General features: G+C 33.9%; 3 pseudogenes across 1 annotated transcript; 2 read left to right on the top strand and 1 right to left on the bottom strand.

Annotated features, from left to right (window-relative positions):
• Positions 1-30,846: 30,846 nt before the first annotated feature.
• On the top strand, positions 30,847-32,226 carry LOC125808390 (1-aminocyclopropane-1-carboxylate oxidase homolog; annotated as a pseudogene).
• Positions 32,227-33,828: 1,602 nt separating this feature from the next.
• On the bottom strand, positions 33,829-35,191 carry LOC125808491 (1-aminocyclopropane-1-carboxylate oxidase homolog; annotated as a pseudogene). The gene is made up of 3 exons (XR_007441730.1): positions 34,651-35,191; positions 34,223-34,544; positions 33,829-34,080 (listed from the first exon to the last, which is right to left on the bottom strand). The product of XR_007441730.1 is annotated as a 1-aminocyclopropane-1-carboxylate oxidase homolog (transcript).
• A 5,145-nt stretch (positions 35,192-40,336) lies between these two features.
• LOC125808492 (uncharacterized) lies at positions 40,337-46,918 on the top strand (annotated as a pseudogene).
• The last annotated feature ends 25,171 nt before the right edge of the window (positions 46,919-72,089 follow it).

The following is a 72,089-nucleotide window of genomic DNA, read 5'->3' on the forward strand; positions in this document are numbered from 1 at the left end:
ATTAAGGCAAACTCAAGTCTCAACATGGAATAACGACAATGAAAAGACTAAAAACTAACATCATAATACGATTCATGCCAACTAGAATCAGTACATTGAATGTATGAGTATGCGAGTTGAAATGCTAAAATAGCATAAGCTAGAAAGAATCTGACAGAAATTGAAGAACTTACCTGGCTCAACTCAACTCAACATTACTGAACTCATTTCAATGTAAAGCATTTTAAAAGCAAGTGCAATAAAGAAAAGTTGTTTAAAAACATGATATCAACTCTGTGTGTATGCAAGATACAAATACTCTGAGATGTATTTAAAATACAATAAACTGATGTATATAAAATATACAATAACTTCTGTGGGAGTTTCTCTAACCGACAACTATCACTTAAGAGCCATACAGATGATACAATGATCTTCCTCATGCTGCCAGCGCATCCTATACCTGGCCAAATGTATAGGACCTGAACTGCATAATGGATCCACTAGTCTATTTCGAAAAAGGTTTATCTAAAAGTATGACCTTTTTCTACCCATGATGACTACATGGTTTAAGGGGGCAGATAATTGTATGAACTCTTCCCCATCGGTGTTCAATACTACTCCCAAAAATATACTAGCTCTTTATGTTTAAAAACATACTTCTTCTGTGATTTGAGATTAGTGCTAAAAAACATAGCTCAAAGGGTATCTTGGAAAATCTCTGTTTCCCTCCTTGCTTCATTTAGAAAGTTATTACTCTTTTCTGAAAACTAGCCGAAGGCTCTTTGGAAATCTCAGTTTTTGTTCTTATTTAAATGTGAAAAGCATTTAAAATCTCTTTGGGAATACTTAGTCCCCCTATACTTTTGAAGAAATGAACTTCAAACTTTACCTTTTATTCTTTGCTTAACTTCAAACTTAAGTCTTAAAACAAGTTAAAACGTTTGTAAAAGACTTATGAAAACTTGAAATGAACTTCTCTTACTTTACTTTTGACTTTGATCTTTAATCTTGCTTGAATTGACTCTTAACTGATCCTTGAATTGAATTATGGATTCAAGGATTATGATTTGTGTTTGGAAAGATCTCTTGATGTTTAGGAATGATTTTGTATAGCTAAACTTGAGAAAATTTATGAAATCACTGTCTTGGAGCATGTCCGCAACACGGAGGTGTTTTAAAATTACTCGCAAAATTAAATTTTTAGATAGAGGAGTCCACGTCCTCTCCGCGACGCAGAGCAGATTTTTGTTCACTGTGGGAACAAGTCCATCGCGGACTTGTTTCATGAACCTTACTCGATTTTTTCCTTCTTCGTTTTTCAGCCTCAACCCACCTAAATTCGATTATCTTCCTCAAATTCCTTTTAGATCCCGATACCCAGTGTATGTACTCAAGAACCTAACTCAAAGTATCTCTAAAACACAACGTAAAGATCTCGGAAACTCCACAATTCAACCCAATTCAAGAACAACATTCAAATTCAAGAATTCATGTCAAGAACATCAACTTTCAAACACTTTTAGGATGAATTGAGCTGAAACTAAACTTGTTTGGCATGTGGTGAATGAACCCAATGCTATGAGAGACTCACATACCTTGTAGGATCAATTCCTTGGCGAATCCGCAACCAAAATCGATCGTTCTTGGCGAATATTGCTTTTCCTCTTCTCCTTTCTCTTGCATTCTTTCTCCAAAATCCCTAACTCTATTTCTCAAAAGTGTAAACTGAACTAACTCAGTCTTGACCCCACTTAATTTACTAAAAACGAATTTAATTAATTAGGAAAGGAAAAGACCAAACTACCCATTTTTAAATTCTGGATTTGGCATTTCTTTATTCGTATAGCCCAACTTCCAACGAACATAATTCACCCATACGAACTCAGAATCGTGTAAACTCGACTGCGTTGGAAAGATAAATCCAAGAGATTTCCAACCATATTTAGAACTACACCTAACTCATCTTGAGCTAGGAGTTATAGTCGATTGAAGTTAACCAAAATCTCAACTTTACATTACTTAAAAATTTCCAGATTTCCTTATACTTTCCAAAAATGATTATTTCAAGTTCTTAGCTTCTTTCTAGCTATTTCAAGTTGCGAGATGTTACATGTTTTTACAAACATATGAGCTAAGTATATTTTGGGAGTAGTATTGGGCACCAATATAGGGACGAGTTTGAGTTCAGATAACTCACGTCTCCATAAACCATGTAGCCATCATGGGTAGTAAAGGATCATACTTTTTAGATGACTCCTTAAGATGCTTTTAGCATAGAATAGTGGATCCAGTTAGTTAAGCATTCTATATGATGGCAAAGTATAGGGCAGTTCTGGCAGTGTGGGGAAGACGTTGTATCACCACTTAGGCTCATAATGGTGGTTGTCGGTTAGAGAAACTCCCACATAAACTATATTATTTTATTAGATGAGTTAAGTTGAGTTTGTTATTGCATTTTCTTTAACGAACTAAGTTATTTTCTACTGCTTTAAAAGTTTCTATATATTGCATGTGTTTTATTGCTTTATATTGAGCTAAGTTATTCAGGAGTTAAGTAAAGTCAAGGTAAGTGTTTCTTTCAGATTCTTTTCAAGCTTAAGTTATGTTTAGCATTCCAACTCACATACTCGTACATTCAATGTACTGATGCTAGTTCACCTGCATCTTATTATGATGCAGACGTAGGTAATCAGGATCAACATCCAGCACCTCGTTGATCCAGTTGAGCACTCAGAGTCAGTTCGTGAGCCTCCTAGCTTTTCAGAAGATTCTTTTATTGCTTTCAGTGTTTTTGTTCATTAGGATGTCGTGGGTCTTGTCCTGACGTCCATCTCAGTTGTTTAGAGGCTTTATAGACAGAGTTAGTGATGTTAGTTCATGAGTCTTTACTTTCCCTTTTCAGTTAAGTTGAGACTTGAGTTGCCACTTTGGCAGTGAATGTTATTTATTTCATTCTAAGTTATATTATGAGTAGTTCAGTTATTTTAAGTATATTTATCTTGAGTAAAGTCTTCACCTGAGTAAGTAAGCCTGGTCAAGGGTTCACTTGGGGCCAGGAATGGTTCTCGAGTGCCAGTCTCGCTCAGGGTGTAGGTTCGGGGTGTGACAAACTTGGTAATAGAGCACAGAGTTCAAGAGTGTTAGGGAGTCTATGAAGCCGTATCTGTAGAGTTCTAGTTATCGGTGTAAAGCGCACTACATCTATAATTAGGAGGCTGTAATATTTAGGAACTCCTTCACTTCTTTCATACTCACTTTCGTGCGATAGAGTATATCTCCATAGAAGTCTTTTTCTAACTTGTGCTTACGCATAACCAATTGTGAGCTAGCCTATGGTTAAGAGTGCCTTCATGAGGCATTTTTTCCCCGTGAGCTAAGAAAAGAAAAGAGATGGTTGCTGACATAAGGAGCAAGATGAGTTTATTCGTTGTTGGGTTGACTCGTCTTTCAAGTAAGGAAAGTAATGCATCCATGCTAATAGGTTACATGGGCGTAGCAAGGCTGATGATCCATGGGCAATAAGTTGAGAAGAACTAGTTGAAGGATAGAGAATAGTTTGAGAATAAGGTGAGCAAAATGACCTGCTTCATCATCTGATAGTGCACCTATACCAAGGAACAAATATGAGTACAGTAGTCAAAATTCTCAGAACTTCAGAGCTAGACCTGTGCATTCATACGGTAGTAAGGCACAAGGGGGGTAATAAGACTCCTGCATGTGCTAAGTGTGGTAGGAGCCACTCATGGGTGTGTCGTGATGGCTCCACTAGTTGCTTTAAGAAAGGTCATTTTACTAGAGAGTGTCCTAAGAGCAGACAGAGTAATGGTAATGAGGACAATAGAGCCCAGTCTTCTTCAGTTTCTCCACCAGATAGAGCTGCATCTAAATGAGCTATTTCAAGGGCAGGCAAAGAAGGAAACCGTCTTAATGCTATCACTAGTTGCTGAGAGCAAGAGGATTCACCAGATGTTGTCACTGGTATGATCCAAGTCTTCAATTTTGATATTCTTCCTAAGCAACTTCTTGAGCCCTTTAGTATTTCTACACCTGATGATGAGTCTATTCTAACAAAAAGAGTCTATCATGATTGTTCCATTTCCGTCAATCACAAGAGTACCATAGATGATTTAGTTGAGTTAGTCGTGATAGATTTTGATGTCATTATAGGTATGGACTAAATTCATGCATGTTATGCATCAATAGATTGTAGAACTCGAGTAGTCAAGTTCCAATTTCTAGTGAACCAGTTATAGAGTTGAAGAGCAGTTCAACAATGCCTATGAGTCATTTTATTTCGTACCTTAAGGTGAGAAAGTTAGTTTCCAAGGGGTGTGTCTATCACTTAGTCCGAGTTAACGACTCTAGTGTTAAGATATCTCTTATTCAGTCAGTTTCAGTAGTAAAAGAGTTTCCAGAAGTCTTTCCCGATAATCTATTCGGAGTCCCTCTTGAGATAAAAATAGACTTCGGCATAGACATTCTTCCAGATACTCGTCCTATCTCTATTCCGCTATATAACATGACACCAACAGAGTTAAAACAGTTAAAAGAGCAGTTGACAGATCTTTTAGAGAAAGGTTTCATTCGACCAAGTATCTCACCTTGGGGAACTCCGATCCCATTTATGAGAAAGAAAGATGGTTCCCTTAGGATGTGTATAGATTACCATCAGTTGAACAAGATTACCGTCAAGAATAAGTATCCTCTTCCAAGGATTGATGATCTTTTCGATCAACTTCAGGGTGCCACATGTTTCTCTAAGATAGACATCAGATCTAGCTACCATCAGTTGAAAGTAAGGGAATGTGATATTCCCAAGACAACATTCAGGACCCGTTATGGTCATTATGAGTTTTTGGTCATGTCCTTTGGTTTGACCAATGCTCCTGCAACATTCATGGACCTTATGAATAGAGTGTTCAAACCTTATTTAGATATGTTTGTTATCGTCTTCATTGATGACATACTAATCTATTCAAGGAATGAAGAAAATCATGCTAGTCATCTCAAAATAGTTCTCCAGACTTTAAAAGACAGAGAGTTGTATGCTAAGATCTCTAAGTGTGAGTTTTGACTTGAGTCTGTGGTATTCTTAGGCCACATTGTGTCTTAAGAGGGAATTAAAGTTGATACTCAGAAAATAAATGCAGTGCAAAATTGGCCTAGACCCACATCTCCAACTGATATTAGGAGTTTCTTGGGGTTGGCTGGATATTATAGACGGTTCGTAGAGGGGTTCTCATCTATTTCATCCCCTTTGCCTAAGTTGACTCAGAAAACAATGAAGTTTTAATGGTCTGAAGCTGGTGAGAAAAGCTTTCAAGAATTGAAAAAGAGGTTGACTATTGCCCCGGTGTTGACCTTACCAGAAGGCACGCAAGGCTTTGTTGTATATTGCGATACGTCTAGAGTTGGTTTGGGTTGTGTGTTAATGCAGAATGACAAAGTTATAGCTTATGCCTCCAGACAGTTGAAAGTTCATGAGAAGAATTACTGAACCCATGACTTAGAGTTGGCTGCCGTAGTATTTCGCTTTGAAAATATGGCACCATTATCTTTATGGTGTTCATGTGGATGTGTTCACCGATCACAAGATTCTTCAGTATGTGTTTAGCCAGAAAGAGCTTAATCTGAGACAAATGAGGTGGTTAGAATTACTCAAGGATTATGACATGAGTATTCTTTATCACCCAGGTAAGGCTAATGTTATTGTTGATGCCTTGAGCAGGTTGTCTACGGGTAATACCGCCCATTTTGAGGAAGATAAGAAAGAGTTAGCAAAAGAGGTGCATAGACTTGCACGATTAGGAGTTTGACTAATGGATTCCACAGAAGAAGGAGTAGTGGTGATGAATGGGATTGAATCATCATTACTGTCAGAAGTAAAAGATAAGAAAGACCAAGATCCTTTATTGCTTGAATTAAAGGCAAATGTTCATAAGCAGAAGGTGATGACTTTTGAACAAGGGGGATATAGTGTTTTGAGGTATCAAGGTGGATTGAGTGATTGATTTCAAGGGTAATTGGGATGATCACTTACCTTTCATTGAGTTGCTTACAACAGTAGTTACCATTCTAGCATCCAGATGGCTCCTTACGAACCTCCTTATGGGAGAAGATGCAGATCTCCTATTGGATGGTTTGAAGTTAGTGTAACAGGGTTGATAGGATCACACTTAGTTCATCAAGCTACGGAGAAAATGAAAGTCATTCAAGAGAGGTTGAAAACAGCGCAGAGTCGTCAGAAATCCTACACCGATGTTAGGAGAATGGAGTTAGAGTAAGAAGTGGATGATTGGGTCTGCTTGAAAGTTTCACCCATGAAGGGGATTATGAGATTTGGTAAGAAGGGGAATTTTAGTCCCCGGTATATTGGCCATACAGAATATCCAAGAGGATTGACAATGTAGCTTATGAGTTAGAGCTACCACAAGAATTAGCAGCAGTCCATCCGGTGTTCCACATCTTTATGTTGGAAAAGTGTATGGGCGATCCTTCATTGATCATACCAACTGAAGATATTGGGATCAAAGATAGCTTGTCTTATGAGGAGATCCTGTTCAGATTCTAGATCGCCAAGTTCACAAGTTGAGAACAAAAGAGATAGCATCAGTCAAAGTTCTTTAGAGGAACCAGTTTGTTGAAGAAGCTACTTGGGAAGCTGAAGAAGATATGAATAAGAGATATCCATATCTTTTTGAAACCGGAGAGATTTCAGATTAAGGTACTAATTCTCTTCTTAGTACTCTTTAAATTATAAGTTGACATGGTGTATTTGCATTGCTTGTTAGGTATTGAGCTGAATGTTAGATATTACACCCTTAGCCTATTAAGAGTAATCTCATTCGAGGACGAATGTTCTCAAGGGGGAGATATTGTAACATCTCTCAAATTGAAAGAACTAGAAAGATCAAGAATTAGAAAGAGTGATTATTTGGGAATAATAAAAATCTGGAAAATTGGTTAAGTTAAGTTTGAGTTTTTGGTCAACTTCAAATGAACATAACTCCCAGCTCAAGATGAGTTAGGTGTGTTTCCAGATATCGTAGAAAATATCTTGGAATACTCTTTCCAACACCACCGAGTTTGCGCGATTCTGAGTTTGTATGAGTGAGTTAGGCCCATTGAAAGTTGGGTTGTTCAAATAAGGAAAGTCCAATCCGGATTTTAGAAGGGCATTATGGTCTTTTCACCACCCAATTAAGTTAATTCGTTTTTAGAAATTAAATTGGGGTCTAAACGGAATTGTTTCAGTTTAGACAATTGGAAATTCATGCTAGGGTTTTTGGACAAAGAACGCTAGAGGAGAAAAGAGGAGAAAGAGCAATGTTCGTCGTTCTTGAAGGTTTAGCTTGTGGATTTCAACAAGGGTTGATCTGTAAAGAGGTAGGTGAGTCTTTCATAGCATTGATTTCGTTCACCCACGCGCCAATCATGTTTATTTCAGTGAAGTTTGTTCTAGAAAGTTGAAAGTTGATGAATCTTGAATGGTGTTCTTGAAATTGGCCTTCGTTCTTGAGTTAGGTTGAGATTGAGGAGTTCCTTGAGGTTAAAATGTTGTTTCCTTGAGTTGTTTGAGTTAGATTCTTGTGCATACATACTGTGTATCTGAATCTAAAGGGAATTTGAGAAAAAGAACTGAGTTTAGGCAAATTGGGTTTATAAAATGAAGAAGGAACAAGTCGGGCAGAAACTGGGTACCAGATCTGCGTTGCGCGGACCTGTTCTTCAGAAGTGTAATTTTTCCCTTCGCGTCGCGGAGAGGTCACATACCTCTCTTCCTCAAAAGTTATTTCGCGACCAAATATTTAAATGCGTCTCCACGTCGCGGACCCATCCTCAGACAGTGAATTTTTTTTATCTTTTCTCATGTTTAGCTATCTAAAATCATTCCTAAACATCATGAGATCTTTCCTATCACAAATCACAATCTTGTTGGGTTCGTAAGGGAATTAAGGTGTCATGCGGAAGCTTACAGTTTGCAAATCATAAGGCGATAAAGTAGATGACACATAAAACTATACTAAAAGACATAATATTATTATATGATATGACCAATTGACCTACATGATTAAAAACTAACAAAACGACATTAAAACTGTAGAGAGAGAATCTCCCCATAAATAAAAGTCTCTAAATGACTACATTGTGGAGTCTAATGTTATGCTATGAGAATAGGGATCTTCAATTTATAGATCTCCAAACTTTTCCTCTAAGGAAATAATAAATCAAATATGAAAGAAAAATATATTTTCCTTTCATGAAAAGTTAAAAACATTTATGGTAATGTTTTGTCTTTTCTTTTAGGAAAAATTAAATTTCAAATAAGGTAAGAAAATCAAGGCAAAACCCTAACAAATCGTTCAATCCATAATTCAATTCAAGGAAAGTTACGAGTCAAGTCAAGAGAAGTTAAGAGTCAAGTCAAGAGAAGTCAAGAGTCAAGTTAAGAGAAGTTCATAAAGTTTTCCAAAAGTCTTTTACAAATGTTTTAACTTTGTTTTAAGACTTGAGTTTTGAGTTGAGTAAAGAGTAAAATTTGAAGTTCATTTCTTCAAAAGAGTATTTCGGGACTATGTATTCCCAAAGAGTAAATATTTTCACATTTAAATGAGAAAGAAAACTAAGATTTCCAAAAAAGCCTTTGAGCTAGTTTTTAGTAAAGAGTAAGAGTATAGTTCATTCTTCAAAGATTATTCAAGAACTAAGTATTCCCAAGAGTTAAAGTGTTTTCACATTTGAGCAAGAAAGGAAACAAAGATTTTCAAGAGAGTTTTTAAGCTAAGTTTTTGAGTAATTATTGTAACATCTCGCAAATTTAAATAGCTTGGAAGAAGCTAAAAACTGGAAATAGTCATTTTTGGAAAGAATGAAAAATCTGGAAAATTGTTTTAAGTTAGGAATAGTGAGTTTTTGGTCAACTTCAAATGGCCATAACTCCTAGCTCAGGATGATTTAGGTGTACTTACAAATATAGTTGGAAATCTCTTGGAATGATCTTTCCAACGCCGCCAAGTTTGCGCGATTCCGAGTTCGTATGAGTAAGTTATGCCTTTTGGAAATAGGGTTGTTGGATTAAGGAAATGTCCAATCCGAATTTTTTAAAGGGTATTTTAGTCTTTTCATGGCCCTATTATTTTAATCCATTTTTAGGAGTTTAATATGGGTCAAATCAGATTTTAATCAGTTTTAGAATTTGGAATTTCATGATAGGGCTAAGGAGAAGAGAAGAAGAAGGAGAAAGGGCAAGATTCGTTCAAGATTCGTCGAGATTAACTTGTGGATTTCGTCAAGGGTGATCCCTACATGGTATGTGAGATCACATAACGTTGGGTTAACTCGCTCACGCGCCAATCATGATTTATTTCAGTGAATTTAAGTTCTTGATGCTTAGAAATTGAGTTCTTGAATGGGTTTGTTGAAGTTTCATAAGATTCTTGTTTCGTTGAATTCGTTGAGGAGTTGTTTGATCCAAATCTGTGATTTTAGGTTAGATTTTGAGTAGAATCTGATGTACTTTGAACATTTAATCGATTCTAAGTGTTGGGTAAAAGAACCCACAGAGTTTAGAAGGTTTAGATCGTTGGACGAAATCCGGCATTGCCTCCACGTCGCGGAGCTGGTTCCCAGATTTGGGAATTTCTGTTTCACGTCGCGGAGCGTTCTACCTCAAAAGTCGTTTTCTAAACTAAATTTTAAAAGCTTCTTACCCACCCTCAAATATTGATTTTTGGTCTTTTCTCATGTTTAGCTATCTAAAATCATTCCTAAACATCATGAGATCTTTTCAATCACAAATTACAATCCTTGAATCCTTAATTCAATTCAAGGACCAGTTAAGAGTCAAGTCAAGAGCAGTTAAGGTCAAAGTCAAGGGAAGTCCTTCAAAGTTTTCAAAAGTCTTTTATAAATGTTTTAACTTTATTTTAAAAGTTAAAGTTCAAGTTGAGTAAAGAGTAAAGTTTGAAGTCCATTTCTTCAAAAGTATATGGGGACTATGTATTCCAAAGGGTTTAAAATGTTTTCACATTTAAACAAGAAAGGAAACCTCGAGCCTTCGGGCTAGTTTTCATAAAAGAGTAATCACTTTCTAAATGAAGCAAGAGGGGAAACTTTGATTTCTAAGATAGCATTTGAGCTACGTTTTTTAGCACTAATCTCAAATCACAGAACAAGTGTGTTTTTAAAACATAAAGAGCTAGTATATTTTGGGAGTAGTATTGAGCACCGATATGGGGGAGCGTTCCGAGAACCACAGCCCCCATAAACCATGTTGCCATCATGGGTAGAAAATGGTCATACTCTTTAGATGAATCATTTTCGCATAAATTAGTGAATCCACTTAGTAGTTCAGGTCTTATACCTGTGGCAATGTATAGGATGCGCTGGCAGCGTGAGGAAGATCGTTGTATCATCACTATAGCTCTTAAGTGATGGTTGTCGGTTAGAGAAACTCCCACATAAGTTATTTGTATTCTTATATACACAGTTATTTGTATTTTTACATACATTTCAGAGTTTTAGTGTATCTTTGCATACACCTAGAGTTGACATCATGTTTTAAACAACTTTTCTTTATATTGCACTTGTTTTAAAACTGCTTTATATTGATATGAGTTCAGTTATGTTGAGTTGAGTTGAGCTAGGTAAGTTCTTCAGTTTCCTTTCAGTTTCTTTTCAAGCTTAAGTTGTGTTTAGCATTCCAACTCGCATACTCGTACATTCAATGTACTGATGTCAGTTGGCCTGCATCTTATTATGATGCAAACGCAGGTAACTAGGATTTGCATCCGACGCATCGTTGATCCAGTGAGCAGTTCAGAGTCTGTTGGTGAGCCTCTTTGCATTCCAGATGACTCATTTTCATTGCTTTCAGTTTTAGTATTAGTTCATTAGGATGTCGTGGGCCTGTCCCGACATCCATCTCAGTTGTTTAGAGGCTTTATAGACAGACAAACAACCAGTTAGTTAATTCAGTTTTCTTTACTTTTCATTTCATATGCTAAAGACTTGAGTTTGTCTTAATGGCCAGTTGAATGTTCCTTTTATAACATTCTAGTTACTTCATAAATGTGTATGTGATGAGTTAAGTCTTCCACTGAGTTAGTAAGTCAAGCCAAGGGTTCACTAGAGGCCAACAATGGTCTTCGAGTGTCAGCCACGTCCAGGGTGTAGGTTTGAGGCGTGAAATTATCTTAAATCAAAGAAAGAGTTTTGTTTTTACAAACATATGAGCTAAGTATATTTTGGGAGTAGTATTGAGCACCGATATGGGGATGATTTTGAGTTCAGATAACTCACGTCTCCATAAACCATGTAGCCATCATGGGTAGTAAAGGATCATACTTTTTAGATGACTCCTTAAGATGTTTTTAGCATAGACTAGAGGATCCACTTAGTTAAGCGTTCTATATGACGGCAAAGTATAGGACAGTTCTGGCAGCATGGGCAAGACGTTGTATCACCACTTAGGCTCATAGTGGTGGTTGTCGATTAGAGAAACTCCTACATAAACTATATTACTTTATTATATGAGTAAAGTATAGTTGAGTTTGTTATTACATTTTCTTTAACGAACTAAGTTGTTTTCTATTGTTTTAAAAGCTTTCTATTTATTGCATGTGTTTTATTGCTTTGTATTGAGTTAAGTTATTCAGGAGTTGAGTAAAGCCAAGGTAAGTGCTTCTTTCATATTCTTTTCAAGCTTAAGTTATGTTTAGCATTCCAACTCGCATACTCGTATATACCGATGCCAGTTGGCCTGTATTTTATTATGATGCAAACGTAGGTAATCAGGATAGCATCCAGTGCCTCGTTGATCCAATTGAGCACTCAGAGTCAGTTGTTGAGCCTCCTAGCTTTCCAAAGGATTTTTTTATTGCTTTTAGTGTTTTTGTTCATTAGGATGTCGTGGGTCTTGTCCCGACGTCCATCTCACTTGTTTAGAGGCTTCATAGACCGAGTTAGTGGTGTTAGTTCATGAGTCTTTACTTTCCCTTTTCAGTTAAGTTGAGACTTGAGTTGCCAGTTTGGCAGTGAATGTTATTTATTACATTCTAAGTTATATTTTGAGTAGTTCAGTTTATTCTTTTAAAATATATTTATCTTTAGTAAAGTCTTCCGCTGAGTAAGTAAGTCAGGCCAAGGGTTCGCTTGGGACCAACAATGGTTCTCGAGTGCCAGTTCCGCCCAGGGTGTAGGCTCAGGGCGTGATAATTTTTACCCCCTACACTATTTAATAGTGTATTTTAAAGGTATATATGTGTTCACGTGAACATCATAAATATTGCATAATTATAAATAATAATGTGTCCACGTGGGCACATATATACATTTAAAATACACTATTAAATAGTGCATGGAGGTAAAAGGTCCTCCATAAAGTTTGGTATCGTAACAACAATTTCGGCCAAAGTTAAAGTATTTTTCAGACCCTTTTCCCATTGTTTTTCCTCTTTCAATTCTGTTAAACACTAAAAGAGAAGAAGTTTATTTGTTTGCTTTCCTAATAAAGCTTAAACACCCAACAAATGTTGAATCGTACATGAGTTTTTTTTTTTGGTCTTCATTATTTTATTTTTTCCTTCTTTTATTTATTTTAAAATTCTTATCTCCATAACTTATACCTAATTTAACTTTCACTTAATTAATATTATTAACTGATTTCTTTAAATTTTCATATTCATAACCCCCAACTATTTAATTTCAAAATTTAAGATATCTTATGATACTTATTTCTTCAATTTTGTATATATAAATTCATATTTTTTGTTTCATTAGATTCCTACTCAAGATTATTATTTTTATTCCATATTTAAAATAGTGATATTATATATTATTGTTGTAGTATCAGATTTATACTTTAGTTTGACTCCATGAAAATGCTCTTGGATATGGATAGAAGGGGTGTCTGATAAAAGCTCAAAAATAATTACATTGATTATCTGATTTTTTATCATCTTTTTTTTTGTGATTAAGGACTTATCAAAATTGTGTTGTCATTTTTCTCTTTTTACTTACTTTTTCATATGTTCTCTCTCTCTCTCTATATATATATATATATATTATTTTTTTTAATTTAGGTTCTTATTAAAATTTTAATTGTAGTAAATTACATTTTCATTTAGGCTCAAATTAATTATTTTGTAACTTTGTTAGAACACAACTAACTACGCCAACAGACGTTCAATTTTAATAACTCGTGGCTCAAAAGAAATGCATATTAAGTATTGAAATACACAATTCTTAGGTATTTCTTATGGTGAAGAACCATTTAAATTTGTTCATTTCTTCTACTTCTAAAGAATTACCAGAATAATATAAGATATATACGAAAAATTAGCAATAGAGGTTTATTTAGATGATAATAAAAAATAGAGAAAAATAATTATTTAGACGATGATGAATAAGAAAAAAAACAAGGACAAAGAAAGGATCAAATATCAAAGAAGAAACGAAATAGAAATATTTATCTCTTTTTCCTCCTATTTTTAGTTTCATCATTTATTTTTTCGAATTAAATTAAGATTTATCGGATAGTAAATTTATCATTTGACAAAAAAAATAAAATCAAGTCCTTAAATATGTTTATCCGAATTTTATGTATTGAATTGTTTTTCTTAATAAATTAGTCTTTTAATTCTGAAAAAATATTTGATAATAAAAATGTAATTCACTCAAGATCTAATTCTACAAAAATGTTTATATTGTGATTTTATCATTTTTTTAATTTCTATAATTAATTTATTATTTCTTGTATCATAATTATTTTTAAAAATAAATTTACATATATATTTCTTAACTGTGCGAAGCGCGGTCAAATTTCCAAGTTTATAATGAGTAATTATTCATAACTCATACCTGTCTAATTTCTACTCTTAATAAAATAAAAATCTTTTTTTTTCCCTTCTTCCAATTATAAATTATAGAATGATAGTATTTTTTAATATTTTAAGTATATTTCTCCCTTTATATATCTATATATCTATATATAATATAAAACTAAATGTACACAAAGTGATGTGACACATCTCTAAAGCCTCCATTGCTATTTATCTTTTATCTCTTTTTTTTGACATTTTTTCTTATTTTTTAATTAAAGAATTAACCATATTCTATTTAATAACCATATTAATTTATTGTCTATAAATTATTACATTAATTGTTAATTATTATATAGATTATTGTAGAATTGAAAAGGTCACTATCACAAATCAATAAAGCCCAAAAAAGATTTTTCCGTAATCAATTCATAAAACCTTTGCTTATTCATCCTTTTTTTTCTTACTAGATTTTGTGCCTTTTTCATTATTTTCTAGCCTTAATATTTTGCATAAGTTAATGATAAGTTTATTTATTTTGTTCACCATTTAACATCATTAATCACTTTTCCTAATACCTTTCTCTATCCTTCTTAAAGATATTACTAAATTACAATTAAGACACTTAATACCAATATAAGTTACAATTTTATGGATTACTATAGTACTCTTTTAATTTATATTATTCAATTAAATTACAAATTTATTTTGATCACTATAAATACTAGACCATATCATCTTCACCAATTGCAAAAATTCCTTCTTTTTTCCCCTTTTCTCCATTATATTTATATTAAAGTACATCACTTTGTTTATGGCTAATTTTATAATCTATAGATTATGTTACTTTTCTCATTTTAGTTTGTTTGATGTTTCTTATTTATAGTGTTCTTTCTTATCCTTTTTCTTTTTTTCGTTTGTGTTGCTTATTTCCCCATTATTGGTGATTTTACTATACTTATTATTCTATGCATATTTTTTGTGAATAAGTATACCATTTTTTGGGTGCAGAATTCATCTTATTGGTAGGAGATAAATTCATGATATACTATGTTTGGTAGGTGAGGGATTTATGATATTTTTGGTAGTGTGATAGGTGAGGAATTCATGACATTTTTGGTAGGTATACCATTTTTGGTAGGTGAGGAATACATTTTAAAGATTTTACTATAATACTCTTTTGCTAAGTGTTTTAATCTTGATATTTCTTTAATATTATTTATGATATATTCTAGATATAACATATCTTGGGTTTTTAGGTACATATATAAATTATTTTCCATTAATTGTTCTAAAAGTTTTATATTTTCCATAGCTTCTGTCCAATATTGTAAATATTCATAGTTCATTTTAATCTGAATTTATTTCTAAATCATACCATTATATTCTTTCGAGGTCTAAATCATGTAAGTCTATTTCATACCATTGTTGGTTTAATATATCTTCTGATTCGTTATCATTAAATATTTTTTCCCATATGATTCTTCTTAATTCAATTATCTCTATACCTTTAAGTATATATAGGATTAAAGTTTCATAGTTTTTTTTATTATTTCATCATGCATGCATGTAGTCATGTTCGTTGTTATGCAGATTTTTTATTTTCAATTATTCCTTCCTATCATATTCATAATTGATTAAATCCATATTAGATCATTATGAACTAGATTATATGTTTATCATGTTCTCTTGTCACTACTAGCATCGTACTTTAGCGGATACTTTCTTCTTATCAGCGCCTCAACTTTGTTTATTCTCCTAAACGGCTTTCCTTGCCTACCGGTTTCAACATTAGGATGGCATAATATAGAAGTTTTCTCCCTATTTTCAGTGTGCTAATAAACTAGAAATCATGATTCAAATAATTTTAATACATAATAACTAACATAAATTCATTCAATCATATATATGATATTCAGGAATATATGAAAGTAGTTCTGCATATTTTTTGAACAATATACCTTTGCCTCTTGTTTATCCATGATATCTGAATGTTGTTCCATTATCTATTAAGTATTTAAATATTTGAGAGAGTGTTTTTAAGGAAGCTTGCTTCGTTTATTGAAGACTTGCCTATTATGTTACATGTACATTCCTTTATATAGAAAGGAAAATTTAGCCTATCTACTGCACTCATACTTATCTGCACACTCTTTTAATAATGCACACCTACCATACTTACCCACTTTACACTTGTCCCTTAATAATGCTACCACACCTACCACTTTAATATGCACATACTTTAATAATGCATCTTACCCTACACTTGTTGACTAATTTACATAATTTATTCCTACACTTTCTTACAATAAGACTAATAATTTAGAATAATGCTCCTACTTTATACTATTTACTTTTGGCTTTTTTGGCCAAATTTGTCTTATCTCTTTAGTTGTTGCTATCTTCTTCTTCTTTATCTTCTTATCTCTTTAGACTTTATTCTAGTTGGACATCTGAAATCACGTTGTCTTCTCCATTACATTTTGTACATAGATGATCAGGGTATTTGTGTCCAATTAGCTTGCAATATCTGGTTAATAGTTCTGGCGAAATAAATCTTGTTTTGAGTGCTCTTGTCGTAAGTCTTTCTTCTGGTTTAATAATGATAAAATCCATTTATGGACTTCATCCATATCTGCTTTCCTTAGTTCTCTTGAATTTGAATATATCATTAACTGGTCTCTAGAGTAGTAACTCCATATAGCATTTCCATTTAAATAATTGTTTGCTAACTCTTGTATAATAGTTGATATACCAATTATTCTTTTATTAGCATAAAAACTTGGTATCTCTATTTTTTTTGTATTTCTTCCTGTTGTCCAATATCTTCATGTATAATCATGTCTTTGGTTAGTCCGATTTTAATAACTTGAATCGGAGGTTTTATCTCTTCGTATAATATCTCCGCTGGTGTTGTATAAAACTTTATATAAAATAAGTTTCCTTTGGTAACTCTTTTGTATGTGACGAATGCTTTGTGTAGTTCTGGTATTCCACTTATCTCTTCTCCATCGTGTGTATATATGGTATTTAATAGTCCATAATTGTAACATGTTCTTACTAAATTGGCGTTAGTTTTTGGTTGTGCGATTAACTTGTTATAACCTTGTAATTTTTGGGTTAGGTAGTCTTGATTTGGTTCTTTGGTTGTAGTGGATCTAGGGTTAAGGTTCAAATAAGTTTGGATTTTGTATATATTTTCAATATAGGTTCTCGTAACATGGTTATATAATTTTTTCTCATTCTGTAGACTATCTGCATATGTAGAGGTTTGTGGTTCTATAGTCAATGTGTTTCTTAACGTTCTTGGGGTAAATGGTTTTTCAAATAGCAGATTTAAGTTTGCACTCTTATGTTGTTTTTCACTATCTTGTTTACTTGTACCTGCAGCTGTATTTAAACAAACATTATGAGTTTTAAGGTGTTTCCCAACGTCACCTCTTAGCTTTAGATTTTTAAAGTCTTCCGATCGACTTAGCTCCGCATTTTTATAGTCATGTTGCTGACTTGTACTAGTTTTAGACTTCAGATTATCTTCATTAGTCTTTAGCTTTTGTATCTCATTGTCCATACTGTCCACTTTGATACAAAGTGTAGTGATGGCTTTGAGTATCTCTTCGATTGTATTTTCTTTCTCAGTTTGAGTAGCTTTGTCTTGATAAGTAATCTGCAGTAACATTCTTGTCAGTTTTTATTACTTCAATAGAAAATGTAAAATTTAATATATTTAATACCAATCTTCTTATTTCTTTTGTAGTTACTGAATTCTTTTTTTTTTTGTTAGCCACCATTTTACTTGTGTGTTATCTGTCCTTATAATAAATTTATTATATACAATATATGGTTCAAATGATAGTAAACATTTATACACTGAGTATAATTCTTTCCTATTTATTTCCCATCTTATTTCTGCATTAGTAAATGTTCCTGAATAATATCTACAATGATGTTCTATTTTTCTTTATCATACTTGTATTTTAAGACTCCTCCATAACTTTTATCACTGGCGTCTGATTCTACTATATAAGTAAATTTTTTGTTTTCATCCGGAAAGTATAGTTTAGGTAGATTCTTACATAATATTTACCTTTTGTATTTGTGTTTGGTCTTTTTTATCAAACTGGTATTCTACATCTTTCTTTAATTTTTGTTGTAATGGTTTTAAATTTTCTGCTAATTTTGGTATGTATTCTGTTACTTGATTTACTAGTCCTAAGAATGATTGTAATTTCTTTTTTTGTATCTAGCTGTTTATTTGAGTTAATTATTTTTTGTACTATATGCGTTTGCATTTTTATTCCATTTTTATCTATCTGTATTCTTAGAAATTCTATTTGGCTTTTCATTATGTCTGCTTTCTTTTTACTTAGGCTTATGCCTGAATATTCTATAATATGTATGAATTTTTCTAATAATCTTATGTGTTCATCTTGGGTTTTAGAATATAGTAATATATCATCAATATATACTACACAATTTTCTAGTTGTTTAAAGTAGTTATCCATAAAGTGTTGATATCTACCTGGTGCGTTTTTATATTCAAATGGTAATATATTCCATTCATAAAATCCTTGTGGTACTGTAAATGCTGTAAGTTTTTTAGATTCTTCTTCTAACTTTAAGTGGTAAAATCCTGATTTGCAGTCAAATTTACTAAAGTAATTATATCCTTGTATTTGTCTTATTTTTAATATTTTATTTGGTATTGGGTAATTATATGTTTTAGTTTTTGCATTTAAATTTCTATAATCAATAACCATTCTACTTTTTCCTCTTTTTTGTTCACTATGTTTATTACTATAAATGTTGGGCTTGTATGCTTGCTATTGCTTTCTTGTATATACCCTTTTTCTAGTAATTCAATTATATGTATCTTGAATTCTGTTAAATCATTAAAATTATATTTTAATGATTTTTGGGTTATTATACTATTATTATCAATTAGCTCAATTTTTACTTTTTTCCCATCCTTGTAAAGGATCTTCATTATATAATAATTCTAACTTATCTTGGATTATTTTTACTTTATCTATAGAGAATATAATTAATTCTATTTTAGGGTCTTCTTCTTTTATATTTTCTATTTTTTGTGTAATTTTTTCACTACCTTGTATCTATTCTGTTGTTTTTCGTTTTTTGTTATTCACTCTTTTTGCACCTATTTTTTGTTTACATGGTGTTGTGAACCACCAGTGTGTTTTTGTTATTATATGTGGGTATAATTTTTCTAAAAATGGCATTCCTAATAGCATATATTTTGTTGTAAGTTCAAAGTTATACATTTCTTCTATAGTTAATATCTTATCCCATATTTGTATTTTTATATTTTTTTGCCTTATATGTGATCATGCTTCATTCATTATTAAATCTTGTTACTACTATCGGTGTTTTTAATTTTTCCCATTTATCTTCTGGTAAACAATTGTATTTACATATATTAGCTTCTGCTCTTGTATCTATCATTGGTGTATAATATCTGTTGTAATATCCCTCTATTATTATCTTTGCAAGTATATATATTTTCATATTTTTATCATATTAAAGTTCTTTTTATTATTACTCTTTTATTTTCATAATTTATTGTCAACTGTTTGTCTTCTAGATTATATGGTTTTACTTGTTCTAGCCATTTTATTCCTAAAGTGATAATATTATCTCCTTGATATATTTTAAACTTTATTACTATTGGTACTCCTCCAATGATTATTTTCTTTTCTGTAGTTTCTTCGGTGTATATTAATGTCTTTGGTAGTTCAGGGCATAATTGTTCAGTGGTTATTATTTCATCTTCTGTTACTAATTCTCTTGTAATATAGTTTTCTTCTTGTCCTGTATTGTAACGACCCGGAAAATGATAGAGTGAAACTAGAGCCTCACATGTGAGTTTGGAGTCGAGAACTTAATGAAATGATTATATTTGAATTTGACCCAAAAAGTTCTTAAAAATGTGCTTCGGAAGTTACCGAAAACTTGTTTAGCTGTATATAAAAAGATCCGTTTCATTTTTCGAAAATCCGACTTCATATTCTTGTTTAGGGGGTCAAATTGAGTGGGAAATGGGTCTAACCCAAATTTTAGAGCAACCGTATCAAAATCCGAAATTTCCAAGTGAAGCCTTTTTCGAGGGTCTACTTTGGAGGGTCATATCTCCTAGCACAAAAATTATTTGGGTGGCCGATAATATATCCATGGAAAGCCCTTTGAGTTAGCTACCTAACGCACTTCGTTTCATCTCATTCGGAGTTCGGACGAAGAAGTTATGCCCATTTTCGTAAAATCTGTTCGGCAGGAAAAGGCAATTTCCAGTAGGCGTGGTTACTGTTCACCCGCCTCATTTTTTTTCTAAGTGTTTGACCATTCTTCCAAAGGACATATATTATTTCCTAGATACCATTAGTTCAATTCCCATCCCTAAAACATTTCCCTCTCTACAATCCTCCATTAAGAAGAAGAAGAAGTGGGAGCTAGGGCTTTGAATTCAAGGCTTTCTTCATCAAATTTCGTGGGAGATCATAGCAAAGGTATGGTGACCCTTGATCCTTGATTATCTTTCCTTCAAGGAGTCCATTAAAAAGGGTTTCAAAAGTCTTCAAAGAACAAAACTTCTATTTTCTATTCTAGGTATGGGTTCATGGGTAAAATATTTTCAAAGTCATTATATTGGTGAATTGAAGTTCTATTTATGATTTTAAGATGATTTTTATATGAAACTTCTTCAAGAACCCATGTTTTCATTAAAAGCCTAGAATTTGCTAATGAAGTGAGTTTAATGCCTATGATTTAATGTTGATGAAATTGTGTTTAGATTGGATTGTATTGTTGATTTATATGGTTTTCTAGACCTATTTATGATGAATTGTTGGTATATGGATAATTGAGGATTGTGGCCTTATAGGCAAGTTATGGAAGAATTCTCTTGTGGTAAGAAAAATGGTTGGGACTTGAGTGTTGTTGATTATGGCTTTGGAGGATGGTAAGTTGGCTTAATCTCATATTATGGATAAAAAAATTGTTCTTGCTTGGTTTGATCCACTTATGGTGGAGGTGGAGGTGTTTAATTATGGAATGTATTGTCACCATGGCCTTGAAGGCATAGTATGAGAAATATAAGTGTTACATGATATTTTTATGAATGGACATTCAATGGAGCTAATGTGATCATGTTATGAACGTAAATGTGTTATTATTGAAAGGATTTTTCTCAATTTGACACTCATGAATGTTGATGATAGAATATGAAGGATTCTCCAATTTATTGCATATCTCGAATTGGTAGAGCTTGTGCATCATTTTCTTGTTTAAATGATTATATTATTGGTTGTTGAATCCTCGGATCGGTAGGCTAGTAGCACCCTTCCACTCATGATAATAATGAACCTTGGAATCGATAGGCTTATCGCACCCTTCCATTAATGATAGTAATGAACCTTGGAGTCGGTAGGCCTATGGCACCTTTCCATGAAGGTTAATGATGAGACTTGAACCGGTAGGCCCATGGCACCCTTTCAAGAGGAGTTAATGAGCTTTCCTAAATGAACCTTGAAACGGTAGGCTTAAAGCACCCTTTTCACGTGTTAATGAATGTAATTTGGAGTTGGTAGGCCAATGGCACCTCTCATATGTGATAATGTCAAGGTAACGAACTATTCTATGGGAATGTAGGCTAAACACCGAGTGGATTTGGTTAGATGGAAACTCCCCCAATGGTTAGGCATGAGTTTCAATGATCGTCTACCTTATCCCATAAACTATGTGCCCGCATAGGTAGCTAGTGGATCCATTAAGCTATATACCGGTCTTCCTTAGGCAAGTAGACCACCTCTTTACGGTGTGGGGACTTATGACACCGGATTCCATGACAAGCTCTCATGGTCTATGTCGGTTAAACGCTTACTTCCCATCATGCGAGATTTCATTATGGTTTCTTGATAGGTTCTACAAAATGTAGGTAGTAGTATGGGATGCTACCTATACATTGCACGAGTAGGCTTGGAGAGGGTCATAGTGAGTTTCTCTAAATCCTAATGTATGTGATACAATTGTGGCCTAAATGAGGTTATTAAAGAATGTTGGCTCTCAAATGCTTAATATGAGATGCATGCTATACTTGGGTTATATTACGAGTTATTTTCCCTTGTCATGTCTTAAGTGATGATATACCTCTTATGTATGAATATTGTGCAAAGGTGAAAGAAAGGAATGATAAGTTACCTTAAGTGACCTTAATGTGGTGCCTTAGTATGGATGGTGGTATGGGACGCCATCCATACATTGCACGAGGTATAGCATAAGGGTTTCTTGAGGTAAAGGTCCAAGGTAAAGGTTTTCATGTTGAAATTGTTTAAAGGTAATATTATGACTTACTTGATGTTTATGCTTGTATTGTATGTCTTTTATGCAACTATTCATGGTACTTCAAAAAGTGGCATAATGCATGGTTTCTAACCAAAATGTCCCTTTTAAAGCATGTCTTGCATGGTCATCATACTTAGTACATTTTGTGTACTAACCCATATTCTTCATATTTTTACTATAAGTGTAGGTTCCGGCAAGTGATCCCTCCTAGCTAGTTTGAAGTGTTGGATTGCTTTCCTCCAAGACTTGGTATGTCCTCATGGATTCGAGGATAAGACTTTTAAGTTCTTTTGTTCATGTAATAGACTTAATAGACTTCTTTTGATTGTAAAGGGCCGTGTCCCTACTTATGTTTTGTGACTGTGTCTAAGATGGCCATGTGAGACTTAGACTTCCGCTGTGTGTTTTTAAAGTTGTTTTAATGAAGTTTAAATGTGTGGATGTAAATAAGTTTTTTTTAATTATTCCGCACTATTTTCATTATTGAATGCAATGAATGACTATGTGGCTCGTATAAGACCCCTTCGGGGTCGAATACGCCATGTTACGACTAGGGGGTACTCTCGGGTCGTGACATGTATTTATTAATATTAAGTATTTTCGTTATTCCATTACTCCCGTTATGTAGTAATGATATGGTTCTATTTCTTCTTCTATTGATTTTTGTGGACTTTTATCTATTCTTCTTGAGGTACTCATTGTTTATGATATTTGGGGTATTTCATAGTTTATTCTTTCTGATGTACTTAATCTTTCTTTTACTATTTCTAAAGCTTCTTCTATATCAATCTCATTATAGCTATAATCATTATTATCTATAACTGTAACTATTCTTTCAAAAGGATTTTCTATTTTTATTTTTTTATTTTTATTTTTTGCTATTATTTTATGTTTTGTTGTTAAAACATATAAGTTTTTACACCTGGCTGTAAATATTTTACTTCCTGGGGCTAGTTCTATCCCTGACATTTTCCAATATAATACTAGTGATTTATCTATGTTTCTGTCATTTATTGCTACTGAATAGTTAACACTTATTATAAGTTTAAATTTTTGGTATATGAGGTTACCTTTTACTACGCTTATTATACTTTTTTCTATGGGTTGTATAATTCTATCATCCGCTAAGTATATTTCTATGAGTGTATCTATTCCTTCCCTAAAACATGATTTTATTAATATTTCTGTTCCTCCCAAATGTACATATTTAATTGGATTTTTAGCCTTAATTTCTTGTATTTCTTTATTGATTATTCGTTTGTTTATTATTGGTATTTTAGCCTTTCCTTTGGTGTATTTGCAATCTATGATATGTTCTCTTTGACTTACTACATAATATTCTTCTTTTTGTCGTTTAAACCAATTTCTTATTGTTGGTATTTCAAATATTTTTTCTACGCTTAGGTCTAATTCTTTTCCTTTTATTTGTTCAAATATATTATTATCAAATATTATTTTTTGTTTTGCCGATTCTTCATCTTGATAATTTTCTTTAGTTATTATTTGTATATCTGTTTCAGTCATTTTTATAGTATTCATTATCTGATCCTATTACTGAATTATTTTTCATTTCATTTGTTTCGTTTTCTGATAATTCATATATACTATCATCGCTTTCTAATTCGTAATCTATATACTCTATTGGTATATATTTTTCATTGTCTACTAGTATTTCTGATATTTGTTTTTTCTTTGGATTTTTAGGTAATTTGCAATCTTTAGCTATGTGTCTTAATTTTTCACAATTATAACAAGTACATTCCGTTAGTGTTCTCTTTGGTCTATATGGTCTTTTGGTTTTGTAGTTTTTTACGTAGTAGTTTCTCCTTAGTCTTTTATACTTATATTTTGATCTATATCTTTTATAGTTACTTTTTTTATTTTTATAATACCTATCCGTACAACCAAATTGGGGTGCTGTTTTATTTTTGCAACATGCTAGTTTTTTACTAATATCTTTTCCATTTTTATTTCTTCTTTATGTTTTTCACACAGTTCTATAAACCATCGTTGTAAGAATTTCATTCTAGCTCCTAATGTATATGTTAATCCTGCTTCATTCCAACTTTTTATTACTTTTGAATTAAAAGGTTCTGGTAATTTTGTAAAATATAATTTTCTTATTTCTTTACTCTCTTCTGTGCTATATGTTCCTTTATAATAGTATTCTTTAAATGCACATGTATATTCATCTATATAACACATATTACATATTGCTAATTTTGTCATTAGATTCCGGTTTATGATTTTTTCTCTATTTCTTTCTTCTACTTCTGTTGTCATACTACTAAATTCATTTCTTATAGCTACTTCGTACTTATATAATAATTCCATAGTTGTAGTAGCTAATTCACCATTAGAATTTTTTTTACTTCTCAGAGTTTTTAAACTTTCATCTGATAAATTTTGTAGCCATAATTTTACTGTTCCTATAAGTGTTCTTTCTATATATCCTGTCATTCCTATTTTGTTATCTATTAATTGTTTTGATATATTCCATCCATAATTGGATTGTTTTATTTATATCTGTTACACAGTCTAAATCTAAAAAATTATGTTTTTCAGTTATTGGTTTGAGTGTCCATTTTTTATTCAATCTTTTATCTCATATAGTTTTTTCTCTATCATATTGTTCATAGTTTGTATTATAATATTTTGAATTTTTTGAGTTTTTTATTCCTGATGTACTAGGTTTTTCATCCATGTCTACGTCTCTTGTATTTACTTCTAAATTCTTTGTATTATCTATGTTTGCTAAGAGTTCCGTATATGTTTCGCTTGTTTCTGAATGTTGCTCATCTAGATCATCATCGTTTATTTCATCAATTCTTATTTCAGGTAGATTATCTAGGTTATTTTCTTCTTTTTCTTCTAGTTCTTCTTCTAATTGCAATTTTTCTTTAAATTTATTTATTTCATTTGCTAATTTTATTTTTTGTTCTTTTTCTTTTTGTTTAGTTTCATACATATCTTTCAATATTGCCAGCTCTTTTTCTAGTTCTATTATTTTAGTATTTTTTACTTCTTCTAATTGTTGTACTTCCTTTTTTGCTTGTTGTTTTATTTTTTCAATTTTCATTTTTCTATCTATTTCTTCATTTTCTTTTGTTATTCTTATCATAGCAGTTAAACTATCTTCTAGTTTTACCGTTTCTTTTTCTAACATTAAACTTAGATTGTCACCTATTTTCTTATATCTTCTTCCTAGATTAGAAAATATTATCTTTATTTTTAGTCCGTCATAGTTTTCATATGTTTTTTCATCTATTGCGTATTCTTCTTTATTCATTTATAAATTATGTTGTAGTTTATATTCTAAGTTTTCTATTTGTATTTGTAGATATAAAATAGTTTTTATCTGTGCTACTATTGATTTTTTACAAATTTCTGCAAATATATTACTGTTAAGTCTATTTTGCCTATGTCTCAATTCTTGTCTTTTTGCTATAATTATTTCAGTAAGTTTTTGTCTATATTCGTTATTCTCGTTATTCATTGTATCTTTAAATATTGAATATATTTATATTCTATTTTAGATGTATTATCTATTAATTGATCTAATTTGTCTTTATCAGTTTTTGTGATATTGAGTTGTTTATATTATGGATATAATTTGTTTAATTTTCTTAACTTGCTACTAGTATGTCTCTTCTTATATTTCTTTTCATCCATAGCTCTGAAGATAAGATGAGCATATGATAATATTTGTGGATTTAAGTTTAAGTTTGATGAACACACAAGGAAAGGATCCCCTCCGGCCTCCATTACTATTTTGTCCATTAATCTTGAATGGTATAGTGTGGATGTTGGCCATGTCTATAAATTAAATATTAGAGGAAAGATTCTTTTATTTATTTATTAATTTTAATTTATTCTTATACTAAATATTATTTTTGAAATTTCCAGTAAATTATTTTTAACCATGAAGGCATAAATTGTTTTGTTCATTATCCTTCAAGATTTTTTCTTATTGCTTCAACATTGTATTTTTTTTTTTCTTCACAAAAGTGAATTTAATTCTTGTGTTCTTTATGTAAAGTTATTAATAATAAAATTAATTTCGAGTATTCAAAAATTTCCCATTTTTTGTTTATGTTTACCTTTTAGAAGAATTTAGAAATATTAACTAACATAAAAAAAGTTAAAGGAATATTAATTTATAAATATAAATACTTTGAGTTTAATTTATTTGAATACTTTATATTCTTTGCGTAATTGATGCTATGTATCTCTCAATTTATGATTTTATATAAATAAAACAGGTAGTATATCATATTGTAGTAAAAATTAGTCAAGATAGAAAGTGATTTATAAATATTTTATAAGCTAAGATTAGTGAAAGGTGAAAACAAATTTAATTTATTACTAAAGAGAAAAAATAACAACTTTCGAAGAATATGAATATTAAAAAGAAAAATAAAAAAACAAGTATGAAGAGACTATAATATAAGGATAAAAAGAGTAATTATTTAAAATTGTAATTAAGCCTACTTGAATCTCAACATATATTTTAGAACTATTTTTATTTATGAACAAGGAGATATATAGTGACATGAATGTGCAGTATTAATTGGCAATGTATCTTATTTCCGTATCTCATATTGGTATTGGGTTGGAAAACTGACTTCAGTTGATTGGTTTATAACATGGAACTTTTTAGATTTTTAGATAAACTTTGCCTCGTGATATAATGAGATTTATTTCTGCATAGATTTACTATCATACAAGATCATTTGATTTAATATTATTATTCTCGAGAAGGATACAAATAAAAAAAACACGTACAAACAATGAAAGATAGATTTGAAAAAGTCATAAAAAATTATAAAAGTAAGATTGATCACTAATTAAAGTTTTCATCAATATAAGAACTCTTGAGAATATATTCTTTGATGCACTTTAATTTATTGACATGTGGCCTTCATAAGCTAAAATACATACTGTAATAGATATAGAAAAGGAAGATGAGTATTCTAAAATCCCTTTAAACAAAATAAAAGATTGTAGATATGGGGAGGAACATTTCGGAGGAAACTAGAACGAAAATCCTTGAACAATTTTATTAATTTACTTTTATTTTAAATTGCAGAATACATTATTAATAGACATTATATTCTTGTAAGATTCATTATGGATCATCAATTCAAATTAATTTTTATAAGCCAATGAAACCAAGAGAAATGACATAATCGGACGATAGAATGAATATAAAATTATTCAAAATTATTATTCATTCAAACACATTTTAATGCTCGCACGAAGAACGGTCAAGTTCCCTACTTCCCTAGTATAATATAATACCACAAGGATGTTAATAATTGACATACCATGTAATTGGTTATATAGAAGAGAAAAGACATAAAGTGACATCTGAAATTGTCCCGAATTTTCTTAAAAACACCTAAACTATGCAAGCGTCCTATTATCCCCCCTAAACAATCCTGAACTGATATTATTACGTCATTTTTTGTTTACCTGGCATGTAGAGTGTATGCACTCTATTAAAGAGCGTGAACAAAACAAAAAACGAATATAATTTTATTTTTACAAGTATTTTGCTATAAAATATATTTTCTTTTTTTTCTTATTATTTTAACTTTTTCTCCTTTATTATTTTTTTCGTTTTCTTTCTTCCAAATTTATTGTCATCTTCATTGTAGTTTCTCATTTTCAATATCGCTTTTTACCACAACTCCACCTCCCTTTTTTTACTACTATTAGTTTAACTCTCTTCAATTTTAAATTATATCTAAATATTTTATTACATTTCGAATAATTTGATAAACCCATTAGATTTCAAGATGATTAGTAAGTATTATCTAGTTTTTTAATCCAAATTTCAATTAAACTTTTTCAATTTTCAGAGAATTCTGATTCTTTCAACATTATCATTTCTAGTTTGGAAGTTATATGAAAATGAGATAAATTAATTGATGATACCTTCATTATTTTGATTTTTCTTAGAAAAATAATTAGTTTTGTTATCAATAACACAAATTCTAGAAAATAGTATAATTTTGAAAAGAAAGGAATTTGACCGAAGAAGAAGAAGAAAAAAGAAAGAAATTGGAGGGGCTCAACTTGACATGGGGGTGGGGTGAGGTGAGGGTGGGTGGTGAATAAGAAGAAAGAAAGAAAGAAAATGGAGGGAGCGTAGCTTGAAAGTAGGGGTGGAAGATGAAGTAGAATTTGAAATGAAATTAAAATTAAAGTAATAAAATTAAAATAAGTCAAAAAGTAAGAGAGAGAAATAAAGAAAAACTTAAAATGATTTTTTTAATATATATTTCAAATTAAATTAACACGTGTCACACAATGATTGGTGTGTGATAATACTTGTCATTTAAAATTTGGAATTGATCAAAAAAATGATGTAATATTATATTATCAGAATTGTTTAAGGGAGTAATAGGACGTCCGCATAGTTAATGTGTCTTTTTAAAAATTCGGGACAACTCAAATGTCACTTTATGTCTTTTCTAGAACCAATTAGGAGATTAAAAAATCAAAGAAATATGTCATACCTTAGATGAGTTAAAATGGTGTCTCCAATCATGTTACCCACGATTAAATTCAATGGAAATATAATATAATATCACAAAGATTTAATAATTGACATACCATGTTATTTATATAGAACCAATTAGGAGATCAAAATTTCAAGGAAATATGTCATACCTCAAAAGAATTAAAATGGTGTCTCCAATCATGCTACCCACGTTAGCTACTTTGTCTCTTTCTTGTTCACATTAAGAGAGAAGTTGTTTGAAAGTAGAACTTCACAACAAGCCTAAATGTTAAACTAATCTTAGATGGCCTATTAAGTAAAGAAATGTGGTGTGCATTGAATTTCAACTCTTAGAATTCTTCATACTTTGATAAAAATATAAAATTGACCGAGTAAAGTACATGTCATTCTTATTCACATATCATACTTATTAGTACTAAATTTAATACACATTGAGTACTTTTAAAATTGATTCCATCTATTATTTTTTTTTGGTTTATTAGAATATATATTTGTTTTTTAAATAAATTAATACAAATAGTGTTTTGAAGGGAAAAATTTATTTCAATTTTTCATTTTGATGTTTCCACGTATAGTGTATACATATAGAGAGATAAGTGTCAAATACACACCTAAACTATCCCTTTTTTTAGTTTCTTACCTAAATTATTGAGAGTGTGCGTTTCATACCTAAAATATCATTTATTAGTTTGAGAAACACACTTCTCTCTTTTATAACACCCTCATCATGGTGTGTGTAATACTATCTCTCTTTTATTTGAAAAAAAATTGTCATATCACACTCCACATGGACAAAACATTTCACCTTGACAAAATAAAATAAATTGTTAGTATTAGTTAAAATTAAAGATTAAAATTACTAGTCCCAAGAAAATATTTTCTTATAAAATAAAATGTGAAATATTTTTCTTACCCCACTCCATCACTCCCTCTCATTGTACCCCCCCCCCCCCCCCACCTCCGCCCATTTTTTTTACTTCATCTCCCTCCCCCCCCCCCCCCCCCCAAATTCTAATTTAAATATTATTTTATTTTTAAAAAAATATAATTCTACCCACTCCACCTAACCCTCCGGTTCCAAATTTTTTCTCATTTTGTGTTAGATATATACATATCGAAAATATCTTTTACTTGCCGCCGCGAGACTTTTTTTAAATAAAATTTTTATTTATGTTATATTCGGTACACAACTAGAAAAAAATCCTAAAAATATATGTACATATCTATCACAAAACGAGAAAAAAAAATTTAAAAAATTATTAGGAGTGAAGGGTTTAAATAGGGTGATGTAGAATTTTATTTTTTAAAAATAAAATAATATCAATTTTTTTTTAGGAATGAATGAGTGGTTTTTTTTTGGTGGGTTGGGGGGGGGGGGGAGGGGAGGGAGAGGGTGAATTATGAATTTTTAAAAATATTTTATAAAAAGAAAGTTTGCAAAATAAAAGGATGGGGGGGGAGAGGGTGAAGTATGAATTTAAAAAAATATATTTTATAAAAGAATTGTTTTTAAAAGAATGGACGGGGATTGTCGGGGGGGGGGGGGTATGGGGAGGAGGTGGTGGAGTGGGGTAAGAAAAATAATTTAAATTTTATTTTTTGGGATAGTTATACTTTAATCTTTAATTAATATTAATAATTTATTATTTAATTTTTATCAATGTGGAATATTTTATCCATATGGAATGTCATGTGTCAAGATTTGTTCAAATAAAAGAGAGTGTATTACACACATTAATGTGTGTTTCTCAAACTAATAAGTGATAATTTAGGTATGAAACTCACACTCTCAATAGTTTAGGTATGAAACTAAACAAAGAGAGGATAGTTTAGATATGTTTTTGACACTTATTTCGAATGTGGCGGAGTCAGAAATTTTAATAAGGAGGTTCAAAATCTGAGAAGTAAACACACGAACTAGTGGAAGGGGGTTCGACATCTATTATACATACCTAAAAAAATAATTTTAATCATGTATAAATAGTAATATTTTTCGCCGAAGGGATTTGGATGAAACCCTCATTATATGCTGACTCCGCCCCTGCCGGGCTGAGGTAGCTCTAGCTACGCTCCTTATATGTCATCCTCATTTTGAGAAATCAATCATATTTTTGAATTTTTTTGCAGTAAAAATTTAATAAAAACACCAGAGCAGAAAAGATGTCCGTCTCTAAAGTTAAGCAAAGTTATGACAGAATGAGTGAATTAAAAGCGTTTGATGATACTAAGGCTGGTGTTTAAGGACTTGTTAATTCTGGAATCACTAAAGTGCCTCAAATATTCATTCTACCTCCAAAAAACAGGGCGGAAAAATGTGAAACAAACTTTACTTTTCCAGTGATAGACCTCCAGGGCATTGATGAGGATCCGATCAAGCATAAAGAGATTGTGGACAAAGTTTGAGATGCATCAGAGACATGGGGTTTCTTCCAAGTGGTTAATCATGGCATTCCAACATCCGACCTTCACAAAACGTTACAAGGAACACCACAGTTTTTCGAACAAGATAACGAGGTTAAGAAACAGTATTACACTCGAGATACTGGGAAAAAAGTGATTTATACTAGCAATCTTGATTTGTATAGTCCTTCTGTTCCAGCTGTAAGTTGGAAAGACGCATTTTTCTGTTTCATGACTCCTAATCCTCCCAGTCCACAAGAATTTCCAACACCATGCTGGTACATATATATATTCTTTTCTTAATCCGAATATATTAAACGTAGCATGACACATGATTTACTTATGCTTAGTGTGAGTTTTGGAGTATATTGTTAGGGAAAACTTAGTAGCTCAGTTAGTTGACTATCTAAAATTGATCAGAAGACAGGTCATTAAGCATACTCTGTTTATTTTTAACAAATATGTCCTGTTTCAATCAATGTGTGCAGGGAAATACTAATGGACTACTCCAAGGATGTGAGGAAATTGGGCCTCTCCTTGCTTGAATTATTATCTGAAGGTCTTGGTCTTGATCGTAGTTATCTGAAAGATTATATGGATTGTTTTCAACTCAGTTATTCGTGCAATTACTATCCACCATGCCCTCAGCCAGAACTCACCATGGGCACCATTCAACATACCGATGATGATTTTGTAACGGTCCTTCTACAAGATGATATCAGAAGACTCCAAGTTCTTCACCAGAATCATTGGGTTGATGTTCCTCCGACACCTGGTGCTCTTGTGGTTAACCTTGGAGATTTTCTGCAGGTTAGTACGCATATACAATATTAAGCAATTTGAAAATTATACTAAATATTTTCAAACACCTTTGCTTATTTTTTGCAGCTCCTGTCGAATGGCAAGTACATAAGTGCTGAGCACAGAGCAATTTCAAACAGAGATGGATCAAGAATGTCAGTTGCGTGCTTCTTCAGTGAAAGTCATGCGCAATCTTCCAAGCTTTATGGACCAATTACTGAATTGTTGTCAGAAGATAATCCTCCAAAATATCGTGCCACAACAGTGAAAGACCACTCTAATTACATCCTTACTAGAGGCGTAGATGGAACTTCTGCATTGTCGCGTTACAAGATCTAATCATCATAGTAATGTAACCATTATTACTACTTCCTTTTGTGTATTTCATACTTCTGCTGATTGTACTTTTGAATTTGAAGTTAAGTTTTTGCATTAGTGTGATAAATTTGAGAATAGGAGGATCCTATTCCACCACATATATTGATGTTTATTCAAACTTTCGCATAACTTCTGCAATGAGTATTGACTTTTTCTAAAAGAAAACTCAAAAACTGAAGAGCTGACAAGTTAAAAAGTCGCAAAAAACTAGTAGAAATGCGCGAAATGAGGAGGGACTTGTACAAGGCTTCTTCTTTATTCATGCTCATTGTGGGAATCGTAGGTAGTTGGACCAACTATAAGTAGCACTTTCATATTCCAACAGGTCCATGGACATCTACAAGGAGTCAAATTTCAAACAATTTTCATAGGTACCAACTTTTATCTATTTTAGGGATCAATGAATACAATACAGAACTCTATCACTATGTGCTAAACTTGATCCGAACACAAATGTGCAGATACTTTTTCAATTAATAACACATTTCATGATGTGTAATCAAAGTTATTGTTGATTTTTATCTTTATCATCAATTGTTTTTTTTTAATTATACCAACGAACCGTCTTTTCTTTTTAAAAGGTTGTCTTTCAGCAAACTCATTTTATTATGAAAATTCACAACGTTTCAAGTTACATCTATTCACGAAATTGAAGAACATGATTAATAAAAAGACACAATGAGTAGGTAGTTCAATCAATTAGTACTTACTGAGACGAAACTAGCGTTATGTGAAAAGATTCACTAACTACCTCATCAATATACACCATAAACATAATAATTTCATAACATAGTCTGATAATCACTGTATTAATTTAATGTCCGATTTTTTTGAATTGTGATTCAGAAATTGATATCCTTTATTATTGAAGGCATATTCTATGAAAACACAATCAATAGTTTTTGATCCTATTTTACCCTTTTGAATTTAGGAACTTGCATCTTAGTCAAACACCCTACACTTTGAAGTAAATCAAGCTGGACTTCCTTTCTTTTCATTTTCATATGGAATAGATTGTGTTTTCTATGGGGCACTCGATTGAGTACTCAACTAGCTGTTAGAGTTACTTTCCCCTACAGGTTCTGTGTTAAATCAGAACTTATCATTATCAATGATTAATAATCATCATTTTTATCGACCAACAAAAGGTGGGTATCCTTTCACCAACATTCATATCGACACAAATAATTCTATCTGAGTAGATGTTTATTTCACTAACATTCATATCGATACAAATATTTTCAAGTATTAATGTAAATCTAATACATGACCAGAAAGTTGTTGTGTAACAAACCAAATAACATTTTGTAAGTATGAAATACACAAACTTGTTTCATTATTCAATAGCAGTAGTAGTTACACTCACACCCAACAACTAAACAAATACTTCCTTCGTTTCCAAGCAAGTGATGTTTTTATTTTCGGCATACCCTTAAAGAAAACTACTAATTCTTAGATATTAAGATGTATTTTTATTAACTTTAAATACGTTGAAAAAGATAAAAACAACCCTTATTTTGATCAAGGGCTGTAACACCACTTATTGGTACATTATTATTGTGATTAGATCTTGTAACTCAACAGCGCAGAAGTTCCATCTAGGCCTTTATTAAGGACATAATTTTTGTAGTCAATCACTGTGGTTGCACGATATTTTGGAGGATTATCTTCTGATAACAATTCAGTAATTGGTTCATACAGCTTTGAAGATTGCAATGGATTTTCGCCAAAGAAGCACGCAACTGACATTCTTGATCCATCTTTGTTTGCAATTGCTCTATGCTCAACACTTGTGTACTTGTCATTTGACATGAGCTGGAAAAACAATAAGCACAACTTGTGGGTTTTAGTACAAAAATAAACAAAGATGTTTCAAATGGCTTCAACGATTCATTTTGTTTTCATGCATATGGTCGGGGTGCATCAGATATAAGATTATAAAGAAAAGAGTACTAGCCTGCAGAAAATCTCCAATATTGACGACAAGAGCACCAGGTATAGGAGGAACATCAAACCATTGATTTTGGTGAAGAACTTGGAGTCCACCCATATCATCTTGTAGAAGCACTGTGATAAATTCAGTGTCGGAATGTTGACTGATGCCCATGGTGAGTTCTGGCTGAGGGCATGATGGATAGTAATGGCACAAGCAACTTATATGACAACAATCCATATAATCTTTGAGATAGCTACGATCGAGACCGAGACCTTCAGACAATAATTCAAGCAAGGAGAACCCCAATTTCGTCACATCTTTGGAGTAGTCCATTAGAATTTCCCTACATAAATTCATTGAAACAGGACATATTTGTAAGAAAAAAAAACAGAGTAAATAACAGAGTATGCTTGGTTGCCTCTCTGTGGTTATGGTATATAGAAATGTACCCGCACGCTTTGGGGAATTCTTGTGGACTAGGAGGATTCGGAGCCATGAAAAATAAAATTGAGTCTCTCCAACTTGCAGCTGGAACAGAAGGGCTATACAAATCAAGATTGCTAGTATAAATCACCTTTTTCCCAATATCTCGAGTGTAATACTGTTTCTTAAACTCGGTATCTTGCTCAAAAAACTGTCGTGTTCCTTGTAATGTTTTGTCCAAGATGGATGTTGGAATTCCATGATTAACCACTTGAAAGAAACCCCATGTCTCCGATGCATCTCGAACTTTGTCCACAATCTCCTTATACTTGATCGGATCCTCATCAATGCCTTCGAGGTCTATCACTGGAAAACTGATGTGCGTTTCACATGTTTCCACCTGTATTTTGGCGGTAGAATGAATATTCTAGGTACTCTATTGATTCCAGCATCAACAAGCCCTTTGACACCAGCCTTAGTATCATCAAAGGCTTTTAGCTCACTCATTTTGTCATAACCATTCTGAATTGTGGTCTGAAAATCATCTTTTTTGCTACAGACTGCCATCTTTGTTTCTCTGATGTTATAAACAAGATGGCAGCACAATATACATTTATAGGAGAATGGAAACAATTAAAAGAACTAACTACACAGAACAACTCTATACTATAACTCAATTATGGATAAATCCCTTACAATAAAACACTTGGGGTCGTTTGGTAGCTGGATAAGGCAAAGCTAATACATGGATAACTTGGTTATTCATGTATTAATTGTATACCATGTTTGGTTTGCAAATAGGATAAAAGTTATTCATGTATTAATTTTGTACAGTGTTTGGTTGCAGATTTTCAAATGTTGCATAAAAGTTATTCATGTATTATTTTATACGGCGTTTGGTTGCCTTTCTTGTAATCTTACATAATTAATACTTGTATAACTTGTGAGGGAATCTATGTATAATTTAGGCCAGACAGAAGGTGGAATAAGTCATGTGGGTATTAGTTATACATGTATTAAAATGGTAAATTACACATTCACCCCTATTAATTTACTCTTATATATATATATATATATATATATATATAACTAATCAAATAATTAATACATATTAAAAAATGTACTACCATTTTTTTCTTTGAGTTTAGTCTTGATAATTGCTTAATTTCTTTCCTTAAATTCTTGTTAATTGTTTTCTTTTTAGTTAAAAATACAAGTTTTATTTTTTTTGCTTAAAAATACAAGTTTTTTTTTTGCTTAAAATACAAGTTTTAATTTTTTAGTTATCTATTATTTAGTTTAATTTACATTAGATACTACTTAATTACTTAATCACATTGAATACAAATTACTTAATTTCTTTTAGTTATTTGTTACTCCCTCTGTCCCATTTTATATGAGATACTTTGACACGGCACGAAATTTAAGAAAGAAAGGAAGACTTTTAAAACTTGTGGTTCAAAATGAATGATAGAAATTTGTGTAGTTGTAAATCATTTCATTAAGGGTAAAATAGACATTTTATAGCTAAATTGTTACTTAAAATAGAAATGTGTCATTCTTTTTGGGATTGACTAAAAAAGAAAGTAAGTCATATAAATTGGGACAAAGGGAGTAGTATTTACTTTGCTATTTTTAGCTATTGGTATTTATTTAATTTTAATGTATCATTTATAAAGTTGGTTATTTTAATGGTTATAATAAATATTAGCTCACTAATAACTTTTGAAATTAAGAAATAAAAATCGATTCATTAGTATATTGTAATCTCTATCTAACTATACCTTGCATAACTAATACCTACATAACTAACACATGTATAGTTAAACCCTACATAACTAATACATGTATAACTAAACCCTACATAACTAATATATGTATAGCTAAACTCTACATAACTAATACATGTATAACTAAATCTTGCATAATTAATACATGTATAACTAAACCCTGCATAACTAATACATCTATAACTAATGTAACACCTCAGAACGTAACATACCTGAACAACAGAAATTTTGGTGAACTACAGAAGGGTTCACAGACCGTGAAAGGAACCACGGTCCGTCGACTTGCTCGTGGTTCCCACCCACCCAGAATTGGTAGACCACAGAGCCCTCCACGGGCCGTGGACCCACACATGAGTCGTGGTATGGCTCGTGGAAGCGAGGCAGAACCACCAGAACTCAGGCATCAAACTACGGAGCCCACCACGGGCCATGGTCTTGATGACGGATCGTGAATGGATCCGTCATCTTGAGCCAGCAGACCTCTAGCCCCAAGTGAAAAACCACGGTGGCTTTCACGGTCTGTGGTCCTTCACACGATCCGTGAAGTGGACCGTAGATAGGGGTGCCAAGAACCAGTAGACACTGGCCAACAACCACGACCCACTTGATGGGTCGTGGTCCCTTTGACGGTCTGTTAGTGGTTCCATGGTCGGCCCTCGTTAGCTTTTAAGTCAAGATCGTTTTGGTCTTTTCCCCTATGTATTGGACACCTAAACTATGTCGTTTAATACCTGAACTACGTCGTTTTACTCAGTTTAAGCCTAATAATCTAGTCAGAACCTACCCAAAACCTTTATTCACCAAAAATCATCTAAACTTAGAGCAAAAAGGAGAAGAAAGGCGTGTCAGTTTCCCAAGAACAATCAGAAGGTATGTTTCAAGTTTCAGCCCCGAAATCGAAGGATTTCTTCGTAGATTTTGTCACCAGGTATGTGAGATTTCACTAGTGGGTTTCTTTCATCCACTAGGTCCCTATAATTTAGTCAGTTAATTGATTCTCCATATCTTGTTTAGACCTAAGGTTTCTAAAACCTTGGATATTTATGTGATTTAGTTGTCGTTGTATCCTAAATCAAAATAGCTTGTTTCTTGGAAAGTTTGCATAATTCCTTGTATAAAACTCAGAACTCTAGTTTGTGTAGATTCTCTTAGTTCATGAATTACACTTGCTAGGTCAGTTAAACAGATAATCATGCTTCAAATTTTGAATGTCACATTATCAGTATATAAATGTTGCATTCTCAGATTGCATGCTAGTATTTTGAGCTATTCAGTATTGCAGTTACATTTGTGTCATATACATATTCAGTTGGGAGTAAACTTAGCGTCGAGTTGGACTAGGATTTAGCATACCCTCATAGTCCCATAACTATGTGCCCTTGTAGGAGTATAAGTCCCCTCTGTTAGGCATCAGATTTAGTGATCACGCTAGTTATGCCTTTAAACCCTTGGCAAGGTATATTGGGTCCTCTCGGTGGGGTATATACATCGGACTCCATGTTTAGCTCACGTGGTTTATGTCGGTTAACAGTAGCTCCCACAGTCAGACTCCTAGTACATTTGACCAAGTTTTCAGTATATATTTCAGCATTTAGTTCAGCATGTTATTTTCATGATTAGTACTTGGTCATTGCATTCAACTTAGCTTTTAAGTTATGTTTCAGTATTTACATCCTTTCTCAGTTTATGTCATTGCTCAGTTATGCTTTGTTCAACTTATTATTTATATCATGCATGCTCAGTACATTCCAAGTACTGACCCATACTCTGCACTACATCCTTTTATGAAGTAGGTTCAGGTACTCATTATCCATATCGAGCTTAGATCGATTCTCGGTCCGCGTTTCAGCAACTTTAGTGGTGAGTCCTCATACTTCGAAGACAATAGACATGCTTTTCATTTTAGTTTTGTTATTTAGTTTTCAGTTTTGTTAGAGTTAGCTGAGGGGCATGTCCCAGCAACTCAACTCAGTTAGAGGCTTTTCAGACATAGTAATAGAATCAGCTTGAATTGTTAAGTTTATCTTTCAGTTGTTATTAAACTCTTAGTATGGTTTATACATTCATACTATTTGACGTTTCCCCATTTTTTTCGTTATCCATTATTTTAGCTTCTGCATAGTATATGTCTTATTCAGTTATTCTCAATATGCTTGATATATGCCTGACGCAGGGTTAGCTTGGGGTCACTTGTGATTCTACGTCCCGTGTTACGTTAAGGGGGTAGCCTCGGGGCGTGAAAACTAATACCCACACTACTAATACATGCACAACTCTATCCAGCTACCAAATGGCCCCTTAAGGGCAGTTCGGTTACTGGATAAGGGTTGAGTTATTCATGTATAAAACTTTGTATAAGCTTTACGATGTTTGATGGAAAAAATTCAACACACATGTTACTATGTTTGGTTAGCAAATTAAAATGTCACATAACTAATACATGTATACGTTATGAGTCAATCTATGTACTGTTTTATGCGAGTAGAAGATGAAATAACTTATACCTGAATAACTAATACATGAATAAAAAGTTAAAATGACTAAATTACCCTACATCACTCCCAATTAAATATAGTCTTTTTCTAAGGTTATAATCAATCCACTGTATGTCGTTTTCTAAATCTCAAATTTCTTCATCTTCTCAAAGGCAAATCTTGGAGAATCGTTCAATCTAATGGCTAGAAATAATACCGATAAATTGTTGAGGAAGGGATGGTGACAAATCTGAAATAGAATTTTTTGCTTTGCTCTTGGTTACTGTGGGATTCCTTGACCTCCGGCATTGGTTCGAATAGTCTAGTAGCAGATCGAACAAACTTATTGGTAGCTTCGATGAAGTATTTGGAAGATCAGCCAACTTATCATTTTTCTTTGGAAAATTACATGACAAAGCAAACATATACTACTTAACTATTTATCATTGTTATCGTTGTAAAAAATTACCGCGCCACTAACCTTTCTTCCTATTTACTAGGAACCACTTCCGGATTTGTATACTACCATATTTTTTGTTTCCCCAATATACAAATTGTTTTTCTCTCTCATCCTAATCTTTTTACTATTTTTTCTCCTTAATTAACTCATGCACAATCAAATTTGAAATTTTAAATCATGCTCCCACAATTTCAGGTAACTTAATAGTTGTATTTGTAAGATCTAAATTGCAAGAAAAGTCTATTACGAGAGTGCAAGGACGTGGGACCAAACACTCTAAAAAAAAAGGCTGACCTAGGGTTTCCTTCCTAGCCAGCAGCTGCGCAGCTCTCATGGCTGCTACGACCACTGGACAACCTCTTTTCGAGGCTGTCCAGCCCGCCCCACCATTCCAAACCAACACATATGCCACCTTTTTCAATTTCAATATTATAAATCCTAAACAATCTGCCCTAATTAACTCAAAAACAATCGCAAAATCAATCAAAATAATTCATGGAGAACCTACTATCACGTTTTCAATGGAGGAAAGGCAAGACTTTATGATTGAAGAGGGATTGCATCAAGCAGTGGTGTTTAAATTATCCCATGGTGCGCCATATTTGAAGGTATTAAGGTCAATTTTACCAAAATATCTTGGTACCAAGGGCAATTGTTTAATTGGCTTACTTGCTCCAAGACAAATTTTGTTAAGATTTGATCAGTATGAAGATTATGTACTACATTTATCTCGCTCAGTTAATTATCTTCTTTACAATAGAGAGGAGCACAAATGTAGGGTTTTTCCATGGTCCATTGGATATAATCCTAAGGAGGAAACGATGTTAACTGTGGTTTGGATTTCTTTACCGAACTTATCTCCAGATTTTTTTTGCAAAGAAGTCTCTATTGTCTAGCATCGGCAATTGGGAAACCAATAGCTATAGATAAAGCTACTCAAATCAAGTCAAGACCTAGCACAACTAGGGTCAAGGTTATACTTGATCTAATGGAAAAACTTCCAAATCGTATAAGATTGCAGTTTGTGGATGGAAAATCTGGTAAGTTGATCGAGGTTTTTCAGGAGTATATGATAATCTACCTTTGTATTGCAATTATTGTAAGCACCAAGGTCATCATGAAGATAGTTGTCATTTGATCTCGAAAAGAAATCAAAATAACAAACAAATTGATGATACCATTGAAGTTGCTTCAAAAGGTACTATCGATAGTGAAAAGTATCAAGGTGATGCGAGATAAATACTAAATGAAAAAAGAAAGATTGTAGATGTCGATCAAAGTAAAGCTACATCTTTAGATCTACAATTGGTTGTTGTCACTTTTGAGCAAAATCGTCCACACTCAATGGATGTTGTTACAAGTAATATTGGTGTTCAAACAACTACCGATAACAAAGGGGGAACGCCAAGAGTTGGGGTTGATGCGCCGTGAGTTGGTTCAGGCCAAAAAATAATGGATTCAGGACACAAACTAATGGATACATCTGATGTTGAAGATGCCGAAAATTATGGGCAACATGTTTTGCAAGTTGAAACCAAGAATGCAACTAAAAATTGGACACTGGTTGCACACAAAAATTCAACTAGTAATCAGAGACTTTCTCCGACTAGTCAAAATAATTCTCCATGTAGTGAAAAGGGTGCGATTGGAAATTTTCATGACAGTGAGAAGAGACAAGATATTAGTAATGCCTCAAGAGACCTATTATTTTCGAATAGCTTTGATGCTTTATCGAAGACTACTGGAAAGCAAGTAAAGTTAACAGAGAATGACAACGATTTGATCCAATAAAAGCAGGTTTCACCACCTACTTTGAATAGCAAATTAAGTCCAGAAGCTCCCGTATTTGTGCCTAAATGTGTGATTGCAAAGAAGAATGAGTCAAGGGCCATAGTGTCAAATACAATTGATTTGGGCGAGGATTCTCTTGATGAAGATGAGGAAGACAATACGCTTGATTTGGGAAAGGATTCTCTTGATGAAGATGAGGAAGATATGTTGGACATATGCTTTGATAGAGTGTCTAGGGAAGGAGATGTATCACCTAGGCAACAAAGAAGTGGAAGCAACAAAAGCAAAAAGAAGACACATGAAAGGCAACATAGTTGGGATGGTAAAATGACTCAGGAGTCTTTTCCAAGGCACCTATCGATGTGACAGGCAAAACAAAACCATTTGACAGTGTCAATAGGTTCAACAAGATCCAATAAATCCATAAAGAAAGTATGAACTATCAAGTGTTGTTGGATAGGTTTGAAGAAGAAGACAAGAGAAAAATACTTTAAGTTACTTTTGATGGGCAATCAATTTTTTTTAATTCATGTGTTTGTAATAGAAAGTTTGAGGTTGATAACTCAACTTTCTTCTTGGTTGGCATATTGTTACAATATTTAAGCATCCTCATTTGTAATATCATCATGGAGTGTATTACAAACTCTGTAGTGATCAGAAAATACTTAGTTCTCTCTAGCTCTTATTTTCTTCATGCTTGTTAGGTAGTAGACGTTAGGTACTTCATTAGGATTAGTAAGGTAAGGCCTAACCCCCCTTGCTTTCACTTATCCTTATTGATATTTTTTATGTTTAATAAAAGGCCACTAGACACTGTCTAGTAGTAAATTTGCGGGAAAAAAAAGTAGTGCAAGGAAGTGTGGTGTTTAAGGCTTGAGGCTAGTTCGTTTATTGTATGTGATGTGAGGCCAAATATATAGATTTTTAATCATTATTTGCCTCACATTTATTATTTATATCTATCCTTTTTGAGCATTAATTTTATGGATTGTGCTAAATAGTGTATTTTATTTGTAGGAGTAAATTGACGTAAAGTTAAAGAAGTTTGGAGCTAAAACGAATTAAAGATTAAAGATTATAAAAAGAAATCAAGCAGACAGTTTAATGGATTAAATTGAATATAATAATATATAAAATTATATGCTCCAAAGTGCACATTCAATTGGAAACTTGAAAGGAGAATATTGTTGCCAGCCACGTAGTGAAGGCAGTGGCCAATTGAGGAGCTGTGCACAATCTTGAAGGCGGCGGACAGAACACGTATAACAATTCCAACTCAGTTTTGATTTTGGTTTCCTTGTTTGTTTTGGTCCCAGTTATTTTATTTAGGGTTTTCTACATCTATAAATAATCCATAGAAATAATTATTGGACAACCAATATAGAGTAAGGAGGAGGCACTTTTGAAGAGAAAGTCGTCAATACTTTTTAGGGTCCTTTTCTTCTTCTTGTTTTCTTAGACATTAGTAGCTAAAGCTCTTGTTCTGGGGCTGTAACTACAGATTCAATATTGATTAGTTAGGGTTTTTGAATTAATTCTTGGTTGTCATTTTAAGTTACTTCTATATTCTTGTTTTAGTATTTTGTGTTTGATCACCATGAGATAAATATATTGTCTAATCTTAAAATCGGGAGAGGAGAGGTTAGATAGACCAAATAATATAGAGAGCTTGGTTCACCCATTAAATTGAGGTGATTAGTGTTCAGGAGTGACGCCCAGACGAACACCTTGCTTGGTTACGAAATAGGATGAAATATAAATGCTCGTCAGTTAGTCTATTTATCCCCGCTCAATGATGTAGTTAGATAGCTAACTGGGGTAGGCGACGAGAGGCGTATAACCCGGATCATATCATCAACCCTATAAATCGGTAACTTGACAACTAAAATTAGTTCTAAGCCAAAAATATGATACATGAAATCCAATACATGTTGCAGCCCTGGAATTTTCCAACTATTGTAAGTAATTTTATTATTTTGTTCTTGCATTCTTCTCTTTTGGCTCTCTTAAATAAATAATTACATCAGTATAATTTAATAAAAATAGTTAATTGACAAGTCCTTTGGGTTTGATAATTTGGTTCTTTAAAGAGCCACTATATTACTTGCGCGACCGCTGTAACATCTCACACCTAGAAACGACTAGAAAGAGTTTAAAATCTGAAAATAATCATTTTTGGAAAGCATGTGGAAATTTTTGTCTAAGTTAAGAAAGTGAGTTTTGGGCATTTTCAAGCGACCATAACTCCTAGATCAGGATGAGTTAGGAGTAGTTCTTGATATGGCTAGAAAGCCCTTGGGAAAATCTTTCCAACGCCGCCGAGTTAGCACGATTTCGACATTGTATGAGTGAGATATGCCTTCCGGAGGTTGGGTTATTGGATCGAGGAAAGTCCCAATCCGGATTTGGGGAAGGGCAAAGTAGTCTTTTCTCTAATTAATTTCCTAATTCGTTTTTAGGGATTTATTGGGGTAAAAACTTGACTTAGTCAGTTTTGAGAATTGAGAAATACGCTTAGGGCTTGGAGAAGAGAGAAAAGAAGAAAGAAAGGGAGAAAAGCCAAGATTTCGCCAAGAACGTCAAGCTTTTGGAGTGGAATTCGTCGGGAGCGATCCCTATTAAGGTATGTGAGATCTTTTAGTGATGGGTTAGTTCACCCACACACCAACTTGTTTCAATTCAGCGATTTTGGGTTGTTTACATGTTAAAAAGTGAAGTTCTTGAAGGACATCGTTAAGTTCTTGATTGGTTGTGTTGTTGAAGTTTCTTGTTGATTTGATTCATGTTTCCGGGTTGTTTTTCGAGTTAGATTGGTTGTGTATTGAGGGTATAATTTATCCTAAGTGTTTGGGGAAAGACCTAGGGAAGATTGGAGGGTTTAGAGATAAAAATCGGAGAAGAAAACTCGAGAACTCCTGGGTAACAGGGTTGGGGCGCCGTGCCAGCCAGTGTGCCCCAAAGCAGCCTCTGAAGTTTTGGCCTTGGGGCGCCGCGCTAGCCAGCGCGCCCCATAGACTTCTTTGAAGTTTGGGGCCTGGCGCCCCACGCCTCTCAGAGCGCCAAGGACGCCAATTCACCCCATTCTTCCCCCATCTTTTCGTACTAGTTTCCAAGCGATGTACATATGTTTTGTAGTTGATTCCAACACTCTAAGGTACATCTAAACATCATGGAATCATTTATAAACATACGATCATGAACCTTGAATCCATAGTCCAATTCAAGGAAAGTTATGATCAAAGTCAAAGAAGTTAAGAGTCAAGTCTAGAAGTTAAGAAGCAAGTCAAAGCAACGTTTCTTAAAGTTCTCAAGAGTCTTTATTAAACGTTTAAACTTCTTTAAGACTCAAGTTTCAAGTAAAGTAAAGAGTAAATAGTTGAGTTCATTTCTCAAAAGTTATTAGGGGACTAAGTATTCCCAAAGAAGTTTATAAATGTTTTCACATTTGAGCAAGAAAGGAACTATGATTTCCAAAAGAGCCTTTGGGCTAGTTTTCAGTAAAGGGAACATCGATTCCAAGAGAGCCTTTGAGCTAAACTTTGATCAATTATCTCAAACTAAAGAAAGAGGTGTTTAAAACACATATAAGCTAAAGTATATTTTGGGAGTAGTATTGAGCACCGAATTGCGGATGCGAGTTCATATTAACTCAACTCTCCATAAGAACCATGTGGCCAACATGAGATTTAACGGGTCATACTTTTAAGATGATCTTAAGCTAGTGGATCCACTAAGTTAAGTAAGGTCGTATATCATGGCAAGGTATAGGATGATCCTTGGGCAACGTGAGGTAAAATGTTGTACCATCACTAAGGTTCATAGTGGTGGTTGTCGGTTAAAGAATCTCCCACAAAAGTTATATTACTTTTACATATAACTAAAGTTGAGTTTGTTATTGCTTTATCTTTAATGAACTAAGTTGTTTACACTGTTTTACAAGCTTTATATATATATATATATATATATATATATATATATATATATATATTGCATGTGTCTTATTGCTTGATATTGACTTCAGTTATTCATTAGTTGTACAGATCCAAGGTAAGTGTTCCTTCTTACTCCTTTCAAGCTTTAGTTGTTGTTTAGCATTCCAAATCGCATACTCGTACATTCAATGTACTGATTCTAGTTGGCCTGCATCTTATTATGATGCAGACGCAAGTAATCAGGATCAGCATCCAGCGCGCCGTTGATCTAGTCGAGCACTCTAGAGTCAGTGGTGAGCCTCCTTGCATTCCGGAGGACTCTTTTATTCGCTTTCCTAGTTTTCTTTATTAGGATGTTGTGGGGTCTGTCCCAACTTTCATCCCAGTATTATAAAGGCTTTATAGACAGTCAGACAGTAGTCGAGTCTCTCATCTATGTATTTACATATATTTTATTTTGAGACATAAGTTGCCATTTTGGCCAGATTTTATCATTTAAGTTGTTTTATGAACTTATATTGTGTTGAGTTAAGTAGCCAGGCCAAGGGTTCGCTTAAGGCCAGAAATGGTTTCTGAGTGTCGGCCACGTCCAGGGTATAGACTCGGGGAGTGACAAACTTGGTATTAGAGCACATAGTTCAAGAGTCCTAGGGAGTTTATGAAGTCGTGTATGTAAAGTCCTAGTTATCGGTGTGAAGTGCGCCACATATATAATTAGGAGGCTGCAACATTTAGGAAAATTTTTACTTCCTTCATATCCATCTCGTGCGTTAGAGTTTATCTTTAAAAGTTTCCCTCTAATTCGTGCTTGTGCGTGTTTCAGATTACCATGCCTCCACGAAGAGCAGTACGAGGTCCTCCAGCTAGGAGAAATGTTGAACCACAAGAGCAAGGGGTACGTAATGCACCAAACGTGCAACCTCAAGGCGAGGTCACTAATGCCAAATTCTGTGAGGCTATCCGGATGTTGTGCCAAGCTGTGACTAACCAGGTTGGGCAGCCAAGAGGACCAAGGCAAGATGAGGCTGACACTTTGAGGATTCGTGAATTCTTGAGAATGAATCCTCTAAGTTTCACTGGTTCGGTCACTACTAAGGATCCAGAAAATTTTGTTGAGGAATTGAAGAAGGTTTTTGAAGTGATGCATGTTGTTGACGCTGGAAGGGTTGAACCAGCTGCATATCAACTGAAGGATGTTGCTAGAACATGGTTCGATCAATGGAAGGTGGGGTAGACCTGAGAATGCACCACCTGCTAGTTGGGCTTGTTTCGAAGAAGCCTTCTTGGGGCGTTTCTTTCCCCGATAATTGAAGGAGGCTAAGGTACGAGAATTTCTTACACTGAAACAGGATTCCTTGAGTGTGCATGAGTATGGGTTGAAGTTCACCCAGATGTCCCGCTATGCTCCTGAAATTATTAAGGACATGAAGAGCAAAATGAGCTTGTTTGTTGCTGGTTTAGGTCGTTTATCGAGCAAAGAGGGGAAGGCTACGATGTTGATAGGTGACATGGACACCTCAAGGCTGATTGTTTATGTGTAGCAGGTTGGAGAGGAGAAGTTGAGGGACACTGAAGAGTATAGAAGCAAGAAAGCTAATACTGGGAATGAGTCTGGGCAGCAGAAGGGTAGTGTGAATCGTTCATCCTTTCAAAAGCAAAAGGAGCCAGCACCATCATCTGCTAGCGCACCTGCACCCAGAAACAAAGATGACTATAATGGCCAGAATTCACAAGACTTCAGGGCTAGATCAGCACAGTCCCGAGGTAGTATGGCACAAAGAGGTAGTTTGACTCATGCATGTGTTAGGTGTGGTATAACCCACCCAGGTAAATGTCGTGATGTCTAGATAGGTTGTTTTAAGTGTGGACAAGAGGGCCACTTCATGAAGGAGTGCCCTAAGAACATGCAAGGTAGTGAAAATCCGAGCAATAAAGCCCAATCTTCATTAGTTGCGCCACCAGACAGGGTGGCACCTAGAGGAGCCACTTCTGGTACTGGCAGAGGAGCAAACCGCCTCTATGCAATCACTTGTCGCCATGAGCAAGAGAACTCTCCAGATGTTGTCACTGGTATGATCAAAGTCTTAACTTTTGATGTTTATGCTTTGCTAGACCCAGGATCAAGTTTGTCTTTTGTAACTCCTTATGTTGCAAATAAGTTTGAGATTCTTCCTGAGAAACTTTGTGAACCCTTCTATGTTTCCACACCTGTTGGGGAGTCTATTCTAGCAGAAAGAGTTTATCGTGATTGTCATGTTCCATCAATCACAAAGACACCATGGCTAATCTAGTTGATATAGACATGGTAGATTTTGATGTCATTCTAGGTATGGACTGGCTTCATGCCTATTATGCCTCCACAGATTGCAGTGCTCGAGTTGTTAAGTTTCAGATTCCTAATGACCCAGTCATAGAGTGGAGTAGTAGTTCAGCAGGATAAATGATTTATTTGATCAACTTCAGGGTGCCACCTGTTTTTCAAAAATTGACCTCAGATCAGGCTACCATCAGTTGAAAGTTAGGAAATGCGACATTCCAAAGACAACATTCAGGACCAGATATGGTCATTATGAGTTCTTGATCATGTCCTTTGGTTTGACCAATGCACCAGCAACGTTCATGGATCTTATGAATAGAGTCTTCAAACCTTATTTAGATATGTTAGTTATCGTTTTCATTGATGACATACTAATCTATTCAAGGAACGAAGAAGATCATACTAGTCATCTCAGAATAGTTCTCCAGACCTTGAAGGATAGAGAGTTGTATGCCAAGTTCTCCAAGTGTGAATTTTGGCTTGAGTCTGTGGCATTTTTGGGCCATATTATTTCCGGTGATGGTATTAGAGTTGATACTCAGAAAATTGAGGCAGTGCAAAATTTGCCTAGACCCACATCTCCAATTGATATTAGGAGTTTCTTGGGCTTGGCTGGCTATTATAGGAGATTTGTTGAGGATTTCTCATCTATTTCGTCTCCTATGACCAAGTTGACTCAGAAGACAATGAAATTTCAATGGTCTGAAGCTTGTGAGAAAAGCTTTCAGGAATTGAAAAAGAGGTTGACTACTGCCCCAGTTTTGACCTTACCAGACGGTACTCAAGGTTTTGTGGTGTATTGTGATGCATCCAGAGGTGGTTTGGGTTGTGTGTTAATGCAGAATGGCAAGGTGATAGCTTATGCCTCCAGACAGTTGAATGTTCATGAGAAGAATTATCCAACCTATGACTTAGAGTTGGTTGTTGTAGTTTTCGCCTTGAAGATTTGGCGACACTACTTGTATAGTGTTCATGTTGATATATTCACTGATCACAAGATCTTGCAATATGTGTTCACTCAGAAAGAGCTCAATCTCAGATAGAGAAGGTGATTGGAATTACTTAAGGATTATGACATGAGTATTCTTTACCACCCATGTAAAGCTAATGTGGTTGATGATGCTTTAAGCAAGTTATCTATGGGTAGTACCACCCATGTTGAGGAAGAGAAGAGGGAGTTAGCCAAAGATGTGCACAGACTTGCATGCCTGAGAGTCAGACTTATGGATTCCACAGAAGGAGGAATAGTGGTGACGAACAGGGTTGAATCATCACTAATGTCAGAAGTTAAAAGAGAAGCAAGACCAAGACCCTATTTTGCTTGAATTGAAGGCAAATGTTCAAAAGAAAAACTTATTAGCTTTTGAACAAGAGGGAGATGGTGTATTGAGATATCAAGGTAGACTGTGTGTACCTATGGTGGATGGACTCCAAGAGAGAATCATGGAGGAAGCTCATAGCTCCAGTTATTCCATTCATCTGGGCTCCACAAAGATGTATCGTGACTTGAGGGAGGTTTATTGGTGGAATGGCATGAAGAAGGGCATTGCTGAATTTGTCGCTAAGTGTCCAAATTGCCAACAAGTGAAAGTCGAGCACCAAAGGCCCGGTGGTTTGGCGCAGAATATAGAACTTCCAGAATGGAAGTGGGAGATGATTAATATTGATTTCATCACAGGTTTTCCAAGGTCTCGCAAACAACATGATTCTATTTAGGTGATTGTCGACAGAATGACAAAATCAGCCCATTTTTGCCGGTAAAGACTACCCATTCAGCAGAAGATTATGCTAAGCTATATATTCAAGAAGTGGTAAGACTCCATGGAGTTCTGGTCTCCATTATTTCGGATAGAGGTGCACAATTTATTGCACAGTTCTGGAAATCTTTCCAGAAAGGTTTGGGTTCGAATGTGAATTTAAGTACTACCTTTCATCCTCAGATAGATGGAAAAGAAAAGCGTACCATACAAAACTTAGACGATATGTTGAGGGCCTGTGTGATTGATTTCAAGGGGAATTGGGATGATCACCTGCCTTTTATAGAGTTTGCTTACAACAACAATTTTCACACTAGCATCCAAATGGCTCCTTTTGAAGCTCTTTATGGGAGAAGATGCAGATCTCCTATTAGATGGTTTGAAGTTGGTGAAGCAAGGTTGATAGGACCAGACTTAGTTCACCAAGCTATGGAAAAGGTGAAGGTGATTCAAGAGAGGTTGAAAACGGCACAGAGTCGTCAAAAATCCTACACAGATGTTACGAGAAGGCCGTTAGAGTTTGAAGAAGATGATTGAATATATTTGAAGGTTTCACCTATGAAGGGTATTATGAGGTTCGGTAAGAAGGGGAAATTTAGTCCCCGGTATATTGGACCTTATCGCATAGTCAAGAGGATTGGCAATGTAGCTTATGAGTTGGAGCTACCACAACAGTTAGAAGGGGTGCATCCAGTATTCCACATCTCCATGTTGAAGAAGTGCATGAGAGATCCTTCATTGATAGTACAAACTGAAAATGTTGGGATTAAGGATAACTTATCTTACGAGGAGATTCCGGTTCAGATTTTAGATCGCCAGTTCACAAGTTGAGAACAAAGGAGGTCGCATCAGTCAAAGTCCTTTGGAGGAACCAATTTGTTGAAGAAGCTACTTAGGAAGCTGAAGAGAATATGAAAAAGAGATATCCACATCTCTTTGAATCTATAGAAAATTCAGATCAAGGTACTAATTCTCTTCTTAGTACTATCTAAATTGTGAGTAAGCATGTTGTTACTTGTTTTTGCTTGTTAAGTGTTGAACTTGATGTTACTACCCTTAGCTTAGTGAAATAAAGCTCATTCAAGGACGAATGTTCCTAAGAGGGAGATATTGTAACATCTCGCACCTAGAAACGACTAGAAAGAGTTTAAAATTTGAAAATAATCAATTTTGGAAAGCATGTGGAAATTTTTGTCTAAATTAAGAAAGTGAGTTTTGGTCATTTTCAAACGACCATAACTCCTAGATCAGGATGAGTTAGGAGTAGTTCTTGATATGGATAGAAAGCCCTTGGGAAAATCTTTCCAACGCCGCCGAGTTAGCACGATTTCAACATTGTATGAGTGAGATAGGCCTTTCGGAAGTTGGGTTGTTGGATCGAGGAAAGTCCCAATCCGGATTTAGGGAAGGGCAAAGTAGTCTTTTCTCTAATTAATTTCCTAATTCGTGTTTAGGGATTTATTGGGGTAAAAACCTGAGTTAGTCAGTTTGGAGAATTGAGAAATATGCTCAGGGCTTGGAGAAGAGAGAAAAGAAGAAAGAAAGGGAGAAAAGCCAAGATTTCGCCAAGAACGTCAAGCTTTTGGAGTGGAATTCGTCGGGGGCGATCCCTATTAAGGTATGTGAGATCTTTTAGTGATGGGTTAGTTCACCCACACATCAACTTGTTTCAATTCTGCGATTTTGGGTTGTTTACATGTTAAAAACTGAAGTTCTTGAAGGACATCGTTAAGTTCTTAATTAGTTGTGTTGTTGAAGTTTCTTGTTGATTTGATTCATGTTTCCGAGCTGTTTTCGAGTTAGATTGGTTTTGTATTGAGGGTACAATTGATCTTATGTGTTTGGGGAAAGAACTAGGGAAGATTGGAGGGTTTAGAGATGAAAAACGGAGAAGAAAAATCGAGAACTTCTGGGTAACGGGGTTGGGGCGTCGTGCCAGCCAGCGCACCCTAAAGCAGCCTCTGAAGTTTTGGCCTTGGGACGCCGCACCAGCCAGTGCTCCCCACAGACTTCTCTAAAGTTTGGGGCTTGGCGCCCCACGCCTCTCAGAGCATCAAGGACAACAGTTCACCCCATTCTTCCCCCATCTTTTCGTACTAGTTTCCAAGCGATGAATCTACGTTTTATAGTTTATTCCAACACTCTAAGGTACATCTAAACATCATGGAATCATTTATAAACATACGATCATGAACCTTGAATTCTTAGTCCAATTCAAGGAAAGTTAAGATCAAAGTCAAAGAAGTTAAGAGTCAAGTCTAGAAGTTAAGAAACAAGTCAAAACAAAGTTTCTTAAAGTTTTCAAGAGTCTTTTTATTAAACATTTAAACTTCATTTTAAGGCTCAAGTTTCAAGTAAAGTAAAGAGAAAAGAGTTGAGTTCATTTCTCAAAAGTTATTAGGGGACTAAGTATTCCCAAAGAAGTTTATAAATGTTTTCACATTTGAGCAAGAAAGGAACTATGATTTCCAAAAGAGCCTTTGGGCTAGTTTTCAGTAAAGGGAACATCGATTCCAAGAGAGCCTTTGGGATAAACTTTGAGCAATTATTTCAAACTAAAGAAAGATGTGTTTAAAACACATATGAGCTAAAGTATATTTTGGGAGTAGTATTGAGCACCGAATTGCGGATGCGAGTTCATATTAACTCAACTCTCCATAAGACCCATGTGGCTAACATGAGATTAATGGGTCATACTTTTTAGATGATCTTAAGCTAGTTGATCCACTAAGTTAAGTAAGGTCATATATCACGAAAAGGTATAGGATGGTCCTTGGGCAACGTGAGGTAAAACGTTGTACTATCACTGCGGCTCATAGTGGTGGTTGTCGGTTAAAGAATCTCCCACAAAAGTTATATTACTTTTACATATAACTAAAGTTGAGTTTGTTATTGCTTTATCTTTAATGAACTAAGTTGTTTACACTGTTTTACAAGCTTTATATATATATATATTGCATGTGTTTTATTGCTTTATATTGAGTTCAGTTATTCATGAGTTGTACTGAGCCAAGGTAAGTGTTCCTTCTTACTCCTTTCAAGCTTAAGTTGTTGTATAGCATTCCAACTCGCATACTTGTACATTCAATATACTGATGCCAATTGGCCTGCATTTTATTATGATGCAGACACAGGTAATCAGGATCAGCATCCAGCTCGCCGTTGATCGAGTAGAGCACTCTAGAAGCAGTGGTGAGCCTCCTTGCATTTCGGAGGACTCTTTTATTCGTCTTCCTAGTTTTCTTTATTAGGATGTTGTGGGGTCTGTCCCAACACCTATCTCAATATTATAAAGGCTTCATAGATAGTCAAACACTAGTCGAGTCTTTCATCTATGTATTTACACATATTCTATTTTGAGACATAAGTTGCTATTTTGGCCAGATTTTATCATTTAAGTTGTTTTATGAACTTATATTGTGTTGAGTTAAGTCTTCCGCTGAGTTAAGTAGCTAGGCCAAGGGTTCGCTTAGGGCCAACAATGGTCTTCGAGTGCCGACCACGTCTAGGGTATAGACTCGGGGGGTGACAACCGCGTACACTTGTGTGTGCAATTGGGAGCAACAATATGGATACCACTCTTATCGTTGGCAATGTGCTACCACTCAGGTCTATCTTCGAATGCGTTGCTATTTTGCAAATTCTCTTGCTAACAACAAGAAATTAGATCCAAGTATTGTAATGACTTAATGAAAATGCAATAATTATACATGTTCTTAAACATCTAAAGAAGAAAAAGAAGATGTTACTGGGTTAATGGACTAAGATGATGGTGAAGAAATTGTGATATTTGTATAATTTATTTTGTATATTTTTTTTATTTGTATTTCTATCAATATATTTCACATTATGTTGTATACGATTCTATGGATTTAGCGTTTCAACATTTATTGCGGCATTTTGACCTTTTTAGATCTTATTTGTATATTTTAACAATTATATACAATTACTTCTTTTGTATTTATATATTACTAGTAGTATACGTTCCAGTTATTATTTGTACAATTTCAGCATTTGTATACATTTACTTATTTGTATATTTTCAATCATTTGTGTGTATATATATGTTTATATACGTTGGGTTTGTGTGTTTTATTAAATCAATTATCATATTTGTATAATTTTGGAATTTGTATTACTCCAAAAATCAGATTCGATTTTAGATCTACAATTGTACCCATATTTGTATAAATCCGTAATTGTATATAGTTATTCGAATTCTATATTTCTATATTTTACTTATACAAAATGTATAAGTACAAAAGTCTACTAACATAAATATACTTATACAAATACGGACAAAAATAACTCAATTATACAAATACATGTGAATTATACAAACGTACTCGCGAATTACACAAATGAGGTGCAAATTATACAAACGAGTAAGTTATAGCTATAGTCCATAAATATGCAAACTATAGCTAAGGAGCCTAAATAACTGTAGCTCCGCCTCTGTGTATGTAGTTCATCCACCCTTAAATACATGACATGTAAAATTCATTTCACATAAATTCATAATGTAACGACCTAACCCGTTAGTGATATTGTCCGCTCTGGGCCTAGGTCCGCACAACTTTAAACACGTCACTAGTTGATAAAGTCTGCTTACTTAAATACCTAACATCTCTCTTGTGTTCTGCTGATGTGAAATTTCTAATCTTAAGTTGGGGCGTCACATACACCAGCATCCTCGCTGAGGTTTGCCCCGCCATATGAGATTTTTCTATACTCAACACTGAGGTTTGTTCCACCTTACTGGAGTTTATTTAAACTCGGTTGAACTCTAGATCACTCGACAAGAATGACACATGAGTGACTCTATTACAATTTGTAATGGCCCAGCCCACTAGTGATATTGTTGCTCTGGGCCTAAGCCCACACGGCTTTAAAATGCGTCACTAGTTGGTAAGATCTTCTTACTTAAATACCCAACATCTCTCCTGTGTTTTGTAGATGTGGGACTTCTAATCTTAAGTTGGGTATTTATGTAAGCAGGTCTTACCAACTAGTGACGTGTTTTAAAGCTGTGCGAGCCTAGGCCTAGAGTGGATAAGATTAATCACATTTTGATGTTCAAACTAAATCGTTTCGTTTTTGTAATTTTCTAATTGTTCCAAACTTTTATAAGTTGAATTAATCAAATTCAATTTTTCTCGTTCTATTTCGGGGTATCCATTCACTCGAAACTTTTCTCACTAGTGGGACGAACCATTACAAATGGTATTAGAGTCACTCATGTGTTAGCCTTGTCGATGTGGGCTAAGTTTGACTTAGTTTAGACAAATCCCGATAAGGGGCGGGGGAGGGGAACCTTAGTACTGAGTATAGGCAAATCTCATATATTGTGGGGAAAACCTCAACAAGGACGCTTAGTCCACAGAAGGGGTGTAACGGATGCCCCATCTTAAGATCAAGAGTCCCACATCAATAAAACAAAAGGGAGATGTTGGGTATTTAAGTAAGCAAATCTTACCAATATAGACGCGTTTTAAAGTCGTGCGAGCCTACGCCAAGAGCGGACAATATCACTAGCTGGCTGGGCCATTACAAATAATATGTCATAATAATCTTTATTAACTAGTTTTTACAATTATAACCAAAATTAAAAAATAAAAGGTAAAATAATAAATTTAATTTTTTCTTTAAAGTAAAATTTGGGACTCCACAAATCTTCTCCCTATTTCCACCATGAAATGGCCAAAATCCACCAAAAAAAGCCACTCCACTACCACTCATGTCGCCGGAGAGACCACTTATACTCTCTCCCTCAATCATCTCCATCTCCACCGCACACCCTCACCATTTTCCTTTCCCCCTTCACCAACCTCCACAAATTTAGCAACCCTATGCCGCCACACCACCAACTCTGACAGATAAACCTCTTCGTCATTGTTACCAACTTCTCGCACCCTCACCCACTTCGTTCTCCTCTTCACTGTCTTTCTTTCTCTGCACCAACGATGATCCATGGGAACCACCTATCCTTTCCAACCTCTCCAGCGTACCATCATGCTTGTGAACTCCCTTTTCGCCTCCGACGTACTAGCGTACCAGACCACCTAAAGAAGATGACAATTTGGGTGTGGAGAAGAACGAAAAAGGGGTTGAGCCAGGATAGGGATAACTGACACAGTAGGTGGAGTGAGTGAAGAAGAGAGCTTATTTTTTAAAAAAATCTTTTTTAAATTTATTATTTTATTTTTTTATAATTTTGACATTTTTTTAAATCTAAATATGTTGTTCACTTGTCTTAACACGCATGTAGTCACACACTCTCGCAAACTCAACCATCTTGATGCCACATAAGCATGATCATTGGTCATAGGGGTTTTTAAGGGCTCAGTTCGTAAATGGTTAAGTAGAAGGGTCCATAATAAAAACGCATACAAGTACAGGGGTCCATTAGACCATTTGACTTTTTTTATTAAGTACAAATAGATGATGTCGTCGCACATTCTTTGTCATATTAATGACCTAGTAATGAGTTATGTTCGAGTAATAAATCGAAGTTCAGAATTTTTAAATTGTTAGGATATGTATATTTCTACATTATTGATGAAGTTAATTTATTACTCCCTTAGTTTTTTAGTATTTACTTGTCAGAATAAGATTTTGGACAACTTTTCATTTTATATTTAATTTTTTTCTATTTATATACCTCTTAATTTAGAATAATTAATCTTTTTGATAAAATTGAAAAAATATTAATTTTCTTTAAATTTTTAAATTGACAAATACTCCCTTTGTTCACTTTTATTTATGTACGTTGGACTTTGCATGCCCTTTAATTAAGAAATCGTAATTGATATGTGTATTTTATCATAGTATTCATATTATTTGATGATTAGTATTAGGTCTTGAAAAAAATTTGTGTAATAAGTAGTTAATACTAAAGGTATGTCACGACCCGAAAACTCGAGTCATGATGGTACCTATCAAAACCCATCTGGTAGGTCAGCCAACCAATTCAGAATGACAAGTAACGAGCATATTGGGCAAAAAAAATTAAAACAATGGAAAGATAACCACATAACAAAGAAATGAACTGCAAAAAAGGAATGGCATAAATATATACAATACCACATGATCCAATTCCACAACCTGGTGGGCGATGGTACAAAACTACTAAAATGAGTACAAGTTTCAAATAAGTGGTTAATAGAGAATCAAAATCAATTTACCAATGAATCACCAAATACGAATACCTCCTGAAGCCACAGATGGACCTGGTAAAAAGACCCAATCTTGAATGAAATAAATATCGCAACTTATATCTTGTTCAACAAAATCATCTGGTAGTAAATCAACAAAGCCCAAAGTTATGTCTCTTTCACCATTACAATAAATACAAACGTGTCTCGAATATACAAGAGTAGCTAAAAATTATATACATACGGAGATGGAGATGAGTAAAACTAGGACGCCATCAACTCACTCTCTATCTCTGAAAGTCCTCGCTACAGCACAAAATCAACTTTGTCGGCTGGAGCTCGAATCTCCATAAAAATAGATGCAGAATATAGCATGAGCACCAAAATAATAGGTACCCAGTAGGCATCATAAGCCGGCTGAGCTGACAAACTAAATACATAATGAAAAGCTAGGAAATAAACAGTCTCTTAGGGTCATATGAACGGAACTATAGTTGAAAGTCTAACTATGTACCTTAATAATCTAGTAGGAACACAACAATGATATAACTGATCAATATAATAAGGAGCATGGAAATAGATACTAAGTTGAACAATGATATAACTGATCAATATAATAAGGAGCATGGAAATAGATTGTACTGAAGTGTAACGGAAAAGCTAAGCTAAATGCAATGACCAAGTACTAATCATGTATCTAATATACTGAACTAAATAGTGAAATGAATAATGATAACATGGTCAACGCAATGCAAGTATGACTGTGAGAGCTACTATTAACCGACATAAACCACATGAGCTAAATGTGGAGTCTGATGTAGACGTCCCATCGAGAAGACCCAATATACCTTGCCAGGGGTATAGAGGCATGATTGTGGCATGATCACTAAAATTGGTGCCCAACATAGGGGACTTCTGAACCTATGTTGGCACGTAGTTCTGGGACTGTGAAGGTACACTGAACCCTAGTCCAACTCGGTGTTAAGTCTACTCGAAACTGAATGAAAAGCTAAAATGCACTAAAGTACTGAGTAGCTAAAATACAGACATGCTATCTGGGAATGCACATAAATATACTGACAGGAATGTCATTCAAATTCTAAAGCATGACCTTATGATTGATCTGTCTAGCAAGTATAATTCATGAGTAAGCTAGGATTTTAAATTCTATACATAGAATTAGGGTTGTACATGATCGGGTTGGTTCGAATTTTTCAAATACCAAACCAAACCATTTGTGTAAAAGATTTAAATTTATAAACCAAACCAAACTAATAAAATTCAGATTTTTTGGGTTTTTCAACCTCGGGTTGGTTCGGATTTTTCAAATACCAAACCAAACCATTGTGTTGAATTTTTAAATTTATAAATCAAACCAAACTAATAAACCTCAAAAAATTTCAGATTTTTGGATTTTTTCAGTAAAGTTTGCATACAAACATATAATTAACTTGTGCTCCAAATATTTCTTTAGTCCAACCAAAATACAATTATCTAAGGTGTTTCTTAAGAAAATAACACAAAATATGAGATGAGTACTGATGACACTAAAATATTCAATAAAAAATAATAATGAAATCATCATATAAAATAAATATTGCAAAGTCATATTGAAAATGATCATAATTTAAAAGTACAAAATCATGCTAAAATAAGTTTAATAAGTATTAGTTACATTACTAAATATTTAAGGAAAATTAAAATTAGATTATGTATTTTAATTGTCGAAACCAATGTAAAACTAAAAAACAAATATTCAATATTATTGTCATTCTTAGTGTTGAATTGATTTTATTTTTGCATTAGTATTAATTTGATCTTGATTTAAGTTTTATTATAATTATCAACATCTATGAACTATAGATCATTCCGACTTCTAAGTTTTAAACTTGAAATAATATATTAAAAGATAAAAACTATGAAATAGTATAAGAAATATTTTAAAATTATATCAAAGTAAATATTTTTATGTATAAAATAAAATTTTAAAATTACATATATAATGTCTGGTTGGTTTGGTCTCGAGTTGGTTTATTTTAGTTAAAACCAAACCAACCCAAATATAGTCGGGTTTTTTTTTTCAATACCAAACCAAACCACTAGTCGGGTTTTCTTTTTGGTTTGACTCGATTTGTGGTTTGGTTCGGTTTTGTACACCCCTACATAGAACTATGCAAAATTTCCAAAAAAACATGTTATTTAGATTATAGAAACTATAGCAGTTAACGAATCTCCAAGATTTTAGAAATCCTATGTCTAAACAAGCTATGAAGAATCAAAGAACTGACTGAACTCTAGGAAACTAATGGGTGAAAGGAACCCACTAGTGAAATCCCACATACTTGGTGACAAAATCTACGGATGCTTGTTCATGTGAGAAACTGTCGACTTTTACTCTTCTTTTCGTTCTAATCAGGGTGATTTTAGGAGAATGAGGGTTCTAGGTAAGTTCTGACTAAATTATTAGGGTTACATTGAGTAAAACGACGTAGTTTAGGCATCAAAAGACGTAGTTTAAGTGCCCAACACACAGGGGAAAAGACCAAAAAGAACCTGACTTAAAGCTGACGAAGTGACTTCAAGATAGGCTTCACGGGCCATCTAGAGCACCACGGTCCGTCAAGTGGGTCGTGAAGATGCTCTGCTCGAAAGGGCATCACTATTTTAGACATAATTTTTTACTTCGAGCTTGGAGTTAGGCAAACTTGGTGGCGTTGGAAAGAGGATTCAGAGATATTTTATTTGATAGGTCATGGGCCACCTAATTCATTTTGTGCCGAAAGATATGATTATTTGAAGTTGACTCTAAACTCTAAGTCCGATAAGTCTCCTTCACAGACGACTTCACAGTCCGTGTGGAACTTCACGGTCCGTTTAGACGTTTGTGGCAGTTAACCAATGACTATGGGGGTTCAACCTCACTTAAGAGCTAACGAAGTGACTTCAAGACAGGTTTCACGGGCCGTCTAGAGCACCACGACTCGTCAAGTGGGTCGTGAAGATGCTCTGCCCGATAGGGCTTCACTTAAATGAGCATAACTTTTTACTCTGGGCTCGAAATTAGGTAAACTTGGTGGTGTTGGAAAGAGGACTCAAAGACCTTTAATTTGATAGGTCTTTGGCCACCAAATTCATTTTGTTCCAAAAGATGTGATCGTTCGAAATTGCCCTAACACTCAAGACCTGACTTAGGTGCAACTTCCTTGACTGGGTGACTTGTACGGACCCCTAGACGGGCTGTCTAAGTCACCACGAGACATCTAGGGCACCTTCTAGGTGACCCCTCCTGGGGTAGTCCTGGATGGTCACTCATGATATCCTTAACGGACCGTGGTCCCCTACACGGACCGTCTAGGATGCTATGAATGGTCCATGGTCCATTTTGGATTCATGGACTTGCCCAAATTTTCCCTTTTAGCCTTTTATTGAAGTTAGAGGTGTTACATCTAAACCACAAACCATGGCTAATAGAAGTGCACCCGGACCTCGAATCGTGGCTAATACACTTCGAGGAACTCTAAAATCACACGTTCATCATCACACATGAATACCGTAGAACAAAATCAACTTTGGAGTAACAAGGGGCCTACTCTAGCTCAAAAATACATCATTTGATTCAATGTTACCGATATGGACCGAAATCACAATTGAAACAAGTCAGGGCCAGAAAATAGAAAGGTTATGGATGAAACTCCAGAGCATATGTTTCATCAAGCTAAGGGTTCATACTATCAAACTCAAATGTTCTACATTAGTCTACAGGGAGCTAGAACCGTCTGAAACAACGTCATAGGATTTCTAAGGCATAATGGCTCCAAATAGCAATTCTAAGGCAATCACTAGCCTACGTCTAGACTAAGGTCAAGAATAATTCACAATCATTAATACAAAAAGGCATATAAAGCAACAACATGACATGATAAACATCGTGAATATGATGAAACATGCTTAATTTCCTCAAAATTACCCGAAAAAGAAGGCAAAGGTAGGAATTCTATCAACCAAACATGAAACATGCTAAGAACCCTCCCAAGACTAGCTAAACACCACGTAAATACAAACACAATCACAGTATAAGATCAGTAAGTCGTACCCTACCTCGAAATCGATCACGAGCGCTCCAAAGAATCCTAAGCTGGAGCTTTACCCTTCTAAACCGCATTCGATTGCTACCACGCTAACAAAAAAATGATCATAACGTCAATATGTACGTTTTGACATCCAATTCAAAATAATTTAAGACGGAAATAAAATGAGTACGCACAAGCAATTCTGAAATTGACACGGTCAATAGATCCCATTTAGTTCAAGGCACTTGTGCCTCGAAAACAGCCACAACTCAAACTTTAAAATGAGCTGAAACAGATCATGCACGCCCATATACTCAACAATTCACCATTGAAGACTAAAATAGAGGAGAAGGAAAGAACTTACAGGTTTAAATGCGTAATGCATTAGTCTAACAAGGCCCTAGTGCAGTCCCCAACTAATCCTAACATCAAAAATTGATTTCCCACAGAATCGATCCCTCTTAAGTCCCGAAATCAAATAACACTTAGAGGAAATGAGGGTGAAAACATATATAAACTAAAAACAATGACCACTATAGCATTCATTTGGCCTATTTACCAGCCACATTAAACTGGTGCCTTGGCCACTAAAGCGGCTAGGCTCTCCCTGATGGGTTCCGCTAAAGCGGCTTCCTAGATGCTAAAGTGATGCTAGGGTGGCTGAAGCGATTAGTCCCTTGTTGGCAAGCCTTGCTAAAGCAGCTCCCTAGCCGCTAAAGCGGTGCCAGTGCCTCTTAGGCAGCTACACCAGCACAGGCACCAGAAAACATTAGCAAAGTCTTAACAGACTCCACTCAGGTGTTCGGGATAAGTTTGGAAATCTGTGCACGCAAATGAACTATGCTTCCCTACCAAATTCGATATTCCAAACTCAACGGAGATGCCAAAAATTATATCAAAGACGGTCTAAAAAAGTGGGTCCCACACCCAAGGCTCTATTTAGCCAAAATCCACAAGGTAGCTCAAAATGAGCTCAAGGTCTTGGGACCTGAACCAAAGGTCTTCCTAGACAAAACTCAATGTTCTGAAGCTAACAGAACCATAAAAACCGTATTTTGATGTCGTTTACCTAAAAGTTTTGATTGAAGTCAACCGTTTAAACTTCAAGAGTTCCAAAACATAGAAACTTACATAAAAATCAAACGAACGACCAGTTGACAGAACTGTCAATCCAAACAAGTCAAATATGACTTGGGATCGTTCTAGGAAAGCCTTTAGTGCCGAAATATCTCATTACAGAGCAAGTGACCTAGAGGGTCATTACAAGATATAACATTACAAAATTGATATACTAAAAATTATAAGTAAAAGAGAAAATCTAATTCTAAAAGAGATAAGTGTCAAAAACACACCTAAACTATCCCTTTTTTTTTAGTTTCATACCTAAATTATTGAGAGTGAAAGTTTCATACTTAAACTATCACTTACTAGTTTGAGAAACACACCTCTCTCTATTTTATTACACTCTCTTCTTGGTGTATGTACTACACTTTTTTTACTTCATCTACCCCTCCCCCTTCAAATAATAATTTAGATATTTTTTTAAAAAAAGAAAAATTCTACTCCACTCCACCGAACCCTCCACTTTCAATTTTTTATCGTTTTGTGTTAGATATATACATTCCTTTTTAAGAAAGTTTTTTTTACTGGCCGCAAAACTTTTTTTAAAATAAAATTTTTATTTATGTAATATTCGGTACACAAGTAGAAAAATATTCCTAAAATATATGTACATATCTAACACAAAACGACAAAAATGTAAAAAAAAAAAAAATAGAAGTGGAGGATTAGATAGGGTGGGATAGAATTTTATTTTATTTTTAATAAAATAATATCAATTTGTTTTTGGGAATGAGTGGGTGGTTGGGGGGGGGGGGTGTAGTATGAATTTTTTAAATATATTTTACAAACATTTAAAAAAATAAAAGGATCGGGATTGTCGGGGGAGAGGGAGGTGGTGGAATGGGGTAAAAAAATTTTTTTTAGGGATAGTATACTTTAATTTTTAATTTTTATTTAATACTAATAGTTTATTATTTAATTTTTGTCAAGGCGGAATATATTATCCATGTGGAATGCCATGTGTCAAGGTTTTTTCAAATAAAAGAGAGAGTGTATTACACACACCATTGATGTGTATTTCTTAAACTAGTAAGTGATAGTTTATGTATGAAACTCACACTCCTAATAATTTAGGTATGAAACTCAAAAAAGGAGATAGTTTAGGTGTGTTTTTGATAGTTATCTCTTTTTAAAATAGTGGACAAGAAAAGTAAAAGTGCATAAGAACTATTCAATTTTACTTGTCTTGTATTTCAAAAAATATTTTTTCACTTTTACTTGTCACCTTTAACATAGGAAGGAAAAATATTTTTTCTCAAGTTTTACTCATATCATCAATTACTTATTTCCAAATTATTTTCAAAAGATTTTATACTAAATATCAATTAATAGGGATAGTCCGACAAAATAGTCATGTCAATCATTATTTTCTTAATGAGTATGCCAAGTCCAAATATGATTAGTAAAAGCGAATGAATGGAGTAACAACCGTTAATATTTTGTTAGTTTTTTTTTAACTTATAATTGTTATCAGTATTCGTTTTCTTTACGTAAAATTACCTACTTTTTATGCCAGTATTTGGTGTACTGTATTGTAGAAGTTCATCATTTTATTATATATATATATATATATTAAAAACATAAAGTTCTTTAGAAATGTTGATTAAATTTTTTTCCTTTATTAAAAAACTCTTCAATAGATAAAATGTGTGAAAATTTTCTAATAAAGATATGGGAAGGTTGTGTACGTGAAGGGATCCTAGAATAATTAGGAAGACTCTTACGAATATGGGAAGTTTTGCTTATGTACGTGAGTCTTAAATATATGTGAACTAAAATATATGGAAACATGAGAAGTTTTGCTTGTGTACGTGATTGAATTTGAAGGTAGGTGAAGGTTTCTAATTTCATCCTAAAATATATGGGAAAAGAACTATTAAAATATATGGATATATGGGAAATCCTGATAAAATATTAATTAGTGTCTTTTTTTTATTTATGAATCCTCTATTTTTATAAAGAGATTTCATCAAATAATTATTAGTATTTAATTATTATTCTAATATTTATACTTCGAAAATAATTAAAGTTATAATTATTAAATATTTATTTATTTGTAATTGATAAGACCTCTAAATATTTATTTTTTAAAATTGACTAAAATTTTACTTCTTTCCTTATTTGAACTACATTAAAAATCCTAACAACTTTAAACTCAATTACGTATTGTTAACTTATGCATAATGCAATCATTTATATACTTAACTAACTAATGAAAGTAGGTTCATCAAATGTAAAGCAAAACGTGAAGAAAACACACGCGCGCATATATATATATATACCCATAATATTCTAATACTGATAAATAATTTATGCGAGAAAATAAAATTCTTCTATTTGGGTAGGTCTTACTTGGAAGAAAGGGTTTTGAAATTCTATAAATTGAGGATTATTATTTTCTAAAAAATACAATAATATCTACAATGTAGTAATCAAATAAAATATTGTTGATGGGAGATGATTCTGTTGGCAACAAATTTTAAACATATGCAAAATAAATCAACCACACAAATAAAATCTGAAGAAACATGAATATTTTATTGATAATTATTGCGGGTACAATTTTGTTCCTCCCTTGATTCTCATCTCATAAGATTTATTCATGATTCGAGGGCCGTTAGTGGCGTATTTCTCGAATTAGGATGATTTAGATTTGACCTCTATATGAATATTCCATGAATTTGCGGAATATTCGAGATTTCGATCTCTTTATGGAATTTTTGAGATGCCTTTTAAGGAAATTTAGTACCCTTTATATAGGCATAAATTAGGGTTTATAGTTGAGTAGCCTCCGAGAATTCTAATTGAAACTGAATAGACCTTTTAGAGTCCCAATTCGAATTGAACACGTCTTGTAGAGTTCCACAAAATTTCAATGTCTACAAATGTCCCGTGCTTCAAGGCTTGTCGGAGTGTAGACTCGATGAAACTCAAAGACGAAGCTTGAAGTACTCATTATTCCACCTTTGCAGCTTCAGATTTTCAAATTTAATCTATGAGAGAAGAGATGAAGGGCAAATTTGGTCCCACTGGGTGTGCCGATTTGTTTGCAACAAATTTTAAACATATGGAAAATAAATCAACCACACAAATAAAATTTGAAGAAACGTGAATATTTTATTGATAATTATTGCGGGTACAATTTTGTTCCTCCCTTGATTCTCCTCTCATAAGATTTATCCATGATTCGAGGACCGTTAGTGGCGTATTTCTCAAACTAGGATTATTTAGATTTGACCTCTATATGAATATTTCATGAATTTGCGGAATATTCGAGATTTCGATCTCTTTATTGAATTTTTGAGATGTCTTTTAAGAGAATTTAGTACCCTTTTTATAGGCATAAATTAGGGTTTATGATTGAGTAGCCTCCAAGAATTCTAATTGAAACTAAAAACACCTTCTAGTGTCCGAATTTGAATTGAACACGTCTTGTAGAGTCCCACAAAATTTCAATGTCTACAAATGCCCCCTGTTTCAAGGCTTGTCGGAGTGTAGACTCGATGAAACTCAAAGACTAGGCTTGAAGTTTCCTTCCTCCACCTTTGCAGCTTTAGATTCTCAAACTTGATTTATAAGAGAAGAGATGAAGGGCAGATTTGGTCCCACGGGCGTGCCAATTTGTTTGCAATAAATTTTAAACATATGGAAAATAAATCAACCACACAAATAAAATTTCAAGAAACATGAATATTTTATTGATAATTATTACGAGTACAATTATGTTCCTCCCTTGATTCTCCTCTCATAAAATTTATCCATGATTCAAGCGTCGTTAGTGGCGTATTTCTCGAACTAGGATGATTTGGATTTGACCTCTATATGAATATTTCATGAATTTGCGGAATATTCAAGATTTCGATCTCTTTATGTAATTTTTGAGATGCCTTTTAAGAGAATTTAGTACCCTTTATATAGGCATAAATTAGGGTTTATGGTTGAGTAGCCTCCAAGAATTCTAATTGAAACTAAACACACCTTCTAGAGTCCCAATTCGAATTAATCACGTCTTGTAGAGTCCCAAAAAATTTCAATGTCTATAGATCCCCCCTGCTTCAAGGCTTGTCGGAGTGTAGACTCTATGAAACTCAAAGACGAGGCTTGAAGTACTCATTTTTCCACCTTTAATTTGTAGCTTCGGAATTTCATATTTGATTTATGAGAGAAGAGAAGAAGGGCAAATTTGGTCCCACTAGGCGTGCCAATTTGTTTGCAACAAATTTTAAACATATGAAAAATAAATCAACCACACAAATAAAATCTAAAGAAACATGAATATTTTATAGTAAAAATTAGGCAAATGACATACTATAAGAAAGAAATTACTTCCTTTCCCTACTCTTTCATTAATTACCAAAAATCCCTTTTTTTAGTATTTTTCGGATACATAATATAGCAGTGTGGATACTTAATATAGCAGCGCGGATACTTTAATTAATAACGGGCGGATACTTAAATTATTAAGTTGTTAGCAGCACGGATACTTAATTAACGGGCGGATGCATAATATAGCAGCGCGGATACTTAAATTATTAAGTTGTTAGCAACACGGATACTTAATTAACGGGCGGATGCATAATATAGCAGCTTGGATACTTTAATTAATAACGGGCGGATACTTAAACTAATAAAGTATCCGGTTAAGTTGAATTGGGGGAAAATAAGGGATTTTTGTATTTTAGTAAAAGAGTAGGAAAATATTGAGAATAGGTAAAGAAGTGTTGTGTATTTAAGTAATTTTTCCTTTATATTGATAATTATTGCGGGTACAATTCTGTTCTCCCTTGATTCTCATCTTATGATTTATCCATGATTTGAGGGTCATTAGTGGCATATTTCTCGAACTAGGATGATTTAAATTTGATCTATATATGAATATTCCATGAATTTGCAGAATAATTGAGATTTCGATCTCTTTATGGATTTTTTAGATGCCTTTTAAGGGAATTTAGTACCCTTTATATAGGCATAAATTAAGATTTATGGTTGAGTAGCCTTCAAGAATTCTAATTGAAACTGAACACACGTTTGAGAGTCCCAATTCGAATTGAACACGTCTTGTAGAGTCCCACAAAGTTTCAATGTCTACAAATTCTCTCAATGATTTTTTTCTCTTCATATATCAATCATATATGTAGGTCAATTGATCAACTCAATTTAATATATTGAGTTCTTTTTTTATAATTTTGTTTTGTTAGCTTTCATACGACGCTACGTTGTTTCAATTCCGACAACATGGTCATAATTTGAGTTCAATCGTATTTTAAAGGTTCATCGAGAGTTGACGTAGTTCGCGTATTTGATTATTAACGTAATTTCATTAATTGATTTATTGTCAATATTATTAATGGAATTAGAATATTTTCGACATGCACTTTTTCATTCGTCTTAGCATAAGGCATACATTTTATCTTAAAGAGGAAAATACGTAAAATTAAAGAGGATCATATCTTTAAGTACAATTTTTATCTTAAAATATTACATTATTTATTAGGGTTTTGTACTTAATAATACATACTTGCAAAACACGTACACTTAACTAAAAGTATATTTAAAAACATGACGGTTCTTAGAAAAAAATATACTTTAAAAGTATGAAGGTCCTTAGAAATGTTGATTGATCTTTTTGTCATGTCAACAACTTTTTAAAATAACTATTAAACCTTCCTATATAAAACTCTTATCATTTAGATAGACGTAACATTTATTTTAACTCCAATTGTTATTTTCTAATAATTTTATTCTTCTTGTATATAGTTTTATTAATTGACGCGAGACACACGTACAAAGTACACACACTAGATTTTATTCTTTTTGTATATATTTACTATTAATTAATGTGACATACACGTGCAAAGTACACACATTTAACTAGTCTTTTAATAATGTTTTGAAACTCTAAATCTATCCACTATATTACTTTATATCGTTATTTAATACTAAGGATAAAAAAATAACAAAAGTCTTTTAATTACATAAGTTAAACAAATAAATTGAAACAATTATTTTTAACGCAACGAGCAAAGTAGTATGAAGGAGTTCTACACTTTTGGTCGAAGTTCTTTAACTAACAAACGGATACAAGGAGACAATAATTGTGACTTTTCAGACTTCCGTAGAGTGCTTGTGTTTATTTATTCTTTTAATAACAACATAACAAAGATTCATGATAGAAACGATGAATCTTTTGTGTTTACAATGTATAGAGACACTTTTGAAATACAAGTCCGTCAGCACAAGAGGGTGGTACGCAATAGCTCATTCAACAACAATGGAGCGAGGGTGACATTGGTGTCCCACACTTTGACAATGTGTGACCTCGCCTCAAGTTCACAGTTAGCATAGAACTCTCGGACAAGGTGCAAGTTGCACTCAGTCGGCTCGGCAAAGATGAATTCCATGGAGCTCCTGAATTCGACGCATGATTTGGGGGGAAGTCCCTTACCAAGCTGTCGCGGTCTATGCACACGTCAGAGAAGTATTTCGCCTCATTGTGCTTTCTCCACCAGCTCTTCCCTTTTTTGGTCACTCCTTTTAGGTCGAAACGGTGAGTTTGTCCACAGGGAACTGTTGAGTGCAGGAGGAGCATTGCCTCCGACTCGGACCCTTTTCCGGTGGCGCGAGGATGCCACCTCCTTGCCCGGTCACTGACTTCTAGACATGGTTTCTTACCAACAGTAACACACTTAATCAGCCCAAGATAAATCTCGTGACACTCAAGAGTCGTGGGTGATCAAGAAACCAACCCACACTCATTCTTTTAACTCGTCAGTCACCTAAACAAGAAGGTACTCGAACTTTCTTCAACACGTTCAAGCAAGTCATATATAGCTCAAGGTGGAAATTTAGCAAACAATTGACGCCAAACTAATTGAATCTACTCAAGAATTCGAAATAACAAGAATGTCAAACCCCCAATCTCTTTCAAGCTTTTTTTTTGAAATAGGTAACTTTGTATTCACACAAAAGACCTCATCAAGAAATTGATGAGGAGGGATTTACAAACCCCCTGGGGGTGCCATCATTTTCAAATCAAAAAACAAGAAACCAAATTTTCAAAAATTTACAATTGTCCTATAAACTCCACTAAACTATCTACTTCCCCCACTAAATCTTGCTTACACCAAAAAAATAAAAGACTAAGGCATCTCATCTTGATCGTCTGGGAACTGCTAGTCCTCCCTTCAAAGCACCTACCATTCCTTTCTTTCCATAGTGTCCACCAAATGCAAGCAGGTACATTTTTCCACCAATCTCTCTTTGATCCTCTCTTCCCAATTCTTTGCCAGCGTGTTAGTACCTCAAAAGTGGTTCTGGGCATTGTCCAACTAACTCCGAGTATACAAATGAACATGTTCCACAGATCTGTAGTCATCCTGCAGTGCAAAAATAAATGGCCATTTTCTTCAACCTCTTGTTCACACATATAGCATCTTGAGCAGATCTGTATACCTCTTCTTTGTAGCACTTCGTGGGTTAGACAAGCTCTTCTAATTACCAACCAAGTGAAGCAAGCCTCTTTCAAGCTATCCATAGAAAATTTTCATTCAAGGCATCATGACAGTGTTATTGTGTTACTCAAGAGTCAAGACTTCACACAACACAAATAAGGCCTTGCACAATTATATCAAGCTCAATTCACCCGCAAAATCCACTCTCAAACATCAAACAAATTAAGGTATGTGGGTATACATTCAAGGGCTCCATATGACAGGTGCAAGACTTAATCCATTTCCCTAAGATCATAAATGCACCCATTGTAAGCAAATCAAGCATAAATTCAAAATTAGCACAACTCACATGTTGATCACCACACAACTTTGTCCAAGAAGATAAAGAAACTAGTTAGAAGCATACCTTCAGTATTGAAGAAGATAAAATTAAGCAAGTCTTGTCGGTGAAAGCTACTCCGCGTCACGGATTTGGAGCAAGACCTTGAGGAGGAGGGGAAATTTGCGTGAAAAATTTGAAGGGAGTGGGGGAATTTGGGGGGTTAAAAGGGGGAATGGGTCGGGTTCTTCTAAGGTAAGACAGGTTGAAACCCATCTTTTTAATGAAATTCGAAAATTTTACCTGAAGTCCGCAACACAGAGTTGTCGCGGACTCCCCTGTTAAGGCCTGGGAATTAATTCTCATCAAAAAGGAAAATTCCTCTCCAGGTACATGATACAGATTTGATACGGACTTCCCTGTTTCGAAGAGGAAATTAAATCCCATCGAAATTGTATTTGCCTCTTAGGTAAGCGACACGGAGTCACTACGGACTTAACTCTTTCGACGCAAACATTCTCCTCTTCTTTTTTTTTCTGTTTTTTTCGAGTTCAAATGTGTACTTGCCTGAATTCTTCAATTATAGTCCTAAGCAATTCATCATCCCTACAATTGAAGCAAACACAACAAAAAGTTAGAAAGAAAATGGGTTGCCTCACATCCTATTAGAATAGTAATACTTACTCCCTCTGTCCCAATTTATGTGACTTACTTTTCTTTTTAATCAGTCTAAAAAAGAATGACACATTTCTATATTAAGTAACAGTTTAACCATAAAATGTTTATTTTACTCTTAATGAAATGATTTACAGTCACACAAATTTCCATCATTCATATTGGACCACAAATTTTAAAAGTTCCTTTCTTTCTTAAACTTCGTGCCGAGTCAAACTACCTCATATAAAATGGGACGGAGGGAGTAGGTATATACAATCCTACTTAGATTATGAATAGGAATAGTATATAGTGTCCCAGCTACTTAGAAAGGGATTGTATTGTAGTGTCCTAGCTAGTTGGAAAAGGAGTCTATTGTAATGTCTATAAACAGGGTCTCTATGTAATGTAGACACAACAATTCAATAATATTGTTTTCCTATATTTCTCACATGGTATCAGAGTCTCTACGATCTTGGTAGAGAATCAAAAAACTTTCACTGCCGGCGGGTGGTTATTACTCATATATGTCATCCGTCTGGCCAACGATTATGTTAGCAAAAGTTGGGTCACTGTGTATTTTTTCGATGACTACTTTCTTATATCTAATTTGTGTAGCATCGTGTCATCTTTCTGGTGACTACTTTTTCATATTTAATTTATGTAGCACTGTGTCATTTTTTTGGTGACTACTTTTTCATAATTAATTTGTGTAGCACCGTGTCATCATTCCGGTGACTATTTTTTCATAATTAATTTGTGTAGCACTCTGCCATCATTCCGGTGACTATTTTTTTATATCCTATATGTATAGCACCGTGCCATCCTTCCGGCGACTATTTTTTTATTATTATTTGATTTGCGTAGAACCATGCATCTCTCCAGACTACTTTTCATATTTAATTTGCGTAGTACCGTGGATTTTTTCAAAATACTCTCATATATAATTTGCATAGCACCGTGTGTCTTTTTGGTGACTCCTCATATTTGATTTGTGTAGTTGACTCGTGTTTCTAGTGATTCTTCAAATCTGATTTGCGTAGGGTTGTGCTATTATTCCGACCCTATCCATATAATTTCTCTTTTTAAGTAGGGTCGTGACATCATTTTGACCCCACCCATATAATTTTATTTCTTAGATTGTGACTACTTTCAACCATCAAATCTAATACTCCGACGTATGAGCATGTTTTGACCAGTTTTTCGGTGACTTTCTTGTTTAATATTGACTCATCTATTGATTCCAACACGATCCATATACTTTATACTAGATTCTGAGCACTTTCTGGCGATCGTTGCATTATGAAGAAATCTATATGGAGCAACCACCTAGTTTTGTTGCTCAGGGGAGTCTACTAGCCTTGTATGTCGATGGCGTAAGTAGTCTATGGTCTGAAACAGTCTTTGCAAGCTTGGTTTGGGAAGTTCAACACTGTGATTTTATCACTCTATGTATTATCGACATTATGCATCAAGTTTCGTATTTCATGAGAAGATCAAGCACATTGAGATTTACTGACATTATGCATCAAATCTAGTATTTCACGAGAAGACTAAGAAATCTATATGGAGCAACCACCTAGTTTTGTTGCTCAGGGGAGTCTACTAGCCTTGTATGTCGATGGCGTAAGTAGTCTATGGTCTGAAACAGTCTTTGCAAGCTTGGTTTGGGAAGTTCAACACTGTGATTTTATCACTCTATGTATTATCGACATTATGCATCAAGTTTCGTATTTCATGAGAAGACCAAGCACATTGAGATTTACTGACATTATGCATCAAATCTAGTATTTCATGAGAAGACTAAGCACATAGTGATTGACTGCCAATTTTGTGAAGTCGAGTGATCAACTTGCAGATCTCTCATGAAACCCTTCATCAGTCCTCGTATTAATTACATTTGTAACAAGCTAGATACATATGATTTGTATGCACTAGCTTGAGGAGAAGTGTTAGAATAGTAATAGGTATAGACAATCTTACTTAGAATAGGAATATGAATAGTAATAATAGTAGTATGTAGTGTCCTTAAAAAATGATTGTATTGTAGTGTCCTAGTTGGAAAATGAGTCTATTGTAGTGTCTATAAATAGGGTCTCTATGTAATGATGTAGATACAACAATTCAATAAAATATTATTTTTCTATATTTCTCACACATCCAACGCCTTATTT

This window comes from Solanum verrucosum, unplaced genomic scaffold (genome assembly GCF_900185275.1).
Source record: "Solanum verrucosum unplaced genomic scaffold, falcon-dt-bn FXZP01000112.1, whole genome shotgun sequence".
NCBI lineage: Eukaryota > Viridiplantae > Streptophyta > Magnoliopsida > Solanales > Solanaceae > Solanum > Solanum verrucosum.